Source organism: Misgurnus anguillicaudatus, chromosome 21 (assembly GCF_027580225.2).
Source record: "Misgurnus anguillicaudatus chromosome 21, ASM2758022v2, whole genome shotgun sequence".
Taxonomy (NCBI): Eukaryota; Metazoa; Chordata; class Actinopteri; order Cypriniformes; family Cobitidae; genus Misgurnus; species Misgurnus anguillicaudatus.
The window spans coordinates 61,564,838-61,625,785 of record NC_073357.2 but is presented as its reverse complement, the minus strand read 5'-3'; the positions used below and the strand labels follow the sequence as shown (position 1 = coordinate 61,625,785).

At 39.6% G+C, this 60,948-nt stretch overlaps 2 protein-coding genes across 2 annotated transcripts; both read right to left on the bottom strand.

Annotated features, from left to right (window-relative positions):
• Nucleotides 1-1,471: 1,471 nt before the first annotated feature.
• On the bottom strand, nt 1,472-5,377 carry LOC141352834 (general transcription factor II-I repeat domain-containing protein 2-like). Its single transcript, XM_073858846.1, has 3 exons — nt 3,517-5,377; nt 2,033-2,149; nt 1,472-1,627 (listed from the first exon to the last, which is right to left on the bottom strand). The coding sequence occupies exons 1-3, from the start codon at nt 5,218-5,220 to the stop codon at nt 1,472-1,474; spliced, it is 1,977 nt and encodes a 658-aa protein (XP_073714947.1). The 5' UTR covers nt 5,221-5,377.
• Nucleotides 5,378-11,022: 5,645 nt separating this feature from the next.
• LOC129453267 (macrophage mannose receptor 1) lies at nt 11,023-56,090 on the bottom strand. Its single transcript, XM_073859585.1, has 31 exons — nt 55,834-56,090; nt 55,111-55,512; nt 53,723-53,896; nt 52,990-53,145; nt 52,796-52,909; nt 52,192-52,332; nt 48,217-48,399; nt 47,649-47,806; nt 47,428-47,541; nt 46,665-46,780; nt 44,733-44,881; nt 44,437-44,633; nt 44,105-44,220; nt 41,616-41,697; nt 41,348-41,492; nt 39,117-39,155; nt 37,155-37,318; nt 34,633-34,703; nt 30,386-30,486; nt 29,929-30,068; nt 28,690-28,792; nt 28,184-28,326; nt 26,573-26,678; nt 26,206-26,438; nt 26,022-26,092; nt 19,927-20,021; nt 15,647-15,799; nt 13,961-14,077; nt 13,720-13,881; nt 13,601-13,633; nt 11,023-11,279 (listed from the first exon to the last, which is right to left on the bottom strand). The coding sequence occupies exons 1-30, from the start codon at nt 55,904-55,906 to the stop codon at nt 13,608-13,610; spliced, it is 4,044 nt and encodes a 1,347-aa protein (XP_073715686.1). The 5' UTR covers nt 55,907-56,090; the 3' UTR covers nt 11,023-11,279; nt 13,601-13,607.
• Between the last annotated feature and the right edge of the window lie 4,858 nt (nt 56,091-60,948).

The following is a 60,948-nucleotide window of genomic DNA, read 5'->3' as shown; positions in this document are numbered from 1 at the left end:
CTGGGAGCTCATTACATAAAGCAGAGGCAAGTTAGCTTTAGCTACTGCATCTCTTCAACTTTCCTTCGAATTGTAGTAACTTTTGGTCATTCAACAGGTTATTACAACATTGACTACTGCTCGTGGATGGTGGACTTACGGTGACTGCACTCCAATCGATCGATAAATACACTCCAAACCTTGAGATGGTAAAGCGTCGTGGTACAGCCTTCCCAGAGGCCTCTGGCACTGCAAAGGGGGAAATCTAGCACCGTCACGCCGAGCCGAACGCTGCTTTCTCCTCTCTTCCACCTCGGCACAGAGAACTGGACAGGGGCGCACCTTTGAAGAGGCTCCGTAACAGGTGAGATATGATCTTCGCCACCCTTTTTATGACAGTACAATGTTCTTCCTACACACAAGCACTTGTTAATAATTGTTTTACTCACAGCAGTCTAGGAAGTCGATGTCCTTCACCACCGTTCCACCAAGTCAGGCCAGATCCGAGGGATGACCAAAAGAGTGCTACACTTGGAGCTTCAATACAGGGGGGCACACACAGCATATACAGTAAGTTGTTCAACCGGCTTCCACAGCCTCTCGTTCTCCCACGGCGAATTCAGTGAAGGGAGGGGGGCTACCGACAATACAAACACAGCATACCACTGCACTAATTCAAAGTGTACTCTCACAGCAAGGCACGGACTCACCCACAGCACTCTATGTGAACATTAAGGTCACAGCCCCGTCTTCCTTGAATTGTTCCTGGGACCGGTTGGCGTTGTAAGTGTAGGCCAGCAGTATAAACGTCGCTGCTGCGGCCCCTTGCTTCTCCCAGAATCGTCACTTCCCGGCTCTCCCACCACTCTGCTCCGTGGCAGGGCCGTCAACCTAATTACTGAAGACTCACAAAACACGTTGAACAAGGTAACTCCACAATACACACTGTATCAGACACTGAGTACTCACAATGGTTAACGATGGCCTTCTTTGTTCCCTTCTCCTATAGACAGATGAAATCCTCTTCGCCCGTATTCAAATACACCGCTCTAATCTTCTCCAGCAGCACTTACGGTGAGTCGTTCCTCATCAACACTCGAAACACACAGTGATGCACATAAATCCATTCGCTTCCAAAATCTTCATATATATCACATACTCAGCCTCTGTTTCCTCCTCTGCTTCGTTTCCAGTAAACAACAATTCCTACTGCTACCAGCGTGACTGTGCCCAGGTCCTTACTCTGCAACACCGGAACGGTTCGTCAACACAACACGGCCACCACAACACCAACAATCAACCTCCTCTTCGTGTTTAAGGCTGTCTTTTATATCCCTTTCCGTCTTCACATCCTCCAATCCCCAGCCGCTACGTTCATGATTCACACCTGCGTTTTGTCGGGCTTGATTTCGTCTCGCGGCGTTTACCGGAAGTTCCGGTGTTTCTGCTCTTCCGTTCCGCCCCATCTTTGGTTCTGCCCCCTTAGAGATCGTCACCGTGTGACATCATGTGTGGCCAGGTAGCAGTTTACGCTTTCATGAGTTGCCTGGCCTGAGTCAATAGGTGCTGCATCTGAATCAGAAGATTTCTCCAGGGGATCCTCTTTTGTAGTTTCATTCCTCTTGTGATAACGTTGCCTTGCCTTCTTCTGCAAAAATCAGCAGATCATCAAATAATGGGATTGTACAACCATGGCACACTCTTTCTAACCTCATTGTGGGTTGGCATTTACAGTAGTGGATAAATGGATGGGTGGATGTCCAGACAGCTTTGCATACAATGCCTACATGTACATTCACTGACAAAAGTCTTGTCATACCTTTACATATTTTGGTTTTAAAAGAAAATTGTGATATTTAGCACTTTGAGTCTCGAGACATGACCTATTATCAAAAGGCTGGTGTCCGCCACTCTAGTTCGTCCAAAACAAACCAATAGAGACTCAAAGTGCTAAATACCGGAATTTTCCTTTAAGCAAAATACACACACTCTTTCTTGAGGAAATGTGGTAAATTTTCATGAAGATGTCATGTGTGGCCAGGTAGCAGCTTACGCTTTCATGAGTTGCCTGGACTGAGTCAATAGGTGCTGCATCTGAATCAGAAGATTTCTCCAGGGGATCCTCTTTTGTAGTTTCAGTCCTCTTGTGATAACCTTGCCTTGCCTTCTTCTGCAAAAATCAGCAGATCATCAAATAATGGGATTGTACAACCATGGCACACTCTTTCTAACCTCATTGTGGGTTGGCATTTACAGTAGTGGATAAATGGATGAGTGGATGTCCAGACAGCTTTGCATACACTGCCTACATGTACAGTCACTGACAAAAGTCTTGTCATACCTTTAGATATTTTGGTTTTAAAAGAAAATTGTGATATTTAGCACTTTGAGTCTCGAGACAGAACCTATTGTCAAAATGTTGGTGTCCACCACTCTAGTTCATCCAAAACAAACCAGAAGAGACTCAAAGTGCTAAACACCAGAATTTTCCTTTAAGCAAAATACACACACTTTTGGAGTTTTGTTACATTTTCATGAAGATGTCATGTGTGGCCAGGTAGCAGCTTATGCTTTCATGAGTTGCCTGGACTGAGTCAGCAGGTGCTGCATCTGAATCAGAAGATTTCTCTAGAGGATCCTCTTTTGTAGTTTCAGTCCTCCTGGTTTTCTTCTGCAAAAATCAGCAGATCAGCAACTCTTTCTAACCTCATTGTGGGTTGGCATTTACAGTAGTGGGTAAAGGGATGGGTGGATTTCCAGACAGCTTTGCATACGCTGCCAACATTTACAGTCACTGACAAAAGTCTTTACATTTACCTGACGCTTTTATCCAAAGCGACTTACAATTACTATATATGTCAGAGGTCGCACGCCTCTGGAGCAATAGGGGTTAAGTGTCTTGCTCAGGGACACAATGGTGTGTCACAGTGGATTCGAACCCATGTCTTATCCACTGTGCCATCACCACCCCATCAAGTCTTGTCATTGCTTTAGATATTTTGGATTTTAAAAGAAAATTCCAATATTTAGCACTTTGTGTCTCTTTTCTGGTTTGTTTTGGACAAACTATACTGGTGGACACCAAAATTTTGACAAAAAGTCTTGTCTTGACTTTTTGCTCCTTTATAATTGTCTTTGACTGTTTCACAATGGCTGGCTGCGGCATGCACAAACATGTCATTAAAGGGACAGTAAGTAGGGTTTTAAGTGTTTTATTAATCAAAATCAATGGCTTTTTTCATAAACATGTCCTCGTTGGTGTCAAATGACCTCCAGTGATCTGACTTTTCTTAGTAAGCTTAGAATTTCTTCTCTTTATTTACATTGAATGGGTAAGTCCAAGGAGGCTTCAGGAGACTTGCCGTATTGATAAACTACTATAGCAGAGAGGGACAAAAAGCACTAGCCTAAAGCGTTTCCACAACGCGTTTTCATTCAGAACATGTGAATTAGCTGAATCGGACAAGGAGGTCTAAATGTGTGTGCAAATACATTGTCATTATTGAGCCAGAAATCTTAACATATATTACTTGTGACAATGTGATTCAAGTGCTCGTGCGTGAGCCTTGAGTGCAGCTTTGTTTTATTTATGCTCATTACAGAGAAAACTTGCTCACAAAGATATGTGGTTCCAAACATGCACAACAGTTTTGCAGCGAGGGCTGTCAAGTTGGGGTAACCTGGCAATAGATTCTGATAAAATGTGTCCAAGCCAGCTGCGGCAAATTTGCCCTTCAAATCCGAGTCACATTGCAAGTCTATTATTTCAAGTTGGATGCTGACTGGCAGATCAGAGGGATTCACAGTGAATGGCGAGCAAAAAACTTTGAAGTCTTTCTCCAGTTCACCAAAAATCTGAAAGCGTTGCTCAAACTCCCGTGACAGTCCCGTTATTTTATCTTTAAACCGCTTCATGTCTGTCACCTGTTGGGTCGCGCACATAGTTTTCAGACAGGGGAAGTGAGCTGCATCACCACCGGCGAGTTGTGTCTCCCACAATGACAGCTTCAACTTGAAAGAACGTATGCTGTCATAATACTGCGTGACAACTTTGTTGCGCTCTTGCAGCTGTTTGTTCAAGTTATTCAGGTGCTCCGTAACATCCACCATAAATGCAAGGTCCTGCATCCATTCTACAGAATGAAATTCTAACACTGGTTTGCCCTTTTCTTCCATGAACAGTTCAATTTCTTCTCGTAAATCAAAGAAACGCCTCAGCACAGCACCTCGGCTTAACCATCTTACCTCAGTGTGGTATGGCAGGCCATAGATGTGGTCTTTCTCTCTGAGAAGGCTGTCAAACTGAAGGTGATTCAGGCTTCTGGATCGGATAAAATTAACAGTTTGGATGACCACCTTCATGACGTTATCCATCTTTAATGACTTGCAACACAAAGCCTCCTGGTGCAAAATACAGTGAAAAGTCCAAATATCACATCCTCCGTTTGCCGATTGTACTTTCTCTGTGAACTTTGTCACAACACCTGCTTTTTTCCCGATCATTGAGGGCGCGCCATCTGTAGCCAGGCTGACAGCGCGGGACCAGTCCACTCCGACCCTGTCCAGCGCGCCGACGAGTGCGGTGAAAATATCAGCTGCTGTTGTTGTATCTGTCATCGGCACCAACTCCACGAACTCCTCTGTGATGGTCAATGTGTCATCAACTCTGCGGATGAAAATGGCCAGTTGTGCAACATCTGTAATGTCGGTGCTTTCATCAATTGCAACTGAGACTTTACTTTTCGCTTCAGCTGGCTGTCCAAATCCACTGACGGAAATCCTGCCTACAACTGTGTTTCTTGTCAGGTTGATATTTGCAAAAGCCTGTCGTTTTTCAGGGCACACAATCTCCGCTGCCTTCATCATGCATTTTTTTACAAATTCACCCTCACTAAATGGTTTTGAAGCCACTGCGATTTCATTAGCAATGAGGTAGCTAGCTTTCACTGCAGCATCACTGATGTCTCGGCTGTGAGTAAACACAGACTGCTGTTTCTTTAGACCCGCCAACAGTTCATTCACCTTCTCTCTTCTCCGCTGTCCTTGAAAGTTGTCATATTTATCGGCATGAAGACTCACATAGTGGCGACGAATGTTATATTCTTTCAGCACTGCAACTTGATGTGAACACACCAAACATACAGCTTTCCCATTCACTTCCGTGAATAAATAGGAGGATGACAATTTTTCTTGGAACACTCTGCACTCTGCGTCCACTTTTCTCTTTTTTGACAGAGACATATTGGGGGAATGAGGGTGCAAATGCAAATAGTGTTAAAAGTAGAAAAGTAAAAAATATCGCGGGGAAAACAAAGTAGCTCATTCAGACTGGCTGCACTTGCTTGACCTACGTGCTCTGCCCTCTGCCCTACAGTTTGCTTGCTTAACACAATTGCTATTGCGCCATCCAGTGGATGCAATTGGAACAGCAGTTTCTTTTATTGAAAAAAAATATTTTTTATACTTTACAAAATCATCTCGCGGGCCGGATTAAACCCGTTTGCGGGCCTGATGCGGCCCGCGGGCTGTACGTTTGACACCTCTGCACTAGATTGACCTTTTCATTTGGATCCACATGCACTGTGTGGTCAACTGAATGCAGCATTTTTCTGGGCAGCACATTACATTTGGCACCAGTGTCCACTTTTACTTTAAGTTGTCCATTTTCGTTCCTCATTGAGAGCGTGGCGAAGATTTCCCCCTTCTGTGCGGGCGTAAGTATTGTGTCACAGTAAAAAGTGTCAACAATTTGATCATCTGGTTCAATGGTAAATTCATTTACTTTACCTATTTCTCTTCTTCTGTATAGAGTGCGGGCTGTGGGGCGAGCTGTGGCCTGCGCTGGTGCAGAGCGACAACATCTAGCAAAGTGATTGGGTTTTCCACAGTTGTTGCATATCTTATTAAAAGCAAAACATTTGCTGCGGCCAGGTGAGTGTTGGCCATTACAGTTGCCACAGCGAGCCTTCTGAATTGAACATACTTCAGCTTCCTTATGAAGTTCCTTAGAGCTTTTCTCTGACTGTTCATAGAGCATGCTAATGCTAATTGCCAGTTCAAGAGTGAGCTTCTTTTCACGTAATAGTTGTTTGCGGAGGATGTCACTCTGTATCCCGCAGATGACACGATCCCTGATCAATTCATCACAGAGTGTGTCAAAATCACATTTCTTCACCAGTATTTTCAAAGTAGCGACATATGCTTGAATCGACTTGAATCGACTAGCGGTGTTAAAAGCATGCCTGTCCATAATGATGTTTTTCGCTAGCAAACATAATTCAGCAAACTTTACCAGTAGCATCTCCAGGTCTTCGTGACTTTTCTCCTCTCCATAAACAAAGGATTCTGACTTTTCAACAGCCTCCAGGCCGGCAAGATTCAGCAGCGTGTAGGCTTGAACTTTCTTAGATTTATCCGTTAGTCCTGCGTTGCAGTAGATTGTCCTTTCTTTCTCAAATTTCCGCCAGTTGCCGGCAATGTTGTCATCAAACAGTAGTGGATCGATACGACGGAGTCCTTGAGCCATTATCAGACGCTTCTGACACCATGTATCGTGTCGTAATAATTACACATGCAGCTCGTATGAATGTCAACACTAGACTGGTTTATTTTCATAACCCCTTTCACCAACAGGGGTCGCCACCCAGTGACATAAACATCAACACTGATACTTAAAGATGCAATTTGTCTGCACCGCTAGATGGCGCCAGATCAAATCAATAACAATGGCGTTGTTTAATGACGCTCTGAAGCAGCGTGGAATTATGGGATTTGTAGTATTTTACTCAACCGCTGATGGCCATCAATCAGACACGAATGAGAAATCACGTTGACGGATAAGGTAATCAAGTCTTATAAATGTTGCGTTTGATGACATCCTTTATTTCATTATGTAAGTTTATATGTGATGTTCAAAACGAAATTGTTAGTCATAGATGTTACATTAGTCCAAATTCGATGGTTAACACAGCACAGAATTAAGTTTTCAACTTACAATTTACAATGATTTTTCACATAATGTATTGACAGTACAAATCTTATTGTGAAGTGTCTTAAAATTACCATTTATATTGCTGTACCATACCTCTTGATGAGCATATCGTCCGCGAGAAGACGCACTGATTACAATCTACACACTAATGTTGTGATCAATATAATAGCATACGTTTTTTGAAGGGTTACGAATCAAAACAACTCGCCCATCGCGTAAAACACAAGCAGGATCAGAATCTCTGTCTAGTTAAATGTTGTCGCGAAACTCTCTTCATCCAGATAATGCAACAACAAATCCTAATTCTTTCTCTCGTTTTGTTCCAAACTCTTCTTGGGTCGTTTGGTTGGCCCGTACGTTTACATGAGCTGTCTTTGCTGACACAACCAGTAATCAAACAAAGTGAAATCCATAGTCCATAAGCAAGCGCGTAGCCCGACAGGCGCTATCGCATAGTTCCGCATTTGTCCACGACACTAGCTGGGTCCGAAAGCTCAAGGCAGTGAGGACTTGTTGCCTCATGAGGAAATGACTTCGGAGGCATGAAGGCAGCTCAGAGAAAGGCTTACAGATGCACTTCAAAGGCAGCGTGTTTGAAATATAAACAGAGAGTGCCTTTGTGATAACTAATCACATATTTGAAAACTACAATACTAATTTCTCGCTAGAAATGCAATTAAAGACACACTATGCAGTTATTTTACCTTAATATAACAGCTTCAAAGTTATTTCGGTGGTAAACAAAGTCATAGTAAGACGAATCATCCTCCTGTTGAAGCTCGGGGAGGACGCCGCTACCAAAATCAGAAATGCAAGCTTGAGAGAACCGCCCCTGACAAATCTCGCGAGAATCACGACTTGGTTTACGGCAACGATGTCACACACGTTAGGCTTGTTCGACTTCGTGTGGCGCTGCAAGAACCGACCGCCAGATGATGTCAAAGTACCGCGAGAATGATCCGAGAAGGCACTTTGACGTCATCCGGCTGTCGGATCTTGCAGCGCTGCATGAAGTCGATCAAGCCTATAACAACAACTGCACGCGTGAATTTGAGACGTGAGGCTAAACGATTTAAAAGTTAAGAAAGCGCGTTCGGAAGAGAGTAGGAAAAGGAAAAGAGAATCTGACCGCGTTAGGAACCGGATAAGAGTCCCACTCGGTCAGGTTTTTACTCGTTGGCGTGAGCTAAAAGACAGCACTGGAGGGATGCTGATTTGGCGAGCTTGTTGATGGACTAGTAAGTAAATCTCTCATTTGTAAACTTGTTTGCGGTCTATGTTGTATGTTGTTGCGCTTGCTTGTAGTATGTCATGCGATTATCATGACAACAGTTGTCAATATCTCATATAATTATCAGGACACAAATAAGCCTAGAGGTTGTAAATAGTGTAAACATGCACAATTTGCAAACTATTATGATAAATAGCAATAATCATGTATAGTGACATTATAACAAACAATGTTATGAGATAATGCAACGTACACAATTAACTTTGTCATGGCATTTTGTAATGTTTACTTGTGTGTTAGCTGCAATCATGTAAAAACATTATAAGCTAGCAAATGCGGTACTTTATTATTATATGCACTCTACACTTGGAATAAACTTCTTATTATCCTATTACCATCATCTGTAGTTTAGTAGACTATGCAGTAGCCTAATATTTGTATGAAATTGTGAAACATTACCTGGTCATTATCTTTGGAGTACTAGAGTGGGAAATTACGACAGTTGCAAGTATTCTCCAGTCGCTGTTTGACAAAAACACAGAATTGCATAGAGCGGCTTTAAAATGTGTAAAAAGTGAAAATATACCTTTATTTACACAAAATTTGTGCTCCAGTCGCTTCCTTGGCCGCCATTTTATTTTTCCGAACTCGATCACTGTTGTCATGTGGTTGTTACGTCAGTAAAGGCGGTGACAAAGGGTCACATGGATATTAACGTCATTGACAGGAGACTGCACTGACCCGTGTCAATGTTTTGAATGGAAATTTTCTCACGATTTACAAGTAGTTGAAAAGACAAAATACTGGCCTAGTGGTTTTTGGAAATTTTACTGCAAATATCTTACAAATTGCACCTTAAAAGTGACAGTGCATAACTCTACAATTATAAACAGAACAACAGAGTAAAAGAGAAGACAAACACTGCTGCATACACACAAACATAAATTGCACATCCATGTTATCATTGTTTTTATTCTGTTATTACAGATATTAGATATATATCGGGACACTATTTGACTTTATTTCAATAAAACTGTGGTGCTCAAAAGCTTTGCTGGACTGTGTCATAAACAAAACGCTATTGGTTAATCTAAAAAGGGGGAGGGGCTTCTCAATAGTTCCACAATGACATGGAAATGAAGTCACCACATCAAATAATTCTGCACATTCCAAGGCACTTCAGTGGGCCTTAAAAATGTTTTGGTAAATGTTGAAATAAACATAGATAAAAAATGCTGTAGAAGTATTGTATTGTTTATTGTTAGTTTATGTTAACTGATGTAGTAACCAATGTAACAACTCGGGACCATATTGTAAAGTGTATTTTATGGTATGGAAATACAGAATCTTTGCCTATTCTTTCTAGGGTAGGCAAGGATAATCAAATCAGCAATCTTGTTAAGTAACATTTAAATTACTCTAATTAAAGTATCACTCTAAGATTACACCGCAAAAAAAGTGACTTTCAAGAGAAAAGCTCTTAGAATGTTTGTCTTGTTTTCAGTAAAAAGAAGATAACCCAAGAAAATAAGTCTAGTTTCCAGACCAAAAACATCAAACCCAAGTGACCTTGTGCATAAAACAAGCAAAAATATCTGCCAATAGGGTAAGCAAAAAATCTTGAACATCTTTCTTAAACACTAAATTCAAGAAAAATTCAAGAAAAACTTGCTTACCCCATTGGCAGGTTTTTTTGCTTGTTTTATGCACAAAATTTCTTACATTTGATATTTTTGGTCTAAAAACTAGACTTATTTTCTTGGGTCGGTTTTCAAGATTTTTTTATATATTTTTACTAAAAACAAAACAAAAATACCAAGAAACTTTTTCTTGAAAATCATTTTTTGCATTGTAGATCATACACAAAACTGGCAGAAGACTTCCCTCGTGGTTATTTTCTCTGAGCTAAGATCAAGCATGCAGACTTCTTGTCTTTAATAAAATGTATTAAAATAATTTGGTTGTTTGTGATTACAAGTTTTTCTGAATTAGATAAAAAAGAACAGAAACAAAAATACAGAGTCTAAAAATGCTAAGTCTAGAGCACACAAGATTTCAGGCTGTCAGACAACGGAGATGCTGGCTGCGGCGTCCAGATCTGAATAAGCTCTTCAGCGGCATCAATTTATAGACAAGGTTTCAAGTCCAAGTTCTTTATACATGGAGCCCCATGAGATGCCTTAGATCTGACATTTATCATGTTATATATATATATATATATATATATTCTCTTCTGCACTTTCACAGGTCTGCAAATCATGCATCAAAGCGTAATGTATCTCTTATCTAATACATGCATCAATCTCTCTACTCTTAATAAATCAATTTAAAAATCATATATGTCTTCTTTTTGTTTGTGCAATTTAAGAGCTGTCATGCATATATTCCCAACTCACTGATTATAATATTTTGCATTAAAGCAACACTTGGAGTAAAAACAACACTTGGAGTATAAAATAACAAACCCACAGGTTTCTATTGTTCCCAAGGATTGCATATAAAATTGGTCATAATACTTGGTTTATAAAGGTTGTATAGTTTGCATCTTACACAACAAGTGTTACAAAAAAAGATCACATTAATTCAAAAGAAGAATATAAATGTTTCATTACAAAAAGTAAAAACCTCAAATCTTGTTAGTTATGTGCATGCAATTTTTGCATTCTTGAAAAAAAAAGGTTGTACCTAGTTGTGTTGATTGTATAAAAGAGTTTAGATCATTCTAATCACAAGAATCTCAGCTTTCCAAATATATGTGACATGTTTAGCTTTTTGGTTTAAGTTGTTGTATGTCATGAAGTTTTCTGTCAAAAATTCAGTGTTTCTCATTGGAACTTTAAGGCATTTAATGTGTAAAATAGCAATAAAATCATTCATAAATGTTTCTCTTTTTGTCGGTGTACTCTATAAGAATATGACGAGGATTCCATGTTTAATTGACGTTAATATTGATTACAGTATGAAGGGTAGGTGTTAAAGAACAGAAACCCAGCAAGACCTGCGACAGCGATTATGACCAACACGACCACCACAGCGATGCCAGCCATCCATGACACCTCTGATCTACCTGTCAATCATCTGCAATACAACATTAAACACATAACATGAACCATATATAACTATATATATTTCCCACTTTATAAATTTAGCTGTCACGGCAAACTCAAGGAAAATAGATACTCAATTCAGTTCATTTGCACCCTATTACAATAGTATGAAACATTGCTCCATGCAAAATTCACTTTTTTTAAAAAATCAAGGTGGCATGATGCCTCTGCAGCACTGTTAATTTTTTTCAGTTGCTAACAAGCATTGTTCAATACTTGAACCAGATCACATAGTCAGGGGAAAAAGAATTCAGTGCAGACCAAACTGTAAACCATTTTTCATTGCTTTCAGACAAAATGCATTCAGTGACCACACAAAACTCAAAAAAATATTTAATGAAAGGCAGGTGCGTTACCAAATCACTATTTTCGCTGAGAAAGCCAAGCATCAGTGCCCGGCCCATATCAGCAGTAGAACAGCAAACTGTGGCGACGGAACGCAACATCTCCGTTCCCTTCCTTCAGGGAATGAGGTTTACATACGTAGCCGAGATGCTACCTTTCAGACAAATTGGGAATCCCTACCAAAGCACCACTTAAGCTGAGCCTTTCAGTGCCTGCGTAAAGCCCTCTGACTTCTATCTTAAAGATGCAGAACCTGGGCTTACAGCAGACAAAGACCTGGTCTAAGGGTCCTAAAGCTTTGAGGTTGGTACACATATCTATGCAATGAGCACACAGGAAATAACAAAGCCATGGTTGGGTCTGACTCCTCTGGTGGCAGTGCTTGCAGGTTCACCACCTGATCTCTAAAAGGCGTGGTGGGAACCTTGGGCATGTAGCCGGGCCTGGGTCTCAGTGTCTCACTGAAAGCACAAATCATTGACTGAAAATGCATAGAGGTCCCCTATCCTCTTCATGGAGGCCAATGCGAGGAGCGTTAAAGTTTTCATTGTAAGAAATTTGATACTCACAGTATTCAGAGGCTCGGGGGGGGGGTCCTGGAGAGCTTTCAGCACAACAGACAGGTCCCAAGGAGGAATAGAGAGAGTGCGCGGAGGATTCAGCCTCCGTTTACCTCTTAAAAACCTAATTACCAGGCCGTAATTGCCCACTGATCTACCGTTTACCGGCACATGGATATCGCCTCCGTGTCCTGTTCAAAGACCACACATGGAGGTTCTACAGGTCAGGAGAGGGTGCCATAATGTGCCCCCTCCTTGAGAAAGAAGGTGTTTCCTCAGGGGACTCCTCCATGGAGGGGCTGTCGCGAGGAGTGAGAGTTCTGGAAACCAGTTCTTGGTCGCCCAATACACCGCAACAGGTAGATTGCGCCTTCTCCCTGTCTTTGCACAATGTTTGTGCAATAAGACTTACTGGGGGAAACACAATTTTGCGCAGACCCTGCAGCTAACTGTGAGCCAGTGCATCCACAATGAGTGTTCCTCCGGTGAGTGCGTAAAACAGGCAATAATGTGTTATCTCTGGAGAAGCAAACAGATCTATCTGTGCTCTGCCGAAATGTTTCTGAGGAGTGGCGACAGGTGACAAGAACGTAAACTGCCTTGGGGATTGATATACGCAACAGTCACAATATTGTCAGTGTTGTTGTTGAAATGGAGGAGAGCAAGACATACAGCTCGAGGCAGTTTATATACCAGCACATCTGAGATGTCGTTTAGACACCCGCAACTGCAAGCCTGTCGTACATGGCTCCTCACCGCGTGATGGAGGCTTCTGTGCATTCAATGGCATGCCTGGAGACCTGTATCAGTGATACCCCTGCTCTGAGGAATGATGGGTCTGACCACAGAAGTCAGAGTGTGATTGTTACCCAATGCAAGACGGTGAGCCACGCTTTCCTCTGGACTCTGTCGTGAAGCCAACGCTGAAGCAGTCTTATATGGAGCAGACTGAGCGGTGTCACAGCCGCTGCTGCAGCCATATGACCCAAGAGCTTCTGAAATTGTTTCAGCAGGACAGCGCTCTTGTCTTTGAATTTATTCAGACAGGATCGACTGTACACGCTCTTCTGTTTCACACAGTCCAGTTCCATGCAGAGGAAAGAAATCCTCTGTGTAGGGCAAAGTTTGGGATTGGGACATGATGTAGTAATGAAAGAAACTGTGTTTTTGAATGAGAATTGTTGCTAGTGTTATGTTGGTCTGAGTGAGTTTTGGAGGTGAGATTTACTCTTTGGCCAACATTCATGCTGGTAGTGCAGACCGTGTGAAGAGCTTTGAAAATGCGGTCTCAGTACCGAACAATACTTGTTAGCAACTGAAAAAAACTGTAACTCCTGAACACTTTTCACAGGTTATAATTAAACGCTGCAGATGTAGTTTATCATACCTGAGACTTATGGCTTCTCTGTTGGTGGTATAACTGTTAATAAAGACACATGTAGATATTTACATACAGTAAGGTGATGTGATATTAATGCAGATTATTTGTTAGTTTATATGTCAGACCTTTAGCAGTCTTGCAGATATAACTGATCTGATCATCACAGTTGTTGGTGTTCCACATCCCAGTCTCTGACTGAACTTCAATACAAATTCTAACATTATCCGGCATCTGCGGTTTCCAGTTTGTGTAATTCACAACCGTATTATCAACCCACATCCAATTACCTGTCATACACAAACATCAGTTCAATGTTTCTGTGATTTTAAATGTGTTGTATTGATTTAGATGAAGGCTCATTCTAACCCTTATGACTGCGGTGAAGTCCAATCCAGAATGACTTGATTTTATCCTGCAGGATCTCCAGGTATTGTCGGATAAACTGTGATTCTATTGGATCCTCAATACTCAATAAAGATGCACCTGAAATGACAGATAACTCACTGTATCTGCTTTAAAAAACAATCATTCAAACGTTAAACTAAAGATCTGAATGCTGCCAAAGATGAGAAACAACAAAAACAACAACACAGCAACATTAAAACATTTGTCCATTTACTGCACTACACATTCAGATGTGAGGAGTAAAGCTTGAGCTCAAAATGAGTGAATTCAATCTGTGTGTGTCCAATTTAAATGTATGTAAATATTTGGAAAACATGTGATCTTTTTTAAAAAAAGCCAAAGAATGCATTGCAATAATCCGTTCAATTGTTCTGTGATATAGAAGGCATGTAACTTTATTAAGTGCAAAAATTATCCAGAGACAGTTCTACACGTCCATTTACAATCCTAAGATTTGCCCTTGGAATGAAATGGTCTAATATTACCTTATTAGGAAGAGTCATGAATAATTATGTTGAGATTTGCTCTAATTCGCTGTTTCACAGCGAGGCTCATGTCAGTAACTCACATTAAGTAAACAAGCCTTATATATTTGAGGATGTATCATATGGAGTGAAAACAGAATCAAAACCTCTCACAAATGCACACGAAAGTACACACATGTGCACCATAGTTCACAAATGCACACAATAAATCCAGATGCACGCTCAGTAAATCACAAATGTGTGCAGGAGATCCACACGCACTCATGAGAATTCAAATGAGAAAAAATGTGTTGTTCCTCAAAATCTTGATCTTCGTCTGATACTATGGAGTGAAAACAGTATCAAAAAATCCAGATGCTCGCACAGTAATTCACAAATGCACACAAAATAATTCACACAGTGAAATCCAAAAGTACACAAAAAAAAATTCACACACTGAAATCCACGTAGAAGATTCACACTAACGTTAACATGTACAATTTAAAATCAATCCTCCTTGAGTATTTAACCGAGTGTGTGATTTTTGTGTTGCATTTGTGGATTTCACCGTGTGAATTATTTTGTGTGCATTTGTGAATTACTTTGCGCGCATCTGGATTTATTGTGTGCATTTGTGAACTACAGTGGACATTTATGTACTTTTGTGTGCATTTGTGGAAGGTTTTGATACTGTTTTCACTCCATAGTATCAGACGAAGATCGAGATTTTGAGGAACAACAAATTTTTTGAAAATTGTTAATGGACGTTTCTGAGTGGTAAGTTTGTGTTTTTTATCAGTATGGAGCTGCAAAACGTAACCGTAAATAGTAGCCTAAACGCTAGCATATAGCACGAACTAGCATATAGCGCTGACTCAGCAGTCACAACTTTGTGTTTAGCATTGTAACAACTTAGTTTTTAATTTAATGTGTTTTTTTAATGTTGGGGCTTTCAATCTCAATTTTAACATCACACTCAGTGTTATGTTGAGATTGGTTTGTTTTCCAGCAGTTTTTTCATGCACAAGATTTACATAAGAAGGAGGAAACAATCGTGTTTGAGGGTCACTATACATCATTACCATGTACAGACCTTTTATTAATTATCTATGTCTATATAAATAGAGTTTTACATCATACAGGAATTTAATGATCTCATTGAGAGGAGGATGAAGCGTCTTACCCATTCTTATACATTCTACTGTGGCATGAGCCCAGTTGTCTCTCTTGGAGGTCATGAACGTATAGCAGTGTCCTCTAAATGGGATCCAACTGTTCCTCTGATCTGATTCGGGGCAGTTACCCGGCAGCTGAGGAGGATCTGTAGGGGCAAAAACTGTAGACCGTGTGAGGGGTTAGTATATCAGATCTCTCTTAAACTGAAACTGTCAATTAAAACCAGGGGCGGTTCTAGGATTTCATTCTTAGCCCTCAGTAATGATGTGAAGAGAGCATTTTGATGCTTTTTTGCAAATTGGGACCACTATTTTTATATTAATAAATTCATGTAGGCTACATACATTACTCTTCTATATAGTTCCAAGCCCTTATGATTTTTGATTAATAAAAAACTGTACAGATATAAAAGTATAAAAGTTATTTATCACTATTATTTATTATTGTGTATCTTGAATTAAAGTTTATGTATACTATATTTAAATTTAAAGTTTAATGAATACTAACTATTTATATGGGGATTTATATTTATATGAGTCAGACTATACTTTTCATTATACATTATAAATCAGTTTTACTTTCCAGATGTATCATGCATGCGTGTAGCAATCATAACCCGACTAACAACAACCTGCAGTGATTCTAAATATGACTGTAATAAATCATACATGACCCCTTTAGTTCCTGATCGGAAAATTAAAAGCTCTTATGTTTCAAAACAACATAAGCATAAGGGTGAGTAAATAATGGAATGATGTTTATTTTAGGGGCTAATAACCTTTATCATGACTATGAAACTGCTACATACACTTTATCATTTCTTACCTGTCTCTGATCCCTTCAGTCTCTCTAACTTTTTCTACTACTGTTTGCTCTCCTTTCCAGCATTTAAAAAATGTTATATATCCATCTATAAAAGCAATCAAGTCACTGAATGTTGTTTATACAGGGTTCTTGCAGGTTTCAGCAAGTTAAATTTAAGACCAACACGACACATTACTAGAAGCATTCAAATGATCTCAGAAATTCTTAAAACGTTCTATTTTTATTGATTCAGTTATAGAAAAATATAAAATGAACGCAGTTTTAAAACAGATAATCAAAATACATGGAAATACATTATGCTTAACTCTATTAGACCGCGAGTGTTGGCGCCGACAAATTTTACCCATAGCCCTTTAGGAAGAGACTTCTGACAATGGAAGCCCAAAAATGGCTCATAGTGAGCCATTAAAATACATTGAGTTAGAGGCAAAGAGCTGTGATTTTTCTTAATTAATAGTCAAGAAATGCATTGATTTACAATATTTATACATCACACTAAAATGTGTAAGTAGTATTTTTATAAAATTCTACCAACAATGTTTTTTGACAAATAAAATTCACTAATATTAGATCAGTTAGTATGGTCAGCTGCTGGTTTGTGCCTAGTTTTACACTGCCTCATACAACTTTAAAGCTTTAAAATGCATCACACTCTGTAGTACGTAAGCTTATAGGGGAGGTTTCCCAGACAGGGATAAGAGCTTTCCAAACTTGAAAACAATTTGCACTGACATATCTTAAAATACATCAAAATGCACACAAGTAATGGTTTTAGTAAGGCATGTTTATTCAAACTAGTTATATATGTCATAATTAAACTAAGACCTAGTCCTGGTTTAAGTTAATCCCTGCCTGGGAAACCACCCCATAACGTTTAATGTACAACTGACTGTGTGCTGTGTATATATCTTGTGCCTGTTTATAAATATACAAAGAACAAAAGATCACTTTCAATTATTATTAATCCCTAAAAGCATTAATATATGCATTTTATTAATACAAGTTTTTAATAAATTAATGTATTGCATTCAATTGAATACAGAATCACAGAGCCAAAAAAACACTCCACCCATACGTTTTATGCATAAATATGCACTATATACTGCCATAAGGTTTAATAGCCTCTCTAATTAAACAATAACGGATGAATCTGCATTAAGAAAATGAAATTTACCATTAAAAGGCTGTTTGATATGTGCTGCTAACGTTATCCCCTAAGTCCGTTTCTCAATCGAAGGCTGTAGCCTCGGAAGGGTCGCATTTCTTATTTCAGAAATGGTCTTATTTCAGAATATTAACTTTGAAATTAACTTTAAAATATTGATTATTATTCTTAGTTAATTGTTGTAAGATGCTTATGACTAGCGAACGTAACGCTCAGTTAACTTAAATAAACCAGGCGATGCCGTATGCAGCAGCCTGCCTATGCGAAAGGGCTCTGATCTACCGCTGTTCATTTAACCGTAACTCCTGAAGCATTTGCGCAATCAAAACGTTTGAATTGTTCCTAAAAGACAATTGCACTTTTTTGAAATATATGGTTTATTACGGTACTTCCTTGCTTTCCGTCTGTCAATCGCTGATGTTTGTGGAGAGCTGAAGGGAAAGCGTGTTAGGTTCAAGTGCATCGCAGCAAAGAGCAATATTAAAGTCTAAAATATAAAACTGTGTAACACTAAAGTTGACACGCTGTTGGTGGCTCGTGACTCGACGGCCCGACTGTTTAAGTTGATTTTCAATAAAGCAGCATTGATTTTTGTTCGCTTCTGTGTCCTCTATGTTTCAGAACCTGGCAAATGCTCAGGTAAGCCACGGGCTTATAAATTAGCTTATACAGAACTAAGTTTAAGGATTGTTTCTCGCCAAACCCACAGTAAACAGTCAGATCACAACATCTGAAATATAGCTTATGGCACGATTTGCGTGGATTATGACAAAGGGCGGAACGTTTCTTTTTAGAGACCCACCATCATACACTTTCTGCCTCCGCCACTGAATTAAGTTAGTTCTTCAGCGTTTTAAATTACTATTTTATTTTCTGCGGACAACGCTTTTTGGGAATGAAAAGAGGTAAGAAATTTAAGACTTGGGTAAATTAAATTTAAGACCTGGGATAAAAATCTGGGTGTTTTTAAGACTTTTTAAGGCCTTAAATTTAACATTCTGAATTTTAGACTTTTTAAGACTTTTTAAGACCCCGCGGGAACCCTGTTATAGTCTTTTTGTGCGTTTCATGTACAAAATGTGTGAGTGCACTGGGTTTGTTACATGTCAGGTGTGTGTGTATGTGTGTACCTGGTAATTATTCCAAGATAGGAATATCAGTATTTTTGTGACCTCGTGGGGACATTTTGATGTCCCCATGAGGAAACAAGTTTATAAATGAAACAGAATGATGTTTCTTGAAAATGTGAAGTAGTAGAAGGGTTTCTGTGATGGTTGGGGCTAGGGAATGGGGTAGGTTAGGGGAATAGAATATACAGTTTGTACAGTATAAAATGCATTACGTCTATGGAATGTCCCCACAAAACATGGAAACCACAATGTGTGTGTGTGTGTGTGTGTGTGTGTGTGTGTGTGTGTGTGGGTGTGTGTGTGTGTGTGTGTGTGTCAGTGCGTAGCTTATGTGTGATGGCGGTGTTTACAGAAATTTCGTGGGTTCAACTCAAAATAATAAATTTTCTTAATTGCACCAGTGGTTTAAGTGGCCCAAAAGAGGTGCCGGTACTTTTTGCTGACTCGACTCCTCCCATATTGAAGGGGTTTTATATTCAGCAGTCAACAGACGACCTTGTAAAAATGGATAAATCCTTTTATAAGTTTGTGGATTTGATTAAGCTAGAAATAGCTACTGAACATAAATAAAATGTGCAAAAGGATTTTGAAAAAAATACCTTTAGAAAGAGCTAATGTAGAAAGAGCTATTGAAAGTTATTTAAAAAAAATACAATTATCTGAGCTTTTTGCTCAAAATTTTGTGTTTTTGAAGAAACGTTCCCATATTTGACATGTGAACAAATGAAGGTAGGATGAAACTTTTTTTTAAAGCAGAGAATCTGTCCTTTTATTTGATATATTATATGCTTATATATTTAAAGAGGAACATTTTCTGTAAGGCAATACCTTTTTGGATGAATCATAAAAGAATGCTGCCGCTGGCTGACAACTTTTTTTTTTTAAACGCTGGCGGGGAAAGAGTTAATCTGAAGGTTTATGTTTTAATTTGTGAAAGTACTTTTATAGACAAAAATATAGTTTATGTCATTAAAGTATCTTTGATCTTAAAATCTTTCAAATGATCAAAAAAGACAAAGTTTGTGCTACTGGGGTTTATCTTTTAAGGACTGTATTGAGACTGTAAAGGAATTTCTTAAAATGGTAAAAATAAATGGGGAAATATTTCTGGAAGCAAAGCAACTAAACATTATCTAAATATAAATGACTATATGTAGAATGAAATACCTGTTGATCGTTTACAGAGGGAATAATATTTGTTGTTACACGCTGCAGTTTTCCAGTCTCCATCCGTGTCAATATAAACACAAGCTAAATTGTTCCCTTTCAGTCGGTCACTACGACGTCACGTCGTGACCGACGAATTGGGAACCGCTTCGCAGGTGACCTATCTGCTTCGAGAAACCTTTAAAACGCCAATGAACTTGGCATGCAGATAATTGCATCTGCCGGCGCCGCCCCGCCGCACAGCTATTTAATGAGCGGCAGGTGCAGTTATCAAATCAGCTTTTTAGCTTCGAAAGCTGGCAGACTGACTGCTCACGAGAAGCTACTCTCTGCTCTTTGGAGAACTCTGCGTGTTCGATTTGGTTGGGCAAAGGCATTTCAGCGGAGGCTCGCGGGTGTTCCACCTCTCTTTTTAATTTTTTGACTTTTTTCTCACTCTTAGTTGAGTGTGTGCGTAGCCGTTCCCCTGTGTGCTTCATCAACATCAGCACATTAAAAGAGTATTTCCTCTAAAAGAGTATTGCGGTGTTCTGCGTCTTTTTAAAGACAGCATTTCACTTGCACTGAGACGGGAGCGTCTTTTTAAAGATGTCTTTCCGTCCGTGTTTCTGGATGCGGCAAATGTATGGGTCCCCGGGTGGCCACGATCATTTTCTCTCGTGCGCAAGAGTGCATGCTGAGGCTGCGATCGTGGAGGGTTCATACTCCTAAGAGAGCATGAACCTCTTGGATGGCGGAGACGGGTTTCGTACCTCCGGGACCGTTACCCCTGTTTTTCCGTTGCGGAGCCCCGTTAAAGGTGCGGTGGCAAAACTCTGGAAATCTTATCTCCGTATAAACGGTGCTGAATCGGTTAGCTGGTTCGTCCAGTGACTCTCAGCACCCCCATCCACAGCCAGAGGTGCCGTAAGAGACGGGTGGCGCGTGTTCTACGCGCTCTCGTCCTCTTTCAGTCCTCACGAGGATTCTATGTCTGTCACAGCATCGGAGAGGGGGTCGTCTATTCGGTCGCCGACTCGGACCCACTCCCGCCTTCGGGTTGGGTAGGGGCTTCCGTGCTCGACCCCGAGTGGCGGCCATGTACGCTCAGGAGCGCGGAGACGGTCTGCGTGGAGCGGAGAGCTCCTCCCCCACTGCACCGTCCCGCCTAGATGATTGGCACTTCAGGACTGCAAGAACAGCCCCGACCTTCTGTGCCTTTCTTCCCGGGGTGCATGTTGGTTGACACGGTCGTGGAAAACTCGTTTTCCTCCCGGAACCGATCGTTCAGCCATCACCTCTCACCTCTCCTGACGGCGGGGCCGCTAAGGTTGCTACTCCAAGAGACCAGCCTCCCTCCCCTCACAGACCCACGGGCTTGTTGTGAGAGGCGGCCTCTGCCGTGCGCGCCATGGCGTGATGCAGGTCCGCCAGGCTAAGGCACTGAAGGATCTGCACAGGTGAGGTCACGGTCCGGCAACTAAAAAATCCTGTGTGGCTCTGACCTGGCGCTACGTGCGACTGGGTTCACCCCACAGGCCGCCGGACGTGCTATGCCCACCCCCGGTGGTCCAGGAACGCCATCTCTGGTTGTGTCTTGCGGGAATTAAGTAGGTCGTTAATAATCGTCCTAAATGTTCAATTTTAGACCAGCCATTTCGGCGACGCGGCTGAGAGTGTCCAACAATGATCGGCCGCTTTAGAGCAGACTGAGGCATCATGCCACGTCGGAGCCTAGCTGCCCCCTCCGTTACGTCAGTATATTGGTCTGCTTTTCGCCGAGGGCGTCCTGCTACGGCTTTTTTTGTTCCTTCATCCCGGCAGCTCTGAGGAACCTGTCGTAAGCAGTACACCCGCCCACTCAGCCCGCTACAGAGGTGGAAAATGAAACTTAGCGGCTCTGAGTCGGGCGATCTGAAGATGGAGAGGATCGCTCTTCAGGAGATGGTGAAAGCATCATTCTCCCCCCCACCCCGGAGGAGGGCCGGGTGGGGAATCCTTGGTTTCGTTTTGTGTTCCGCCGACTTCAATCGGCACCCACTAACCTCAAAGAGCGAATTCCTCTTCTTTCTCCAGATCACCGGAGGCATATAGGAGTTTCGGACGGGCTCAAAACCCTGAGTTCTCCTCTTCCTCTTTCGCCAGCGGATGTATCGAGCGGGACATCTACAAAGGAGCCTTTGCTCAGCATCCATCAGCGGTTTCGGGTGAGTGTTTCATTACACACAACATCTCACAATGCGGCCAAAGAGCACGCGTCGTTGAGCTCCCCGTCTCCGCTCGCCACGGGTACACACATCGTGCCGGTAATTTCCTCTCCCTCGGTATCTGGGGGCCTGGGAAGAGCTTCCCAGCCCGTCGCGTTGGCTTTTACGCACGATCCGTCTCGGTTACGCATTCAATTTGCCCGGCTACCTTACAAATATTCGGGCATTCGCTTCACCACGGTGAAGGCTGTCGATGCGCACGTACTGCGTGCGGAGATTGCTGTCCTATTGGCGAAAGGACGCGATCCAGCCGGTCCCTCCAGCCGAGATAAATTCGGGGCTTTACAGCCCTTCATTGTACCCAAGAAGAGTGGCGAGTTGCGTCCGATCCTATATCTGCGCGTACTGAATCGAGAATTCACAGAATTCACATTCACAGAATGCTGTTCAAAATGTTTACGCAGAGGAGCATATTTTAATGCATCCGCCCATAGGATTGGTTCGCAGCCTTCAACCTGAATGACGCGTACTTTCATGTCTCCATACTCCCCCAACACAGGCCGTTTCTCCGGTTTGTGTTCGAGGGGAGGGCATATCAGTACAAAGTCTCACCGTTCGGGCTTTCTCTCTCTCTCTCTTTTCCTGTGTCTTCATGAAAGTTGCGGATGGCGCACTGCAGCCCCTGAGAGAGAGAGTGGTGTTTGCGTTTTGGCGTATTGGCTCATAATAGCTCAGTTTCGTCAGATGCTGTGCACACACATAGATCGTGTACTTAAACACCTCGCTCGTCTCGGTCTTCAGGCCAACTGGGGAAAGAGTAAACTTTGCCCCGTGCAGAGAATCTCTTTTCTCGGAAAGTAACGGGATTTGGTCGTTTTAGCAACACGTCTCATAGAAGCGCGTGTTCAGTCAATTCTGGCTTGCCTCAACATTTAAAGGCAGGGTTGCGGTTCCACTGAAATAATTTTAGAAACTTCTGGGGCATATGACAGCAGCCGCGGCCGTGACACCGCTCGGGCTGCTCCATATGAGACCGCTTCAGTGTTGGCTTTATGACCGAGTCCCGAGGAGAGCGTGGCTCACCGGCTTTCACAGTATTATAATTACATCGAGATGCCGTCACACTTTCACCCCGTGGTCAGACCCAGCGTTTCTCAGGGTGCGGGTGCCACTGAGAGGTCTCCAGGCATGCTATTGTTTGCAAAGATGCCTCTACCACGGGGTGGGCAGCCACGTACGGCGGGCTCGTCGCTTCGGGGGTCTGTTCGACATTCCAGCGACATTAGCATAAATTGCCTCGAGCTGTGCACTGTATATCTTGCGCTCGTCCGTTTCGTCAACGTGATTTGATGCTTAAGATGTAGTGCGCACCGACAACACTGCGGCTGTAGCGTATATCTATCGCCAAGGCGATTTGCGCTCTCGTCACCTGTCGCATCTCGCCCGTCTCTCCTCCTCTGGAGTCAGAAGTATCTGAGGTCTCTTCGTGCCATTCACATGTCGGGGTCGCTGAACACAGCGGCAGTCGCGCTCTCACGAGCAGCGCGCTCCGGCGAGTGGCGACTCCACCCCCGGTCGGTTCAGCTGATTTGGAAATGTTTCGGCAGAGCGCAGTTAGATCTGTTTGCTTCTTCAGAGACAACCCATTGTCGCCTGTTTTATTCATTATCCGAAGGAACACTCGGCGTGGATGCACTGGCACACAGCTGGCCGCGGGGTTTTCCCCAGTAAGCTTTATTGCGCAGACACTGTGCAAAGTCAGGGAGGACGAGGAGCGCATTCTATTAGTTGCGCCGTACCGGACAACTAGGAATTGGTTTTACAGAGTTCACTCTCCTCGCGACAGTCCCTCCCTGGCTGACTCCTTGGCACATTATGGCACCCTCGCCCCGATCTGTGGAACCCCCATGTGTGGTCTTTGGACGGGGCGCGGAGGTTTTAGGTGGGTTACCCCAGGCGGTATCTAACACCATCGCTGCAGCGCGAGCACCGTCTATGAGACAGGCGTATACGCTGAAATGGAACCTGTTTGTTGTTTGGTGTACCTCTCAGCGAGAGGACCCCCGAGAATGCTCCATCAGTATTGTGCTTTCATATCTCCAGCACCGCTTGGAGAAGAGGCTGTCACCATCTACTATTAAAGTAGATATCGCGGCAATATCCGCGCATCACGCACCTATAGACGGTAGATCTGTGGGTCAGCACGATCTGGTCATTAGGTTTTTAACAGGGGCACGGAGGCTGAATCCTTCGCGCCTCCCTCTATTCATCCTTGGGACTTGTCCATGGTGCTGAAAGTTCAGCACTGCCCTTTCGAGCCTCTGCTGACGGTGAGCGTCAAGTTTCTCACTATGAAAACTTTGACGCTCCTCGCATTGGCTTCTATTAAAAGGATAGGGGATTTTTATGCATTTTCGGTCAACGATTCGTGCCTTCAGTTCGGGCCGGCTGAATCCAGCGTTAAACTGAGACCCCGGCCGGGCTACGTGCCTAAAGTTCCCACCACTCCCTTTAGGGATCAAGTGGTGAACTTACAAGCACTGCCTTTGGAAGAGGCAGACCCAGCTATGGCTTTGTTATGTCCTGTACGTGCACTACGTGTGTATGTGAATCGCACTCAAAGCTTTCGGACCTCAGAACAGCTCTTTGTCTGATACGGTGGTCAGCAGAAAGGGAAAGCTGTCACTAAACAGAGGATGTCTCATTGGATTGTAGACACAATCGCCCTGAAATATGAGAAACAGGGCATTCCTTGCCCTTTTTGTTTGAGAGCCCATTCAACCAGAAGCGTGGCTTCATCTTGGGCTTTGGCTCGTGGTTCCTCGCTTTCAGATATTTGTAGAGCTGCTGGCTGGGTGACACCTAATACGTTCACTAGATTCTACAGTGTTCGTGTTGAGCCGGTATCCTCTCGAGTTCTCTAGTCAGATCAGTGAGAACATCGAGGAACGGCTCCTGTGTCGGCTTGGAGCCTTTCTTTTTGGCTGCGCAGAAACCGCACCATTATGGAAGGCCATTAAGGCAAAAACGTTAAAAAAAATGATTTTTGTCTTTTCCACCGCTTGGTGACCGATGTTGCGGAGCATCGGCTGCCAGCCTCTCACTAGATGTATTCTTGACTATCTGGGTGAGGCTAGCGCCCACATTGCGCCCCCTAGTGGTTTCTTTGTGAGTATTTCCGTGGAAAGTTTATGATTTACCACGTTTCCCTGAGCGGAGTTCGTTCCGCGCCTCTCTAGTGTTGCTAAGAGAGTGTATTTTTATAGACCTCGTGTCTTTTTATCCATCACCTTAGTGGTAGACCCCTAGAGGGTTTTTCTTCCGCAGCGATCTTAGTCCCGCCTGACGAGTTCGCTTCCCAGTTCGCCTAGTCACTATCGTGGGTTAAGGAACAAGTAGTGACCGGCCTCTGCTTCAACCCCATTTCCGTTCCCTTAAAGAGGAGAGTCGGAGGGTTTATGCAGGCACTGGAAGGGTCAGCTTCAGTGGCGCTTTGGTAGGGATTCCCAATTCGTCGGTCACGACGTGACGTCGTAGTGACCGACTGAAAGGGAACGTCTCGGTTACATATGTAACCCTCGTTCCCTGAAGGAAGGGAACGGAGACGTCACGTCCCGTCGCCACAGTTTGCTGTTCCACTGCTGATATCGGCCGGACCCTTTCCTTCTGTCCAGCTTTCTCAGCAAAAAATAGCTGATTTGATAACTGCACCTGCCGCTCATTAAATAGCTGTGCGGCGGGGCGGCGCCGGCAGATGCAATTATCTGCATGCCAAGTTCATTGGCGTTTTAAAGGTTTCTCGAAGCAGATAGGTCACCTGCGAAGCGGTTCCCAATTCGTCGGTCACGACGTGACGTCTCCGTTCCCTTCCTTCAGGGAACGAGGGTTACATATGTAACCGAGACGTTTTTGGGTTCTCCTGTAGCCCATTTACTGTATCTTTGAAACCAGTTATCCACCCAGCGATAGCGTCCACCTGGCTGAAGAAAGCACATTACCACACTCATATGTTAGTAAAATCATTTCAGCAGTGTGTATACAGTATATGATATTACGTGAATGTGTTTATTGTGAAGAGAGATGAATTTATTACCAGGTTACTGTTGAGTCCGATCCACAAAGGTTCTTTGAGATTGTCGACTTGTAGGCTGGTGTACGCCTGACTGATGGAGTTCAGTACACTCGCAAGATCAGCATCATCAGCTTTACACTGTCTTCTCGCTTCATCCCAGCTCATCTTCTCCAGCTGGACCTTATATGAATCATTGCCCAGACTGAAGTATTTCTGTGGCACTGCTGTGGTCATGGTAGCAAAGAACTGAGATTCTAAAATACAAACAAAATACGTACAGTAAGAGATCAACAAGTCACCCATAAACTTGTGTGTTTACTTCAGTCAATGTGATTGGATTGAGTTACAGTTATAACATTTACGCAGTGAGGTCTTGTCTTCATCTAACCTGTGTTCCTCTTGCAGATGAAAGCTTTCTCATTTTCACACTTTGCATTTTTCCACACACCAGTGAACTTCTCTGGGTGTTTAACCATCACAACACATCTATAGCCCTACATGGAAAAGAGTTCAGATTATTTGTAAACTGTTACCACAAAAACAATCATAAGGGTCAATTTTTACATAATCTGAAAACTGAATAAAAAACCTTGTTTGGAATTAACCAGCTTGAATAAATAAACTTTGTTAGGATAGGACAATAGGTGAAAGGAGATACAACGATTTGAAAATCTGGTCCTTAGCAACACATATTACTAATGATAAACACATTTAAAACATATTCGCTGTAAGAAAATTTACAAAATATCTTCATGGAACATGATCTTAACTTTATGATTTTTGACATAAAATAATCAATCAGTAATTTTGATCCATACAATGTATTTTTGGCTATTGCTACAAATATTAGGGCTGGTTTTGTGGCTCATTTGTGAAATAATCAATATAAACACAGCGTATAATAGTACTATACATTATACACAGAAATATAACAGTTTTTGGCAACGAGCCAAGAAAACAGTCGGTTCAGTAATGTTTCAATGTGTGATGTCAATGAGATTTTTATCCCCACCTTAAAATTCAAATTACAAGGACTGCTTTTGTAGCCCCGCCCACAGCTTCGCGTGACACATGTGGGGGTCAGGGGCAAAGCAATCGTATTCAGGGTCTCAACAATCAGTAAACATGTCTTTAAAGATTGCCAAATGTAATGACGTTTAAATACATTTTTCCCGAAAGACTTTTATTTTGACGCGGTGATCTTTTATGAGTACCAGTTATACTTGCTGTATAACCTTACCTTGGAACCTAACATTAGGAATGCGGGGTTGAAGTTTGTTTATAAAGAAGTTCCAGCTCATGTGGGGAGTGTTTGTTTAATTTGTGTACCGTGAATTCGTAAAGAAGCGACAAGTCGATGCTGGATTTGCAGAGAGACTGTGATTAAAAGAACCATTAATGTTGGCTCTGACAGGAATGGCACAGTAACATTATGTGAGTAAAACAGTTACTACGTTTGAGTGCAAACGCCGGAAGTCGGCAAGCTTCCATTGAAATGGATGAGATCACGTCGCTCTGCTACTGCTTGCGCTGGCTGTCTGACTGGGGGGTTACTAAGCACTAAACACTTCTAGGCAGTATGATGAGGCAAGTTGGAGCTAAACTCTGCTAGGAACAGCCCTCCAGGACCGAGTTTGTGCACCCCTCCTACAGAGTGCATTTCATCCCTATGTTGCCTCAGATGTTGGCATATTTGTCCTTTGGTGGCTACTGTATCTTTAGGATGCATTGAGTTAATGAAATGGTCAAACCTTTACAACTAAAATCAAAACCTCATAACAGAAGTTAAACTGAAACACACTGCCTGTGAGAAGAACATATATTGAGATGCTTATATTAACTGCTGTGAACAAACACAAAGCTTTTAGTGTAAGATTACACAGAAAGCTAACTGATGAAACAAATACACAACAAACAAAAGATTAGCTTGATGATTGTGCTGCTACATTAATTTTTGCAATAAACTCATGCACTCCCCAGAAAAGTATATTGACCGTACCCATGATGAAGGTTGACCTTTGAGCCAGTTTTTGTATCTGACAGCTCGATTTTCAGTCCACACAAATTTTTTATCTGTGGCAATGTCATTTGCACCGATCCACACGTCATTAACAGCACTTAGCATTAAAGTTGTGAGAAAAACTGAAAATGCAAACAAAGGGATTTTTGTAATGCAATGGATAATATATATATATATATATATATATATATATATATATATATATATATATATATATATTCATTTAACATTTAATATATTCAGTTAAACTTCACACTCCACTTAAAGTACAGCCACTGTCTGTGCTGGTTTAGCACTAGGTCACAAATTTAAATAAAGTCAATGTAATACTTTTAATTGCAAACATGTTAACTAGCTTTAATAGTAGAGAATACATTTTGAATTATTTAAACATCTCAATGATATCAGCAGGTTTCATTTCTTATAAAAATAAATAAATTCAGGTGTAAAGGATGAACAGATAACAGTATTTGTGTCATACTTACATTGCTCTGTGCGACTCCAAATAGACACCAGTTTGCCATTATTAGAAATGCAGTGATCTTGTGCTTTATGCCATGACATCTTATTTTTGAAAAACTTGTAACACTATTTGGAAACACAAACGCTCAGAATTAAGGTGTGCAGCTTTGATTATTAAAATATCTTGGTCAGGGAAATAACAGAAAGAAAAATGTCTCAGTTATGTATCTAACCCTCTTTCCCTGAAGGAAGGGAATAAAGATATCACGTTGTGACCGACGAATTGGAAACACACTTCGCGGGACCAATTTACTTCGAGAAATTTTTAAAATGCCAATGTATTGTGGCTCATAAAGGTGCAATGAACAGCGGAATAAAGCATCACGGTAGCGAAATTACCCTTCTCCATATCATATCAATTACCTTCTGCTATTATTGTAACAAGTCTGGCTCACTCCACAACGTCTGTTAGCTTCGCATAATTATGGCGGCTGATCGTTTTTTATCGTCTGTGTTCGTATATTTTCGTAAGTCCCACCCACTGATCTGTAATAGGTCTTTAGCGTAAGTGGGTCCCATCCATTGTCCCCACCTTGGAAAAATGAGGAATGAGTGTCTGTAGTCTTTCACCCTCAACAAAGATATAGCACGTCCTTCTTTCAATGACGCAATATGATGATTTTTACATCATTGAAAGAAGGAAGTGCAACACTGAAATCTGTATTTCTTCCGTCTCAGGGGAAACTGAAGGAATAATGCACGACCATTCAAAAACATGATTCGGGTTCTAACAATACAAAGCTTAATGCAAATAAGTGAAGTGCCCCTTTAAGGATCAAAGGGTTTTGTTCATTAGTTATTGGAATTTGGCCTTTGAATTCTCTTTGGGATGCAATTGTGCTGGTTTTGAATGCCCTTTGGGATGAGTTTGATACGCAAATCTGGCAACCCTGGATGTGCACTTGCACAGCTGTTTGGTTTGGATTATATAGATTGTACATGTAAACAAATATTTTAATCAGATTGCAATGTTTAGAGTGCATGTAAACTTTAATGTCGTAATCTGCAATCGGATTAAATTCAGTTGTAATGACAACATTTTGTGCAAATAAACATAGCTAATGTGTTGCTTTCAATAATTTGACAAAAATAGTCCTAGTTTTAATGGAAAACCAAGGAATCCCCAGGTTTTTTGGGGACTCATGGCATCTCTTAATGGTTATGTGGGTCCCCAAATGTATTTGGACAGTAATGGTTCTTACTTTTCCTCTGAACAGAGTCCATTCAGGAGCGCAGCCGCCCGGTGCTACAGTGGTTGGAGACATGGTGGTGTTGACAAAATCAGCACTTCTTTTACAGATTGAGGGTAACGATAAACCACAATTAACATCATTCCAGAATCCTACAGAAACACATACATATTATCCATCAGATCATGTGCACCTTTAAAAAGGCGATTAGATAAGACATACAGTATACTATTTATGTGTCATACAATATTGTTGTACAATAACAAGCTTCTGAAATTTTAAACCTAATGGTAAAAGATATTTATTAATCCAAATGAGGTCAGCTTCAACACTAATACAATCTGAATCAACATCTTATAATCTAGATGTGATGTCTCTGGAGCAGAACTGAATAGCTGCCTCAGCATTAGTGGATGTTGTTCTTCATCTATTTGCTATATCATATACAGCTGTGATGAGAAGTTCTTACCTGAGCTTTTCAAAACGGCCACACAGTTCTCATTATTGTTGGCGAAATTTGGTTCATTTTTTTCCCATGCAGTGTATACAACAGGTGAACCGTCCATCCAACTACAAACAGACAAAAAATGTCACATGTTTTATTTGCCCTGCAAATTTCACAGACAGTTGGATGAATGCACCCCTCCTGTGACGCATCAACACAAATGCTGGGTCAAATTACCAGGAAATCACCTGTAGGAACACCTGATAACAAGCATTTCAGACATCTCCCCAACTGATACATTTGGACTGGATTTGGGTGGGTTAACACAAACAGGTGTCCAGTTCGATCAAATAAGAGGCTGCTCTGACATCTTTTATGGAGAAGAGGAGGACATTTTGATTGGTCCACAGCATTTCTCCTTATCATCCATTAAAACCCCCTTCAACCTCATCCAAAACCAGGATGATCGTAAATTCCTTAAGGAAACTGCATGCTATGCACAAGTACTGACTAAACCAAAGGACAAATCTTATTGTTCAAATAATCACAGTTTTTAACAGAGTATCCCAAAAGTATCGGGCCCTGTGCTAAGAAACTGAAACAGGACAACACCCATTGCTCTGATTCTCCAGCGTGCTAGAGATTGCAGGACCTCTAGTGTCCTGTGTAAGGCATTATACCCAATTGTTGCCCATGTGAGACTCACTAAATTAATTTGTGCCTGTGTTAAAATCCCCAGTAGAGGGGACTGTGAGCTACACTGATAACTTGGTTGCACACCACTGCTTTAACAATGAAGAATTTACTAAGAGACGTGAGGAAGCATCATCAAGTTATCATAAGATATGCAAATAGTCATGGTTATCGGGTTCAAGGTACCAAACACTAATGTTAAATTTTACAATGCTATGAAATCAGCTGAAGTCATACATGTCAACATTGGGATTTGAAAATACAGGAAATTTTCTGATCCCTAACCTACCCACTAACCCCCTACCCCCAGTCTTACTACTACTGATTTCCAAAGGAAATGCAAAATTTACTTTCATCAGAGAAGGACCACTCAGCGACATTCCAGAAGCGAAATGCTTCTTATGCTGTCTGTTATTCAACAGCGGCTTGACACAAGGATGGTGACAGCTGAAGCCCATGTCTTGCATACGTTTGTGCACAGTGGTTCTTGAAGCACTGAGTCCAGCTGCAGTCCGCTCTTTGTGAATCTCCTCTCACAATCCTCTCCAGGGTGCGGTTATCCCTATTGCTTGTACACTTTTTTCTATCACATCTTTTCCTTCCCTTTGCTTCTCTATTAATGTGCTTAGACACAGAGCTTTGTGAACAGCCTCTTCTGCAATGACCTTTTGTGTCTTGGGCGTCAACAACATGAAAGCATGGATCCATCCTGCCATGTATCAATGGTTCAGGCTGCTGGTGGTGGTGTAATGGTGTGGGGGATATTTTCTTGGCAGAGTTTGGGCCCATTGGTACCAATTGAGCATCGTGTCAACGCCACAGCCTACCTGAGTATTGTTGCGCATTCTTAGTGAATAATAGTACATATGGAAAGTTCCAATCAGGATTCAGACCCCACCATAGCACAGAGACAGCACTGCTTAGAGTTACAAATGACCTCCTTTTAACATCCGATCATGGTGAAATCTCAATTCCTATATTACTAGACCTTAGTGCAGCCTGCAGACACAATAGATCACACAATCTTACTCAATAGACTAGAAAACTATGTTGTATCAGTGGTCAGGCATTAGCCTGGTTTAGATCGTATCTAACCAATTGCTACCACTTTGTTTATGTAAATGAGGAAGAGTCATATCACTCCCTGGTTAATAACGGTGTACCACAGGGTTCAGTTTTAGGTCCTATCCTATTCTCGTTATATATGTTACCTCTAGGAGACATCATCAGGAAACACAACATAAGTTTTCACTGCTATGCGGATGATACCCAGCTTTACATCTAGTCACATCCTAGCGAAACCCACCAGTTTTCTAAGCTAACAGACTGCATTAGTGATATTAGGGACTGGATGGCACATACTTTTCTTATGCTAAACTCCAATAAGACAGAGATACTTATTATTGAACCAAATCGCTCCAAACATAATATGCCAGATTACAAGTTGCCCATAGATGGCTGCACTGTGCGTGTTTGCAAACAGAGATGAGGTTTTTTGTGGGCAGAGCCCAACTGGTGGCAGAAAGTGACAGCCCTGCAATAGCGGTGTGCAGTGTTTTTGAAGTGATTTTTAAGGATCCGGTGTTCTGTAGAAGTCTGTTCCCCTATATTTCTCTTAAGTGTAATGTTTCTTATAACGTTTTCACCAAGTAACGTTTATTTTTTAAATAAATTAAATGTTTAAATGGCTTGGCTACTAATTGTGTGCATGTATGTAATGTATATGTATTCTTCTTTATTGGCAAATCAATTATTTTTACAGTATGAATCACTGAAGTACTTATAAGAGCAATACTATCATGTATTCTGTATAATATCATTTATTAAATATTTCATAATTTTCCTGTTTTCAATTTCTTCTTTGCTCATATTTTTAGCCTACTTGTTTGTTCTAAAATGATTATGTTTACATACATCACTCCAGTCTGTCCGGTTGAGGGCTTATTGCAAACATAAACACCTACGTTTATCTTTAAATGGTGTCTTCGATGACGGTATATAATAAAAATGAAGGTCATCTATTTTGGCATTCCTATTCCGACACTCAACAGCACAAGAACACATTTTCTAGTGAGTTATATTGTTCGTTTCACACTCTAAAAAAATTACCACAAAAGTCCAAATTGGCATGTTTACACTGGCTACCAGTTAAATATTGCATACAATTAAAAACATAGCTAATCACCTACAAAGCCTTACATGGCCCAGCACCCTCGTATCTTAAAGAATTACTATCAGAATACAATCCATCACGTACACTGCGATCACAAAATTCTGGCCAATAAATTAACCCTAGAATATCAAAAGTGTCGAAAGGTGGTAGATCTTTTTCATATCTAAGCTCTGGAATGATTTACCAAATAATGTTTGAGAATCAGACACAGTCGATCAGTTTAAGTCTAAACTTAAGACATTCTTCTTTAACAAAGCATTCACATAAAATGTCCAGTAAATGTACCTATCACGCAATAGCTAGTTTTTCCAGAACAAAGCATTCACATAACTCATCTGGGTAATATGCCGCAATAGATAGCCTGTCTGGAACCTAGCAGATGAACTTGATAAATTGTGGAGATCTGGAATTTTCGCTAAAGGGTGTGTCCGTGACGGCCTGGCAAAGTTTGATGTTTCACCATGAGAGAGCCAAAGATGTGTTTTTTAGAAGCCACACAATATATGCTTTCTAATATTAAGTCTTCATTTGTTAAGAAAATAAAGAGCCAGCCTAAGACCAGTCAACAAAACAACAATAAAAAGACGAAAACGTTCAAAAAAGGTTTTGTCCTTGTTATTTAATTCATAGATAATAACAAATGAGATTTTAATGATGCTTTGACCATTGAACTAGGAAATGTCCCCGGTTTTTATTTAAAAAATCTGGTTACCTTATTTTACACTGACATATTTATGTGGATAAACAAGGTTGGTATCAATATATGTATCCATAAAACTAAATGCGTGTGACAACAGTCCAGTTTACATGACATGATAAGTTGTGCCCACAGGATCGTAAATACGTTGGTTACTGTTTTTTTTTTTTTTTTTTTTTTTGGATGTTTAAATCAAAAAAAAAATTGGATGTTGAAATCCTTTAATCAAAATCTGACATTTTCATCATAAATATATGAGTTCAATGAGGTTTAAAGTTCAAGTTGCTTATCTTGCACCTTAAATGTGTAATCTGCTCTCCAATTTGGGCTGTTTTAACATGTTTTTCAGAGTGAACCCAAACTTCTATTCTCTGGGATGCTGGATTCTTATTGGTCATTGGAGTGTTATTTCCAGATATCAATAATTACAAAATCTCATCTGGTTTCTGAGAGTTATACGTTTGTATTTTTCTTACAAATGATCAATATTTAATTTCCATATATTTACTCATGTGCCGCCAATTAGCTGTACGTACACCCAGATGATTATCATCACAAATAAATCCCTTAAATGTGATCCTGTTCACCCTGTTGTGTTTATTCTGCGAAAACAACTGGTTTGGCTGTACATCATCTTTTACAGTTAAATGGTTTGTTTATTTGGTCTTAGTTTAGCATCCACCTCATGTTGTAGTCTTTCATACTCACCTAAATGATTTGTCCAACTCTACAGTCATCCCGATGTAGAAGTGAGTTTGTGATTCTCCAAGTCTCGATATCTATGAAACAGCATCAGTTTAGTCCTCCTCAAATGCTTGTAAATAAAACACTTAAGTGTTTATCCCTCCTCTGAACTATAGACTGTGTCTTCAGTCTACTGAGGAGTGAGCCTAAATATTGTGAAGCCCAAACAAAAGAACCACAAACACAAGGAGCAAATTCTGTTTTTGTAAAAAAAAAACAATAATAAGTCTAATCATCTAACTTCCAAAACATATGCTGGCCGCAGGAATAAACACCATGATGGACATCCTACATACTCATGTGTCAAAGAGAGGCCTAGTGGCTGTCTTTTCAAAGAACATCAATGGTGAGAATCATCTCGATATCTTTATAGATGCAACATGTGGCTACAAATAAAGTTCCTGGCAGTCATATATCAATTACCAAACAAAGCAAATGGAACTGTAAATGGATCTTCACCAGAACATATTTAAGTTTCAAAATCATAACATATCCATCAGCCAGACAGGAGAAATATTTGGTAAAAATGCACTGGTGAGCTCAGCAACAACAAACAATCCTGGACTTCCATATAAGATTACAATGGTGGATGATGGCATAATCCTCTCGATGATAAAGAAAAACCTCTTTACACTGTCCAGACAAATGAAGAAGGCTCTACAAGAGGTAAAGATGGCATTGTCAATAAAAACAATAAAGAGAAGATATAAAACCTTTTTTGGAGAAATAAAACTAATATGTATGAGAATAAAAGTGATGGAGAAGACTATGAACATCTCATGATATGAGCAGACAACATCTTCAGTAAAATAGTGTTCAGGCAGTGTGATTGCATTTCCATGTATGCTTTCCTAAGGCACTGGGTCGCTGGTGTTTTTTGGTGATGTAACAGAAGACAGAAGCATTCAGATTCACTTCTCCAGACATTGTAAAGGGGTTCCCCTTCTGTCACTCACTCAACGAGGGCTGTTTCTCAATTCTAAGAACACAAAGAACAGACTTGCGTTCTCATGGAGACTGGTCTTGCCAGGCGACCTTGGAAGAACGAACTCAGAAGGTTGCGAGAACACAGAACGCACCTGTGAGAATTGAAATATTTGCGATCTTCCTGCTGGTCACGTGACCTCCCCAGATTTCAATGCGCAAGTCTACACTCGATGCATCCTCGATATCAAGAACTCATCCGGGTATTTTCCTGCATCCTCTGTACTTGCGTTCTTGAGAATTGGAATTGAACTTCAACTGTTAATGATGACGTAGAACGAGGACACAAGGACGCAAGATCCCTGAAGAACGCATATTGAGAAACAGCCATTGTGTCGATGAATTGACACTACAGGTTTGACCTTGGGAGACCACTCTATGAAAAGTATTCCTTTACCATGCTCTGCGGCTGTTGGTTTTGTGATGACGCTGTTAGCGGTCTCTGCTTCCAGGTTCCAGAGCATGTTTAAGTGTACTGAAGAGTCCCCTTGGTGTTTCAGTAGCAATAAAACAGTTACATTATTTGGTATCTTATTTAAATGAAATAATTCATATTTTGTTTACTAATAAATCCTTGGAATATTGGATGTAATTACCTTCACCTGTGTATAGTTAGCACTCATATTTACAGTATATGGTTCTCCACTTGGTAAAAAATATTACCTTGATAAAAGCAATTAACCTCACTGAAACGTTGGTAAATAAACTGTGCTTTAGTGAGTGTCAGGGGCCACCTGGTGGGCAGTGCTGAACACTCATCCACACTCCCGCCGCTGAGGGTGAGCATGCACCTGTTCCTGGACGGTGCAATTGACTTTTATTCTCCCCATCATGCCTGCTGGTCCCGCCCAGTCCTCCTGCCTCTCCGCTGGTCCCGGCCAGCCTCCCTCCTCCTCTTCAGTCACCACCCAGTCCATCAGCCACAGAACAACTGGCAAACAGCCACCCCCCAGCTCACCCTCAGCACATTGGCATCACTGCGTTGGTTACGCCACGGTGTGCCTCTTTGCCAGCTATCTCGGAGATCTTTTGTTCTTCTCCACTGTGCCCCGAGATCATGAGGTCAGCTCTGTCCTCCGATCCAGTGGCTTTACCTAGGGTCTCTCTCCACCAGCTCCACCAGGTTCCCTCTGGCTCCGCCCTGGTCTCTCTTTGTCCCACCCTCCCCTCTGGACTCTTGTCACCGTGATGCCATCCCTCCCTTCGTCCCACCGGCTTGCTTGGGCTCCTTCAACCATTAGACGTCACCTGGGTGTTCTTTCACTCTGGCTCCGTCGAGGATTGTCTGGAGCCCCTCCTCCACCTTGGTCAGCTGACCCACCGGCTCCTCCCCGGCCCTCAAGATCCTTCAGGATTTTTTTTGTTGCTGAGCTCACCAATATTTATTGAGCTGACTGTACATAGTGCTGCAGATATAAGCTCTGCCTCATACATTTTAATTTAAAGCATTTAGCAGCAGAGTACAAGTCAAACTAGAAAACATTGTCAGTATTTTATTTTACCTGCTTCCATATGAATCTCCTCTCAGTATTACCAGTGACGACAACAAGATCAGCATGATTCTTCTTACAGAATTCACGAGCTTCTTCCATAGGGTATAATTCAAGATTTATGAAATACTGACTGCCATTGTACTGAATCCAGCCATCAGACGTCTTGTTATATTCTATAGTGAGAAGAAAATGGGACAAAATCTTAATTTATTGGATCTATAGCTGCAAAACATTAATGAAAAGTTTCTGTTCAAAATACGTGACTTCAATAATACGACATTATAAGATAATAGCTATTATAATTTATGCAGAAGTTTAGTAGACTAAGGGTTCTTCACAGCAATGCTATAGAGAAGTTTTCAACATATGGGCCACAACAGTATTGCAGGGGGTGGGGGGTGGAGGGGGCAAATATTAATAAAAATAATAATATTGCTCTTCCATGTCTTTATTGAGAACAACCGAAAAACCTCATAGTGATTGTGGAAAAAGTATGTTATGACCTCAAAAAAGCTAACTGTAGTCAGGTTTTAGCACACCTGGAGTCTGGTTAAGATAATACATTTGGAGGTGTGGACTACAGCTACTTTGATTGATAAAACCCCTCAGACATTTGGAGTTTGCTCTACACAAGAAGAACACGCATGTGTGAGCCATGCCTCGCCAAAAAGAGCTTTCAGAGGAGCTATGATCTAGAATTGTTGCTTTACATAAAGCTGAAAAGAGTTACAAAGTTATTTCAAAGACCAGTCTACAATCTACAAATAGAGACATACTTTTTCTTGCCGCTCTACATCATTACGCACATGAAAACTTTTTAGCAAACTTTGAATGTTAGCATAGGCCTATATTTAATATATATATAGAAGCATTGTTCTCGACTTGCTTTCCCTGTAACTTTATGTCATACGATGATCACTCTGTGCAACGCTGCACACACCGCCTATGGAGTCCAGGCAGCAGGGTGCATGCTCCTAATCCCAAACAGGTTAACTGACAGCATGGTGACATGAAACGAGCGGTAAAACTCCCTTCTGCATATTTCATTTTTTTATTGCAAGCGCCTCGTGCCGCCCCTAGCTAAATGCCACCCTGGGTGGCTGCCATCCATGCCTTAATCCGCAACTGATATTGTTGATATATGAAGAGTTCAGATGTAAAAGCCTCTAAACCAGCCACACCCATTAATAGATAAATGTTCATCAAATACTTTTGCATCAAATGCGCTTAATTCCGCACTCAGGCCATTCAGAAATACAGTTTTTAGGCAGAATCCACTAAGAGTCTGATAAAAAAAACTAATTAACAAAAAATCATGCCAGATACACTTAAGCGGGTTTTGCATCTGAACTCTTCAAATGCAAAAATGTCTAGAATAGAACAATTGTTCTCAATCAGTGAGGTGTGCTACATGGGGGGGGGGGGGTGCGTAAAAAAAGGGTGAAAGACTTTTTCAAGAAAAAGAGATAAAGAGCATCAATTGGGTGCTCTCAAGATAAATATACATAAATGGAAAAAAACTCTTATATTGTCTTTCTAAATCTCCCCCAAGTGGCAGTCGTAATAAAGTTTCAGTTTGATGGAAATCTTGATTTCTCACGTCATGACCCCTTTAACAACTCGACCGTAAAGCCAAATATGATTCTTCCGTGTTTATTTTAAGAGTGCTGCTTAAAGTTTGTGCACTGATGATTTAAAAATCACAATCTTTAAAAGATTCATAAGTTTTAAGAATGTTTGATCATGAAATTGCAAGCTTGAAATGCTTAAATGTTTTTTTAGTTCTTTAGTAAACTGTGAGATTAGGTTATATGGACAATGTTTAGATTAAAGATGTATCACTCCATATCACAGAAACTCACATTAAAACATGAATCTACTAGAGAGCTACGTATAGATCTTAAGTTGAGCAACATGAGAAACAGATGAATGCTGTTGTATAACACATACTGTACACAAGTGAATCTTTACCTTTAATGACTGATGTCGGTGGGGATTTTGGAGTTATGCCTGTAAAAAAAAATGTAATAAAATTTTATACAAAGTTAATATTTTTTTCTATGTTGGTGTTTCAAAGTCCTTCCCTGCATCTAAAAGAGGTTTGTTATGTAAAGGATAGTGTACATGCAGATGCTTTTATCCAAAGTGACTGAAAAGATTATCACAAAACTAACACAGGGAAATCAAAACTTACAATCTGAATGTGTTTGTCCTGAAATAACAACACATTATCCCACTTATTATACAGCTACTAGCCAAATTAATACATAACTGGACGTAAATATTTTATAATCACATTGTTATGTCAATAATAAGGTACTCGAGGATGTGCACCTTATAACTTTTGTAAACGTTTACCACATCATACAAATATTAAAGCAAAAAATACGAAGTCTTCCTTCTGTTGGAACAATTATTCCCTGACCGACTGTGACCGGTAACGCCCCATTTAGACGGCCAGTGACTAGCTGTAGCAGAGCGATCTCATTCATTTCAGTGGTAACTTGGCGACTTCTGGCGACACGTGTTAAAGTGACCGTTGGCAACCGAATGGGTGTGTCCAGTGACAGGGGCAAGTTAAGAAAAGTTGAACTTTATGCAAATTAAGAGTTTGGTTCCAAAGCGCAATAAACGCCATTTATAAAAAAATGAGTTACTGCCAAAATCAGTATTGTATCAGGTCAGTAATTAAAAGTAAATTCTTAATTTCATGAAAAATACAATATCCACCATGTTATTCTGTCATCGTTTCTCCCTTTTTTCCCAAAACGCAATAAACGCCACTCCTCCTTTTCTGCAGAATGCAATAAATCTGCTCAACAAATTACAGCGCACCATTCCACGCAATGTAAACAACAATGGCGGCACGGAATACACACGGAATCCTAGTTTTCCTCATTACTTTGTACTTCGTGATCAACAAACAAACAAAAACAAAATAATACTTATAAATACTAATGATGGCACTGATAAACCTGTGGTGATTTTCTGTGACTGGAAAGAAACGTAAGGCATAAACTTCTAATAATTTACGAGAGAGGCACTTGGGCTGGAAGAAGGAAAAATGCCGGGTGTTGCTTGTTCTCCCGACAGCATCAAGCTTCTGTAACGCTAACACATTGACCCCAGAGGATCTTATGAAAAACTTTACATTATTTTACGAGAAGCCAACGAAAATCGAGCAGAACTAAAACATTTTACAGCTGATATCTGTTAAAAAGTTCAGCAACGACGTCCCAAGGATAACAGCAACAATTACAGAGTTATGAATATGAAAGAGTAAGTGTTTTGATTAATACCATTCATGTTTATATTTTTAATCAGTGTATACCACTAGTCAACTAAATGAATATAACATGGCAAAGATGAATGCACAGTTATATATTGATTCAATAGATTTATAGCATTTTGAAAAAAAGCGTCATGGATTTATTGCATTTTGTGGAAAAATCAGTTTTTATAATAAATCTTTAAAAATCAAATTATGTATGTTTTTATAACCTAAAGGTGCTATGTAAAAAGATTGTAATTGAAAATAGGGGTTTTCATCTTGTCACTTTCTTGGTATAGAAAGCCGAAATGAGTCAAAATGGATTTATTGCGTCTTGGTACCAAACTCTTCAAATGATGAGCAATTTTCGGGAGCGATTTTCAGCAGTGACTACCAAAGTGAGCGAAGCAACAGAGTTCTCGTCATCCTTCTACCGTCAGTTACTGGAGTAGACAGTACTCATTTGTTTATAGTCCTATTCGGACGGGATTCGTTTTACAGGGGTAGATGGCGTAATGTAATTTTACAGCAGGACATCTGTAATATTGATGGTCAATTCGGACGGGATTAGAAATCTCAGTAAAACATTCAGAAGTGGGAGGGGTAACTCTATTACGCAGCTCGTCACCTCTCTTGTCGTCACCATGCACATTTATTATTTAAGTCATTAATACTTACTGTACTATTATTTATCTTGACTGGAGATGAGTTGTTATAACTTATAAAATGTAGTTGAAAGAAGACTTGTAGATTTAAGGCAGCAAATAATTTTTTACAATGTACTGACTTCAAAATGTTGCGGCTGACCAATCAGAATCACAAATTCCAGAGAGCCGTGTAATAAATCTAAATATTCATCAAGACAATTCATTCACTAACACATTTTTGTTTACTCTGTACTGTATATACTTGCTTATATCTGCATGTGTACCTATTGGAATCTGACAGATCCAGTCCATATAAGTATCACAATCACGATCATTCCACTTGCGGTCATAATTAGTGCCATATTCAGCACAGTTCTCATTATTGTTGTAGTTGCTTGGTTCACCAGAGGCCCAGTTCTGATAATCGGACTAAAACAGAAATAAACACACAATCACTGACAGAAGAACATGATACAAATGTAAAATAATGTTAGAAGGAAAAGCCTCAACAAATCAACACAAATAGAGAGAGAGTAATGAGAAATCACTCACAGGAGTTTGATCTGACCACACATAACTAGAATTATTGTCCAATGAAGTGAAGCCGATCCACGCTGGGTCTGATTTGTAATACCTGAAAAAAATGTAATGTGACAAAACTGAAATTCTTCTCTCTTTGCTAATGGTCTGCAGTATGTGTTTCCTTTCTTGCGAGTTGTGTCCAGGGTTGTTTTTTCACTCAGAGGGCATATACTTCATATTTGTCACATAAGACTAAAGTTCTGTCTACTTGAGTGTGGAGAGATGGGAAAGACAGAAAGCTCTAAAATCTTCTGTGACTACTTGACTGTATTGAGCACAGGGACATTTCAAGATATTTGGGGGCCCTAGGCAAAAAGTGAAGTGAGGTCCCAAGTCCTCCCTCAGACATTTTTTTTTATTCAGATGGGACTTTTTAGCCTGGGTGCCAGCCGATCTTAGCCCTGCCCACAACATTTTGAAAATGGGAAGATCAGTACGGGGTTTCACCGTTGAGGAGCTACTATGCTAGACCCAAAGCTGGTCGAACCAATCAAATTGTCAGGGCGGGCTTTATACGATGATGGACAGATGATCAACAGTAACCCTCAATTTCCACCGACTGCGGAAAGGCTGCGGAACCGCTGCGGAACGGCGGCGGAGTCCATCGGTTTCCATTCAAGTCAATGTGTGTATTTCCACTGACTGCGCTCCGAATCCGTCACAGCTCCGGCCATCCGAAGCCCTCCGACACAAATACGCAGAGCTTCTATTTTTGACGGATGCCGGACAGCTCCGCAGGGCGGAGCCATGAATTTATCGCGTGATCATACCTAAATTCACGAAATCTCGTGTTGGGATCTGGGCTGGTTTGTAATAACATCATAATTCAACGTCATAATGGGCGTAGACAGAACTAGATATCGCGCGATCTTCATGTGAATTTGCGAGAACTCACGGGCACTCGTCACTTCAGCACGCAGCCGCTCTGCAACAAATACGGATCCGGTGGGTATTGACGGACGGCCGAGTGCGGAGCCGTAACGCAGCGGAGCCGATCTGCAGCCGCTCCGCAGTCGGTGGAAATCCGGGGTAACGTCACCAAAGAGCGCGTGTGTTGAATCTATTTACAACGAAATGGCTGCCGCTGTAGAAATCAGATGTGTGGATTCTGACATTGAGTCTGTTCTAAAAGATATCGACAGAGCATTGATTTTTAAAAAAGGGAACAGAGAAACGCAAGCAAGGCATTTGTTGATGTTTTTGCCGTCCTTCGTATGGGATTCAGCAAAAGTTGGTCGCACTTATGGAGGACAAAGTTAAAGAAGTAACTGAAATGGGCATCACGGCAATGCAACTCGGCGTGCATGTCTCTGATGCAGAAAAAAGGGTCTTGCAAGAACGGTTGATAAGGTATTCCCATTGGTTGCTAAAGGGTAAATTGACATACACCAGTGATTATTCTCCAAGCCATGAAAGGAATAATTCATGATTACTCATGGTTTTAGATGTACTGTTGCAGTAGTTTTAGGCAAAAATAGCAATTTTTCTATCTCAAAACCACTAGGTGGCGCTATGTAAAAAATCTTGCATGGAACTTCAGGGCATGACTGTGTTACATCTAGCTAGTTTCACACCTATACACTTTAGTTTAGCAAAGATCAGTTGTAAGACCATAAGGCTTGCTTGATATGAAAGGTTTTGTTCAATTATAAGGCCAACTAGTGGTGCAGACATTAGAGCTGAAGATCTTTGGCATTAATGGAGAGAAGTGCCGAAGCAAATCCCGCGGAGCCTTTATCTTAATTTCATTATTGCCAAATACCCATCTTAATTCAGAATGTATTATCTTTATTTAATTTGTTAAGAAATAATTATTTTTATTGGCATGTTGGCCTATAGTGTATTGCATAGGCCTATTTAGAGTAAGATGTTACGATGTTACAGATTACTTATTTTATTTCTTTGTTTTAACTTCCAAGTTGCGTAGCCTAGTTAGTCATAAATAAATAATGTTTAAACCTGTGTAAATTACTCATTCTCGACAAAAGCTGTGTACATGCACACATTTAAATAATGTCGGGCTGTAAACGGGTTCGGGCTTTTAAAAAGCTGTCAATCAAAATTTTTCTTTGGGTTCGGGACGAATTCTGTCGGGCTTAAAAAACACAAAATGTAAAGGTATTTTTTAGTTTTTCGCAAATTTCAGCCATTTCTGATGGAAATTGTAATATAACGGCAATAGAGTTTTTTGTTCAGAAGGTAATGCCTTGTTCTTCCTATGGTGTTTTCGAGTCGATCAGAATAACCCCCGAGGAGATATTCGCACATGTTTTTAAGCGCTATTTTACTGTGCGTAAGGCGAATCCTGGCATGCCTGCCATAGACCGCAATTGCGGAAGAAGAGGAAGAATCGGCAGAATAATAATAAAAAAAACTAACAGATACAATCTTCGCCCATTCTAGGCTTGACCCCCTAAATAAAGAATATATTCTGTGTGTTAGAACATGTAAGTACTTACCATAACACACTCATTTCATCTTCTGAATGAAAGCTTGCTAAATCACCACCAACAGCTCGACAGAAGTCACGGGCTTCAAACCAAGTCTTCTTCTTATCCTTTGTCATTCTATAGATCTAAGAAAAACATATAAAAACTGTGATTGTCCACAACACAAATAATATGATGTGTTTTATTGGTTAATAATTATATTAATATTAATGTTGCATCCTTATAATGTTACATTTCTAGAATTTGTGGTATTTCTGTGCTTTCTGTGATATTTTTAAAAGTGTGTTAATGTTGTTACAGACACTCAGTGTTTCAGGAGAATTGTGTGTCTTCACATTTACCTGAATACAACTTCCTGGATCTTTTTTAGTCCATTTAGCCGGGCAGCTGAGAGGTCGTGTGGTCTGTGGCTCTCGGGTTGTAGTGACTCCTTCTGCCATTTTCTTACAGATGTATTTCTGTTTAGTGTTGCAGGCCAATACATCCCATAATCCTGCTGAAGTTCCTGTTAACATTGCTACACAACCTCTGTGCTTATCTGAGTGTGAAAATACAAAGATGTGAGAAGGTAAACTCTTGTAGATTTGACTTTGATTGATGTCACACAGACCGAACGCAATGAAACTCATCAACATACCTGGCATGCCTACATTAAAGTGTGTAAACTTGACTTCATCACCATTGATCCACTGGAATTGCTCATTCTGATGAGTATTAGATAAACCAATCCAGAAATATTTCTCAGGTCGAAGACCAACCAGACTGATGAGAAACGTATTCTCATATCTAATAGCAAAGATATGACATTGTATTATTCTTATCACTGTAATTCAGTAAAGTATTACTAATTATTAAACATTTCTAAATTGTAAATTAGTCTGTGAATTCCATTCGGAAGTGATTATCCCTAAACCCGTCGAAGATCAGTAGCCTTGTCCAACCAGACTCTCGTACATTCATTTCATTTGTACATAGAGTCTGGCCACGCTCCATTGCAAAGCGTTACTTCCGTTAAGGAGGGTCCTCTGTTGAAGTTTAAAACTATTGGATCTGCCCAGATCACTCTGAATCTGCCATAACCAATCGCTAACGTTTGGTCGTGACGTATATCTTGCACCGAAACCGGCCGGAAACAACAAGTAAGAATAATCAGACCAACAAAACTTAGCAAACCTGGTTCTTGCTCCGGCTTTAACTTCTGTATATTCGGCAGTTTTGCAACAACGGACCGAATAGCTTTTCTCACGTCTTTCTGCGCTGCCATTACTGAACTACAACTCAAACTGACGCACGACCTCAACGTCATCGTTCTTAGCCACCCCCATCTGTTCGCTGATTGGTCCTGCAGATTTTTGCAGGAGAAAACAAAACTCTACACAGCAGACCCAGACGTAGTACTGAAGCGAAATGAAAATTAAGCGGAAGCACGTAGGAGGGCGGAGCCAGGCTAGAAGATCAGTGCCCTTGGATGTAAACTTTCGAGGATGTAACGTTACCACAATAATGTCACATCGTGCGGACGAATAAAATACACTTGGAATCAAGCAATGACAACAATCATTTTCTCTGGACCAATCTGTTTACCCGTTTCTCCCCCAAAAGGATGAAAAAACACAGTTTAGAACTGCAGTTAAGGATGCTTACAGTTGCACACTTGATAATTTATTTTCGCGTGGCATGACTATTAAAACACGTTGCGAGATTTCACCACTGATAAACTAAATATGAATAAAAAACAAGTTATAGTTTTATGACACCAAATACTGCTGGTTTGATCTCATTTTTGACCATCAAACACAGACAGGGCAAACATGAGAGCCAAGGAATCCCAGATAGGGCGGTGGTCAGCGGGGCGAGTGAACATTAACGTCAGTTGGTGTTTTTGGTCTTGTCCAAATCTTTCTTAGCAAACGTTCAAACAGGCGCTATCTTTACTAATCGACTGCAGATTTGAATATTACACATATATATTCTCGACTGAACTAATCTTAAATCTACACGTTGTGACCAAGAAATGGTAATATTAACGGCTATTCCGTCCATTGAGTTGTTATGAGATTCAAAACAGCCGAAAGTGTTACCTGTTATTATGGCCTTCAAATCAGTGGTGGAAGAAAGTAGTTCCCAAGCAAAGAGGCTTTAAAAATAACTCTGCTTGTTTTCTAGTTGTTGTTTTATAGGCCTACGGCCTCGTGCCTCTTACCTAATCACAGCCGTGATTATATAAAGTTATACCACAGGTCTGTTGAATGTTGCATTCTGATTGGCTGAGAAATGTTCTATAGGTGTTGTTTATTTTTCTGTAAACCGCACACCTAACTTTTCAAATGTCTTAAAAATAGGCACCAGAGCAATGTTTGTGATAACCGTGGTATAAGCGGAATAATTGACTCTGGTCTTTTGAATTATTTGATGCACACCTGCGGCGTAACAGCACTCCGCTTCGCGTCGCGCCGCATTACCGCCTTAGTGTGCATTATTTTCTTATAATTCAATGGCCCGTCGTCAATTATTCCTTACCTATGTCACACTCCTACTCGAGCGATATTACTAAATATCATCTACTCACCTGCTGTCAACATCAACCAGGTTAGCTGCAGTCTGCTCACACGTCAGTTTGGCATCATCAAATGTTTTGGTTTCCATGGCAACATTATAACAGTAATAGCCAAACCTAAACCAACCCTGTGAAAAGAAATTCTCACTATCAACAAATGTCCCTTAAATATAATTTACATCTGTATATTTACACAACACTTAATACACAACAACACAACATCAATAATGTCTCATGACCACATAACAGACAGAAAACACAGAGACTGTAAAAATTATATACATTTATAATGGTTTTACAAAAACAACTTGATGTTAATGTTACATTTCACTTTGATTTGTAATTTGTCAGTTGCCGTTTCTCAATACCAAGTACGCCAAACTCGGACTTGTGTCCTTCGTAGTTCGAACTTGCAAGTTCAGACTCGGAAGAACGAACTCCTGATGCGAAATGCATTCTGGGAAACTTCGCTGTCATAAGTCCACACAAGTCTCCTCTGATGCATCCTCGATAAAATGGGCGGTTCAAGAACACATCCGGGGATTTTATGTGAACTTGGGCTAGATACGAACTTTGAATTGGAAAAAAAGTACTTGGGTCGCGACTGATGACATTTCACAAGTCCACAAGAACGCAAGTACAGACAAGAACGCATATTGAGAAACGACTAGTGTGTTTATTGTGTGACTTAAGTGTGAGTATTTGTTGACTTTCTTCATTATTTAATGTTTGTTTATTGAAGTAAAATAAAGAGTATGAGGTGATGCAGACTCACAGCTGGACATCCAGGACTGATGACCTCTGGAGATCCTTCAGGTTTAGTGGAAGCTTTCTTCTTACAGATGAAACCATGAGCTGACTCACACAGATGATCTGACCACTTTCCCTCCTATTACACAAATGTAAAGCATCACTAATGAAAAATTATGACCATAAAACAATCAGAAAGAAACTATATTGAGAAAAAGATGCAAAAAGAAAATAAAAACTACCCACCTGTCCTTTGATAAGAACACAATCCTCCATTCGATTTGTGATGTGTGAAGGTTCTCCAACAAACCATTTAGTGAAGGTGACCTGTGATCTATCTGACCACTCAAACAGATTCTGAATCCTTTGATCATTAAGACCAATCCAGAGCTCATCAGTCGACACTACACAACAACAACAAGATTTTGATAATCTAATAATCAAGGATTGCTTTATTTGTATGTTGTCAAAACAAAATCTCCTTTAAACAGGTGCCATATGATGTAGTTTATCGTCAAGGTCACCACCATATTGGACCTGGCAAGAGTGATCTACAAGCAAACCGAAGTAATAGAAGAGCTGTGGGATTTCTATAATCATATTTCCTGTTACATCAAGCACTGGTTTGGAAATATATTAACGTTATTGTGCTTTCTATCTAGAAATGCGTCAGTTCCACCGTTTGTGTTTTAGGACATTGCGATTTACTTTCTATGCTCAGCCATTCGCATTTATATATTTTTATTTCTTTTGTCAGACAACAATGTGTAGGTTTTTTGTGTGTTACTAAAACGATTTAGTTGTGCAGACGTACTGTATCCAGTCTGAGATATGATGAAACTGTGTTCTTCTATGTTGTGAATGCTGGCCAGATCTGATCCTTCTCTGTGACACTCGGCCAAAGCATCACTCCACGTCTTATTTGTGCGCTGCAGATAATAACAGTGACCGGCATATGGTACCCATGCCACTGGACAGAAGTTAGGCTGATCTTTACCTGAGTGAGAGAGAGAGAGAGAGAGAGAGAGAGAGAGAGAGAGAGAGAGAGAGAGAGAGAGAGAGAGAAAGAAACAATAACATTAATCAAATATGGGCTCTGTGTGTGTTTCCACAAAAATAATGGAAGATCTATGAAAGAGGTACTGTACTGTATAATATGTACCTTTTAAACAATGTATAGTAATGTGAATATTATTAATGTTTGTAGACAGTAGGCTATATAGATATTTTTTGCAGGCTAGATAGTTTGCAAGCGTGGTTTCGAAAGTTAATTTTTTTTATTTATTTTATTTTATTTTACAATTCTACATGAACTAGGTAATAGTGCTTTGCCAAACTAAAAGTGTTTTGCCAAACTAACCGAGACTGGGCCTTACCGACCCGGCTTTTCTGACGAGGCTAACGTACCCCTGAGTCTCTTATCACTTTCCCAAGATACGGTCCGGACCTCCCGCTAGCATCTAGCAATTAGTATGTGGTCCACAAGCAGTATACAACCCCAGCCGGATCTAAATTTCTGTCATTTGTGAAAATATTGCGTTTGAAAATGTTTTATTACGGGAATATGTTAGCATTGTCAAGGGAAAACGAATGTATTGTTGAGACTGCTACACCACAATTTACTCTGGAATCATTGTGTGTCATGAGTTTCTTCTCCTGTAGTGTACTTATTAGTGATACTTTTTTGCTTGATTTGTCTGTTGGCAACATAAACTGTTAATAATAATATATAAAAATAATAACACAGTATGGTCTGTACTGCTTACAATACCACTGAGCACGCGCACGGCACATGACGTTAGTAGTGGGGCGTGGCCAAAGCAGCAACAGCTCATAAATATGTAATGACTAGCTCAAAACAGCACAATCTGAAATGCCCTGAAACAGAGGCTACTAGAGATGGGTAACAATCAGTGGCGGCTGGTCACTAGGGGGCGCGGGGCGCCGCCCCCTTAGAGCTGGCCAGAGAGGAAAGCTACTTTAACATGTTACCAAAAAGTTAAATATATAGTGCAAATTAATACAAAATAAATTCATTTAGTTGTACTATTTCACTGTTAGTCATGTTATAATTTATTTAAACCAATTAAAAATCAAAACTGAGTTTGTTGTGTGTGTGTCATGTTTGTGTATCTGGGGCGCACTCCTAATGAGTGTCTATGTAGGTCAGGAAAAAGTGTAAAAACATGTGACCTGAGGCTGAGTTCTAAGTGGCTGGTTTCAGATCCGCCCTGGGGCGCAGGACTGTGCGCCCCAAACACTCCCACTTATGTTGAAAGCGAATCAATGTTGCTTTCAATGTTTTTGACCTCCTGTGATTGGATCGTTAGAAGAGTCTCATAACCGCGTTGGAGATTGCTGTGTTAACTGATAGCTACAGTACAGATCAGTGAAAGCAAGTGAAATATCATGAGATGAAGGAAAATATGCTTTTATCTTTACAAAATCACCCAATACAAGGTATTTAATTGATGAATAAATAAAGGATTAAGAAGCTTGGACCAGATTGACCAACGGAGTCAAATGATGTCAGTCTGTGTTCTTCACCACTTCTCATGGCAAACAGAGTTGGCTAGCTGGATATCATGTAAGTCTTCTTGAGTTTTATTTTTTCCCTGTTTGCTGTTTTAAAGTCTGAATGTGTGAGAGACGTGCACGACATTAACTTTTGTGGCACGTTTGAGCTTGTGTTGCGTGGACATATTGAGAGCGAGAGCTCATATAATCCGGTATATTACGTGGCTTGGTCAACTTTGTTGTTAGTTTTGTTGTTGTAGAGTTTAAAAAGCACCCACGAGAAAAGCACTGTTTTTAAGGAAACTTCACGAACCGTGCATATTGAGCTGATGGACTGTATGTAACAGTTACTTAGTCTGTTGTGAGGGAAAAATGTGCTTGTGCTATGGCTATAAAAGCAAAAATAAACGTATGAGCCTGTGATTAGGCAACTTTAGTGTCTCTTTTTGTGTGTGTTCGGTCGCGTTAAACGAAAAGTCTTTGACTGAGAAAATTTAAGCAGGATAAAGAAAAATATGAGCGCCATTTTGGCAGATGCCCATACAACTCAACTTGAGAATGTAATTCCTATGTATGTCCAGTTGGTGGCAGTGTGTTGCTCAAATGACGCCCTGGTTTCTAGACATTCTCGCGATATTTTGATGTCATACACTGATTGGTCTGCGCATGGCTGCTGAAGTTAAACACTAAAGGAGTGCTGCAACAAGACACTGTCTAAGGTAAAGATACAAAATCTAATGACAAGAGTCTGCATTCATCTGCCTTCATGTTTTTATTACATAAGATGGTTTCAGATGAGTTTAGTTCAATTCAGATTTTTACATGTTTATTGATATTTTAATCGCAGTAGTATTTTGTTATTTGATTTGTTCATATTTGCCTGTTCAGCATAAAGCTCCGTGTTTTATTGCCTCCGCTGTCAATGTGAGAAAAAAAATTTAATTAATCTGCTTCATATTAGGTAAAGTGATGCACGGTCTCCGTTTATCTGTTCTCTAAACAAATGAATAAACACATTTGACTTGTATGCTCGTCTTGTAGGTTTATGATTAGAAATGGACATGTGAACGAAAATGAAAATAATGAAAACATGAAATGACGGATAATAAATGACTGTGAAGGACTCTTTACAACGCTGTTTTTCAAAAGAAATGACGGAGATTGAAAATTGCAACCTCTCTGTGTGTGTACGTGTGTGTGTGTGTGTGTGTGTGTGTGTGTGTGTGTGTGCGTGTGTGTGCGTGCGTGCGTGCATGCGTGTGAATGATTACCTTGATATTAGTTCATTACAGATTCATAGTACATTTATTTCGTGTGTTTGATTTCAACTGTAACATTTTCAGCATTAAATGCTAATGATACTCATCACCAGATAAATAGCTATTAAGAGTACTGCATTACTACAGTAAAAGTTTGATTTTGAGTGTCGCCCCCCCAAATTTTTTTTAGCACCAGCCGCCACTGGTAACAATCTTTTCCTCCAAGCAACTTCGAGCAAACAACTTTTGAAACATGCTTTATGGAACTCATATACCTATTTAAAGGAACAGTATGTAGGATTGTGGCCAAAACTGGTATTGCAATCACAAAACTTGTGGCTAAAACTGGTACTGCAATCACACAACTGGTGCCAATACACAAAATGACAACATAAACATCAGTTGAGGGCTGCAACTCTTTTTAAATGACAATATCCTGGCCAGGCCACTGTTGTCAGTGATAGAAGTATTTGAAATGAAAATGATTTCTTAATGTCTAGTGACATATCAGGGCCATTTTATGATTAATTGATATAATTTTTTTACATACTGTTCCTTTAACTTGTGGAAAAGCAGTCATAATATGGGCACTTTAATATATTTCTATATGGCCCCAAACAAGTTTCATTTGAAACCTGAAATTGTGTGTGCCCGTTGTTTCTTTCTTGTTAAAGACGGCCTACATTTTGCAGATGACGTGCTTATTTTATCAGCAGTTAAAATTAATCAGCATGTGCAAGTGTACTTCGTAATGTACAATGTAATATTAGGGGAAAATATTTAGACATACAATCAGTTAATCATATCTATATATGATAAAATACCACAAAAGGTTCAAAAGCTGTTACTGGGACGGTGTCTTTTTTATAGGTCTTTAAACAAGTGATGTATTCATTTTGAACCATTATTTAACTGTGAGGTACTTATATGCACCCTTTCAGTAAAGTTGTACCTTTACAAAGGTGTTGGGTTTTTTTTGGAACCATGAAGCCACAAAAGGTCAATCTATGTACCTGTTGAAGGCTTGATATCTGTTGAATTTCCCTTGCGGCAAATGTAACCTAACTTCTTACTGCAGGCCAAACTTTCCCACTTGGATGCTTTACCAGCGTTTAATGCAGCACAGTTAAGACCCGGCTCCAGAGAGGGATTACCTACAGGAATATAAAGATGACATTCAATCAATAAAAACATTTACATCTAAATCATTCAGCTGTTTTTCAACTGGATCATGGGTAAAGTTCACTGTGTTTCCTTAAAGCAAAATCTCAGTGTTTATATGGGTCCACACTACAGAGTCATAAAAAGTAACACCAAAGCAGTCTGCAATCTGTGACTTTATACTCATTATGCCCTTTTCTTTTTGAAATAAAAAATTGCATTTTACATCTTACTACTTATTTATGAACTTAGGTTTAGATGTTGGCTTTGTTTTATTTAAAATCACCATTATGGTGATCAGTGTTTGTGTTAGTTTGACTCTTGATTTTTATTTTATTATTTTTTTCTGGCTGCTATAACTTTGTGTGTTTAAAGCATATTTGTTATGGCGAAGAAGATACCATGTTGCAATCCTATAATTTAACACAGGGGATTTTGCTGTGTCATGAATGTTACCTGGAGCCCAGTTGAGATATCTGAATGGGTTTCCATTACTCCATTGCCATCCACTCTTAAAGTCAAGACTGTTGAGTCCAATCCATAAAGCTGAACCCAAGAGATCTGTCAAGCCTGATATATAAAGTTCATGAAATTCTGCATTGTTTAGTGGATGATCATTTTAGTTTAGGTTAACAGTGGGATCTGTGTACCTGATATATAAGACTGTTCATGTAGTTCTGATATACTGAGAAGATCTGCATCTTGTTGTTGGCAGCTGGCTCGAGCTTGATGCCAGGTCAGTGCTGATTGTGTGTTTCTCTGATATAATACACCAGTTACTGGATCACTGTCCCATCCTGAGACGCCTATTGAGTCAAACAATAATTAAAATTATAATCAGCTTTCACTCTTTCCCCGCCATTGACGAGTTAACTTGTAAATTAAGAGAAACGCTTCCCTGCCAATGACGAGTATTTCCAGCATTCCGCAATAACCGCTATTATCCAAACTATAATACTCTAACCCAAATTATAAAACCCAGAAGTATCACCCTAGGGCAAACAGCTGTATGTCTGTGAAAGTTTTGAGGATCGCTCAGCATCTGATCTCCATCAAAAGTCCTTCACAATAATGGTATTATCTTAATTTGGTGTTTTTGAAGAAACCTACCCATATTTGAGAAGTGATAAAAAGGGAACTAATGAATGTAGGATGAAACTTTTTTTGTTTGAAAGCAGAAGTCTGCTCTTTCATTTGAAATATTGTATGTTTATATTTTTTTAGAAGAACATTTTCTGGAATAAAACTTTTGTGAAAATCATTAAAAATGCTGCCGCTGGCTGGCAAATAAAAAAAAATGCTGGCAGGGAAAAAGTTAAAAGCTTTATGTGCTTTTGCATGCAATTTATCATTATATTTGCTGTATTATATTTATGGTCTTACGTTTGTCTGGACAGAAGCCCCACTTCTTCTTTGTATCATAATCTGTCTCAGTTGAACACCACAGTTTGTCATCTGATCTTCCCTCCGTGATGCACTCAGCGTACCACTTGTCATTAAACTTAAAGGGAAACTGACATGGCTTTCCAAATGAATTCCCACCCAGAGTATAAATCTCTACAGGACACAAAATTAGAGGAAAGAAAGAGAAATATCGATGTAGTGAATGAGTGAATCTGATGGGTTGTGACTCAAAACTGGATCAGAAGTTTTTTTTCTAATGTGGGCAGTAGGGCAATAAACGATGCTAAATATATAATGCAACTTTGTTTTTACTATAACCTACAGTAAAAGTCAAGTAAAAAAAATGTATAGCACTTTTTACAATGTTTCATTACTTTAAATAAACCTCAGGGAAAATATGAAATATATTTAGCATATCATTATTGCAAATGTTGCTGTCCACATAAATAGATTGTAATCTAATGAAATGGTAAACTTTTAATGATGAAGTACAAACTTTATCTGGTTCTGTCAGTCAATTGAGAGCTGACGAATTAGTCCCGCAATATACTGTAATCCGTGTTTTCTCAGGATCTTGGATGGTCATGCTCCACTAAGATCTAGGACTGTTACCTTTGTAAACTTTGCTCCGTGGTTTACCAATGAACTTTGTGAGCTAAAACGCAAGGGTCGTCACTTGGAGCATCTGTGTTTTAAAACTGGGCTCACAGCACATAAAGACTTGTATGCTGAACACATACAGACTTATAAACATACTATTTGTGTAGCAAGAACAGATCACTTTGCAAGATCAACCAGCTCTAGTGATTGCAATACAAAAAAAAGAGACATCTTAAGACCACCTGATATTTTCCCCTCACATATGTGCTCAATCAATCTCTGTGAGGATTTTGAATAATTTTTAAATAGAAAAATAAAACATATCCATCAGCAGATTGGCACTTTAGATGTGGGGTCTTTTATCTCTACTGTCTATTTCAACTAACCTATACTTTCATTACTATCCACTTTTTGCCTCCAAAGCTCTGAGAATAATTATAATTTAGACTATTAAAATGTCTTTATCATCTGTCAGCGTGACCCTTTACCTAAACATTTGGTTAAAGCCTGTATTTCTTCTCTCTAATTCTTAATTCCTAATATTATTCACTCTTCACTCATGTCAGGCATTGTACCGGCTTCCTTAAAAACTGTTGTGATTACTCCAATACCTAAGAAACCTAGTATTATTTTATTGTACGATGTCCTTGAGTGTCTATAAAGACACCTATAAATAAAATGTACAATAATAATATTTGTATTTGCATTTACTCAGTTCTTAGTTGCTATCAAAATTTTTTATTTATTACTTAATATTGTAGATGTACCTTGATATCCATGAGAACACAGATTGTCTGTAGTCCCATAAATCTGCCAGTGACTCCAAGATCCATTTCCCTTAGAAAGCAACATGTTCTGTTTCATTCGCTTGCCGTAGTTCAGATGTAACGGTTTTCCCTTTAAGCCAAACAAGGTCTCATTCTTACATTCCCAGGTCTGTAGACGATTGAGCTCTTTACAGGGCAGAAGAATCACTTTCACCCAGTCTTTAAGTCTTTGAGCTCCCAAACAGAGTTTAAGAGAGACGCTGATAATTCTTGAAGAAGAAACCCATCGGAAACGCTGAGCATCAGAAGATACATCACACGGTGCCGTCTGTATAACACTGGCATTAATAACATTCACACATCTGTTGTGATCCTCATTGTAGATGAGAAAAGAGCTGGTGTCTAAAAAATTAATATTATACAATGTGAATGATATTTAATTACACTGACCAAGTTTTTTAAGTCATTCACTAAACCTGAAGTGCCACTGACATGCAGAACTCATAAAGCATCTATATTATTTTTATCTACTGTATTTTGTTGAGAATGATGCGCAACCTTTAACACCACATCTAGATAGACAGATACATAGACAGATATTTGTATGTTATATTTATATGTTACAGTAATGAAAAGTGAAAAAAGATAATAAATATTTAAGTGTCCATTATACAATAGTAATATCTTACATTCAAAAAAAAAATTGAAAATAAACCAATGTACCTGTTTGACTGGACGGCTGTACTGCAGAATACAAACAAATCAAAACAAACAGTTGAAGACCAAACATCTTCATATCTGAACTTGTGATCCACACATGAAGAAATCCAGCGTGTGTTTGAGGAGTGAGACACTTATATACACTCTTGTTAAAGTTTCTATACAGTCATGTGTTTGAAGGGTTCTAGCTTACAAGTGTCCAAAGTTTCTTCCTTATCTTAGGGACTTATTCCTTTTTCCTTACATGCATCTAAATGCCTTTAGTGGTTTCTCCAAACATGAGATTTAAGTCGATGATTCAGTGGCACAGCCTCTTTTACGCAGTTATTTCAGTAAATTACCAAAATTACTTTGCAAGTAAATAAAAAAATGTGCTGTTCACACATGCAACAACATTATTTTTTACCACTAAGATATCATTCACACACACACTGTAAAGAATATACAGCATTTTTGTCAAATCAACATTTATTTTTTATGTTACCTTAACTTAACAAATTAACAATTCAATATTTCAATTTCAAATAGTTTTTTTAAGTTATGTCGAATTTTTACAAGCCAAAACTTAAAATAGTTGAATTTACTTGCAAAACCAAGTTCTAACTTCATGCTGCATTTTTTTACAGTGCATCAATACCTTTTGGTACCAGTAAGTAGAAGGAATGCGGCAAGGTGGGTGCAGGCCTATCGTTTCAGGGGGCAGCACCCCCTCCAATTGTATGGTGATTGGGTGATCTTATTATTTAAGACAAAATATCTGCTATGTGAATTTGGTCATTTACTGCAAGTACAAGCTCTCTTCAGCAGTATTTTGCTCACAGGAACAACACTACTAAACCCTACAATGGTAACTGTAAATAACACATCTTTAGAATATAAATCAAAAAATGTACGACATTATTACACTACAATATAATAATAAAATAAACTAATAATGCTTTAATAAATGATTAATAAAACTATCCTCAAAAAGCCAAAAAATCCTTTAACTCATTCCCCGCCAGTGTTTTTTTTTTAAATAAATTTTTTTAAACAAAATGCCTTCCAAGAAAATTCTCTTCTATAAATATATAAAAATACAACATATCAAATGAAAGAACAGGTCCTCTGCTTTCAAACAAACAAAGTGGAAAAATAGCATTTTTGTTAAAGGACTTTTGTTAGAGATCAGATACAGATTAATGATCAAACATACACAGAGTTTACAATGTTGCTGGTTCAGCTCAGAATTAGCTTCAGTTTTATAAATTTGGTAAGAGCGCCATTTATTAAAAGAATCTGCCAATGGAATTAGAAAAGGTTTCTTTAAATAAGGTTACCTTATCATAAACACTTAATTCAAGAAAAATTTTCTTATTCCATTGGGAGATTTTTTTGCTTGTTTTAAGCACAAATTCGCTTCAATGTTATATTTAATGTCTAAAAACTAGACTTATTGTCCTGGGTCATTTTGCACATCAAGAAAATACATCTTAATTTAAGAATTTTTAGATATTTTGCTGAAAACAAAACAAAATACTAACCAAGAAAACATATTTCTTAGTATTGTTGTCTTGTTTTCAGTACAAATATCTAAAAATTCTTAAATTAAGATGTATTTTCTTGATTTGGAAAATGACCTAGGAAAATAAGTCTAGTTTTTAGACCAAAAATAACAAATTTAAGTGCTTTGGTGCATAAAACAATCAAAGAATCTGCCAATGGGTAAGCAAAAAAATCTTGAACATTTTTCTTAAACACTAAATTCAAGAAAAATGTAAGCAAAATTGGCTTACCCCATTGGCAGATTTTTTTTGCTTGTTTTATGCAAGAAAAAGCATCTCAGATTAAGAATGTTTAGATATTTTTACTGAAAACAAGACAAAAATACTAAGAATATTTTTTCTTGAAAATTATTTTTTGCAGTGTATACTCGATGTTGTGATTTTGATAAGTCAGCAAATTTCTTTGAGGAACTTTTTTGTAATACCAACAGCATAATTCTGCACGTGAATAGTTTTGGTTCCTGATTTCTAAAACAAAAAGGAACAGAAATGGATATTTCAAAATCATGAGTTTTTCATCAATTAATATTATAATTTACTCTAGTTTACTCTTACAATCTCACAAATACATTTGTGCTTGTTGGATTGTACCTTGATAATTTCTATTTAGCACTGTACAGTACAACATGAATGAGAGAGAGAAAAAGAGAGAAAGAGAGATGTTTTAAAATTACAACTGTTTGATTTTTAAAACAGTCTGTGTGTTCTTGAAATATCACTCTGGATTGGTATTTGATCTGTTTCCCTGCAGTTAGGATATTTTTATATATAAAGTCAAGTTTACAATGCATATAAAAAGTCTACACACTCCAGTTCAAATTGCAGGTTTTTGTGTTTTAACCCTTTAGGCGCCAGAGGTTTTTTCCTAAAACGTTTAATTTTGACATGTTACTTTCAAAAGGCTATATCTTAAACGTGATAAGAGATAGAGACTTTCTGTAAATTAGAGAAATATTAAGGATGACACACTTTATGGAGGGGAATAAAATGTCCCATTAAATTTGCATATTATGACGTCATATGTGGCAGCCATCTTGAATTTTCATGAAAAGTCACATGTTTGAATGATAAAATGCAGCACTTCTTTCCCCCAAAATGTCCCTCACCTTCTGTATGCTATATTGCACAATACTGAATGCTCAGGTAAATAGTAAGTAGTAAACAAACTGATCTGCGCGCAGATAGACTAACGTTATGCATAATGGCTCCTCTGCCCCGTGTATAACACCGCCTCTGCTCCTGCTACGAGCTGCATGGCCAGATCTGCCTCGCATGCGCCCCGAGTGGAGAGAATTTGCACAGCTGGGACTATTGCCATTACTGTCGCCGTGATTGTGAGGAGGTGCATGGGACGGAGCACTGGAAGTCGGCCGCTCGCCCGACAGACTCCCAGGGCCCGCTCGGGAAGACGCAGCTCGCTCTACATTGCTTGCACGGTAAAAAGACTGGACGCGCATATTACCTCCAGCCTCATTCCCCACACCTGTAACACGCCTGCTAACCCGATGAATTCTCCGACCCCGTGTAACATTCCCACCACTGACATTGGGCAAAGGATTTATCATGTGCTTGGTGTATAGCTACACTTTCACTTTGTGCAGCCGCACGATTGCAAAGCAGGGGCGCGTCTGAATCGTGGTCACTAAATGAATCACCAGCATCTTCTGAAGGCAAATATTCCCCTTCAGAATCATTGTCAGCGAATATAAGACCCAACACTTCATTGCAGGTAAGCTTTTTTGATGCCATTATATGATCATGTATTGAAAAAACTCGCTGAGGTTATCGCTCTGATAAAATGACTCACTTGCACACTAGCTATGCTGTTGTGCACTTCAATGCGCTCTTGCTCTAAGAGTTTGTATAGAAGCATGATGTTTTTCTGAGTCGGGTATAAAGTAGGACATGTCTGCCATCTAGTGGAGGGGGGGGATGAACGAAATTTGACACCCTATGTGACAAAATCGGCAGTTACATTCAGTGACGCATCTTGTCGACAAAAGTCGACCGTGGCGCCTAGAGGGTTAAAAAACGAAACCAAGATGAATCATTCTGGAATCTAACAATATAAATCATTGTACAATAAAAGTACAAGAACCTGATTGCATAATTGTGCACAGCCTTTTATAATAGGGATTGTGGAAGTGTTTAGAATCAACCAATAACAATTAAATATTAATTAGTAAATACCTATCATCAATTAAAATGACTATTTAACCCTTAACAAAGTGTGACCGCACTGTAAAAAGAATACTGTGAAAAATACAGTTACTTGCTGGCAGCAATTAGCAAGTAAGTTGCTGTATTTCATTTCACAGTATTCTTACTGTAAATGTAATTGCAGTAAAATTAAAATGACTCTTTTACAGTAATAATCAGAGTACTGTATTTCATAACTACTACTGTAATAGGGATTACTGCATTTATTTTGTGTACTGTAAAATGAAGACACTGTTTGTCACAAAAATGCCATTTATTTTCTCACTTTAAATTACAAAAAAAGAGTAAACTTTGGAATTAAATGAACAAATTTACCTTTCTGAAGTAAAAATTCAGATGAAAGTGTGGAATCTCGTAGCTTTCCTTGGCTGAAGAAAAAAATCCTCTAGAAATTTGAAAAAAGACAATGATGCTTTGCAGATCTACAGCAACATGCTGTATACAAGTTCTACAGTAAGCATTTGCTAATTTTACAGTAATAATGCTGTGAAAACTACAGAAATTTGTTACAGTGCGGTTCTAAAGGTTTTTTTCTGACAGCAGTTTGGTAATATCCAGCTGAAAAAGTCATAGGCAGCAGAGAGCTTACTCAACATTTCCAAGACATTAAATATACTATGAAACACTGTTAAGACAATAATCAACAAGTGAAGAAAACATGGCACAACACTGACAGTACTAAGACCAGGAAATCCAGCTAAACTTTATGAGTAGACCAGAGGAAAACTGGCAAGGGAGGCTGCCAAGAGGCCTACAGCAACATTAAAAGAATTGCAATAACATCTGGCAAGTACTGATTGCTTCCTACATGTTACAAACATCTCCAAGATTTTTCATGTTTGGGGTATGAGCCTGTTTTAACCAAAAACACATCCAAGCCCATAAGTTTGTAAAACAATATTTCAGTTTATTTCTCTCTAACCAATAGGCTACGACTGCCTAATATTGGATAAATGCATTTTCAAGGTTCGACAGCCACCCTGCACCAGCGTCTCTGTTCATATTATATTATTTGGGTCCGAAATGCTACATGATTGCATTATCAAAATGCTGCTGTGTACCCACACAGAAAACAGATAAGAGAAATAATGTATGTTTACTATTCTGTATGTATGTTCTGTACATTCTTTGTTAAAAAAGAGAAGAAAGAAAGGCGTCAAAATGTTCAGTGTTGTTTGCATTATCTTGGTATTATTATGTTATTCTAGGATAAATACCCATATCTCCTGAGGGTTTTCAGAAAAAATACTAAGAATTGTCAACGTTTACCAAAAACGTAATATCTAAGCCTCTGTAGCACTTAGAAACATAAAATAAAATGCATTTTAAAGGCGTGCAGTGTTAGGATTTGACC

Excerpts from the sequence above, each read along its gene's own strand:
- LOC129453267 (XM_073859585.1), bottom strand. The coding sequence starts at position 55,906 with ATGAAGATGTTTGGTCTTCAACTGTTTGTTTTGATTTGTTTGTATTCT. Across the intron at positions 47,807-48,216 it reads CATATCTCAGACTGGATACA|TGTCGACTGATGAGCTCTGG; the intron begins GTACGTCTGCAC and ends GTTGTTGTGTAG. Across the intron at positions 39,156-41,347 it reads GATCTGTCAGATTCCAATAG|GCATAACTCCAAAATCCCCA; the intron begins GTACACATGCAG and ends TTTTTTTTACAG.
- LOC141352834 (XM_073858846.1), bottom strand. The coding sequence starts at position 5,220 with ATGTCTCTGTCAAAAAAGAGAAAAGTGGACGCAGAGTGCAGAGTGTTC. Across the intron at positions 2,150-3,516 it reads ACGAGCACTTGAATCACATT|AAGAAGGCAAGGCAAGGTTA; the intron begins GTCACAAGTAAT and ends TGATTTTTGCAG. Across the intron at positions 1,628-2,032 it reads TCCAGGCAACTCATGAAAGC|AAGAAGGCAAGGCAACGTTA; the intron begins GTAAGCTGCTAC and ends TGATTTTTGCAG.